The 71301-nt window shown below is 42.3% G+C and overlaps 4 protein-coding genes and 1 long non-coding RNA gene across 5 annotated transcripts in view; 1 reads left to right on the top strand and 4 right to left on the bottom strand.

The window, feature by feature from the left end:
* Positions 1-7882: 7882 nt before the first annotated feature.
* Positions 7883-9857, bottom strand: LOC146623571 (uncharacterized). The gene is made up of 4 exons (XM_085366000.1): positions 9796-9857; positions 8622-8813; positions 8503-8528; positions 7883-8204 (listed from the first exon to the last, which is right to left on the bottom strand). Exons 1-4 carry the CDS (start codon positions 9851-9853, stop codon positions 8136-8138), a joined length of 345 nt encoding a protein of 114 aa, XP_085222126.1. The 5' UTR covers positions 9854-9857; the 3' UTR covers positions 7883-8135.
* Positions 9858-12386: 2529 nt separating this feature from the next.
* LOC146623570 (uncharacterized) lies at positions 12387-17517 on the bottom strand. The gene is made up of 4 exons (XR_014906580.1): positions 17452-17517; positions 13578-13673; positions 13449-13474; positions 12387-12877 (listed from the first exon to the last, which is right to left on the bottom strand). It is a non-coding gene; the product is annotated as an uncharacterized LOC146623570 (long non-coding RNA).
* Positions 17518-24066: 6549 nt separating this feature from the next.
* LOC146623569 (beta-1,4-galactosyltransferase 3) lies at positions 24067-47332 on the bottom strand. The gene is made up of 7 exons (XM_085366714.1): positions 47210-47332; positions 35825-37059; positions 32217-32452; positions 31060-31247; positions 29438-29560; positions 28987-29091; positions 24067-26944 (listed from the first exon to the last, which is right to left on the bottom strand). Exons 2-7 carry the CDS (start codon positions 36096-36098, stop codon positions 26731-26733), a joined length of 1140 nt encoding a protein of 379 aa, XP_085222840.1. The 5' UTR covers positions 36099-37059; positions 47210-47332; the 3' UTR covers positions 24067-26730.
* Positions 47333-50328: 2996 nt separating this feature from the next.
* Positions 50329-58833, bottom strand: psmc4 (proteasome 26S subunit, ATPase 4). The gene is made up of 11 exons (XM_085365999.1): positions 58787-58833; positions 58199-58297; positions 55481-55667; positions 55025-55171; positions 54746-54855; positions 54029-54122; positions 53753-53920; positions 53571-53647; positions 51719-51887; positions 51225-51280; positions 50329-50755 (listed from the first exon to the last, which is right to left on the bottom strand). Exons 1-11 carry the CDS (start codon positions 58817-58819, stop codon positions 50642-50644), a joined length of 1254 nt encoding a protein of 417 aa, XP_085222125.1. The 5' UTR covers positions 58820-58833; the 3' UTR covers positions 50329-50641.
* Positions 58834-67726: 8893 nt separating this feature from the next.
* LOC146623567 (uncharacterized) overlaps positions 67727-71301 on the top strand; it is an 8244-nt gene continuing 4669 nt past the window's right edge. The window contains exon 1 of the mRNA XM_085365998.1: positions 67727-67820. Within this exon, the coding sequence (XP_085222124.1) occupies positions 67727-67820 (94 nt within the window). The remainder of the gene's footprint in view (positions 67821-71301) is intronic.

Raw genomic sequence — 71301 nt, 5'->3', positions numbered from 1 at the left:
TGATTTGTAATTTTAATATTTAAAGTTTCAAAGCAGCTGCAGCAGTTTATAAGAAATAATGCAGAAAACATCCTGACTGCCAAAAAAAGAACAGGCGTGATCATTCTCTCAATCAGCATCACATCTTTCATGTAAAACAGCTTAAACCTGCAGCAGATTAGGATTAAAGGATGTTCTGGTTCCAGTTCACTCACCACAGCAGACTAACATCATCAGAGACAGCCAGAGACAGATGGACAGCAAGACATTCATCCTGAACGACAGACACAAACTCACTGAGAGAGCTTCACGACTTCAACAAGATGACAAAGGTTTATTTTAAGCACTTTTCACTTCCTCATCAGCTCAGTCTGTCTGCTTTTTACATGCAGACAGACTGAATATACTTCCAAGGAGTATTAGGGAAACATATTATTAATCATTTCGAGAATAAAGGCAAAATTTCAAGATTACAGTTGTTGTTTCAAGACCCTTCTATACCCTCTGAGTGAGTGAAATGGTTTCTTTTAGCTGATAAACACAGTGTGTTGATGAGTATAAGGACGCTGAAAAGAAAAAGCTGAGTCTGCTCAGACAGAAAAACACAAATTCAGAAGAGGGGATGCACACAAAGAAAAAAAAAGAGGATGTGGTATATCATAATACAGTTAATACATTTGTTTCACTGACCCATCCTAACAAGGCATTTCATAGAGATTACAGCAAACATGTTACGTTTCAACTTTAATTTTAAAATTTCAATTTTGTTCTCAAAATGATCGAAAATATTTTTTATTTTCTTAATGTAGCAATAATACTCCGGTGTAATCTCCAAAAGTGGGTTCTGTTCATCTGGACATTTTCAGTGGGAGAAACGTTTCGTCACTCATCCAGGTGACTCTGCTGACTACAGGTTTCCCCGCCTTATGTATGAATTTTGGTTTGTGCTTACTGACCTCGAACTGATGTTATGTGCTACACGATGCTCAAAAATCTTTCAAAAAAACTTTTAGTGCCACTTTTCGGAGCATTACGGTTACTGTTGCCAGGAGCCTCGCGGAGTAATACGCACTGTACTTCAACAAAACATTACCGTGTTGTGTATGTATAACGACTTCAAAATGGCACCTGCGAAGAGACACGCTTACGAAGCGGATTTTAAACTCCGAGCAATCAGTTATGCAGCAGAAAATGGAAATAGAGCAGCTGCGAGACAATTCGGCATTAATGAGTCGATGGTGCGCAAGTGGAGGAAGCAAGAAGATGACCTAAAACAAGTAAAGATGACCAAAAGGAGTTTCCGAGGGAACAAGGCGCGATGGCCGCAGTTAGTGGACAAAATTGAACAGTGGGTTATTGAACAGAGAACAGCAGGCAGAAGTGTCTCTACAGTCTCTATTCGACTCAAGGCAACAGCGGCAGCACCTGACATGCAGATCAACGACTTTCGAGGGGGACCTTCTTGGTGCTTCCGTTTTATGAAAAGGCATAATCTCTCAATCCGCACAAGAACTACCATCTCACAGCAACTGCCAAACGATTACAAAGAAAAGTTGGCCATTTTCTGCACGCACTGCCAGAATAAGATCACTGAAAAGAAGATCCAGCTAGAACGCATCACTAACATGGACGAGGTCCCCCTCAACTTTGACATCCCCGTGAACTGTACTGTCGAGAAAACAGGGACCAGTACGGTATCTATACGCAACACAGGGAACGAGAAGTCATCCTTCACTGTAGTTCAGGGCTGCCAAGCTAATGGCCAGAAACTACCACCAATGGTCATTTTCAAGAGGAAGACTTTGCCAAAAGAAAAGTTTCCGGCCGGCGTCATCGTCAAGGCTAACTCAAAGGGCTGGATGGACGAGGAGAAGATGAGCGAGTGGCTGAGTTTATGTCAAGAGACCGGGTGGCTTTTTCCACAAATCTCCGTCTCTTTTGATCTACGACTCCATGCGCGCCCATCTCACCGAGGCTGTCAAAACCCAAATGAAGCAAACTAATTCGGAGCTTGCTGTCATTCCGGGTGGATTAACCAAAGAACTCCAACCACTAGATATTGGTGTCAACAGGTCGTTCAAAGTTAAAGTACAAGCTGCGTGGGAGCATTGGATGACAGAAGGCGAACACACGTTCACCAAGACAGGGAGGCAACGCCAAGCGAGTTACGCTGCTATCTGTCAATGGATCGTGGATGCTTGGGTTAAGGTATCAGTCTCAAGTGTCGTCCGAGCTTTCACGAAGGCTGGAATAATCACTGAACAGCTAAGTAACCGCAACAACTGATTCAGATAATGATGAATGATGTTTAACTTATCTGATTGTTTTATTTTGCTGAATGCACTTTAAATGCCTTTTAATCCGGCGTGAGAGGGATCCGGGCATCGTTGATACCGAAATTGCGCAGCTGTTTACCGTAACTCAGACACGGAAGGTAAAGAATTTGATGGAATTGTGGAAGTTGAATGTACTGGCAAAAGTAAGTGTATTTTTCAATATTGAATGTGTTACAGCTTAACAGTGTTAAGAGTTAATGTGAATGAGCTTACTAAAGGTCAAGTTATCTGACTGTTTTGTTTGTCTTAATGCACCTTATAATACGGTACACCTTATGTATGAAAACAGACCCAGTCTTCAACGGTGCGCCTTATAGTGCGGAAAATATGGTATATCTATTTTATTGCTAAAGCACTTTCTGGATGAATGCAAACTTCATTTCGTTGCCTTGTAATTGTGACATGTGCAATAACAATAAAGTTGAATTCTATTCTATTCTATTTGCATAATGACTGAAACCAGCCCACTGAAGGAACAATGGGCTGGGAGGTCAGTTCCTTCATCATAATTATGCAAATTCTCATGACCATTGATCAACAACCTCTGATCAATAACCATGAGTCCCATTCACAGAGTTGGGGAATGGCTGCAATCACAGCATTGTAAGATGGTGACAGATGTACCCTTAGGCCCCCTCCTCGATTCAGAGATGGTCTTTCCCTTTCACGTAAATGGCCTCCTTGACTCCGCCCTCAAACCAGCGTTCCTCACTGTCCAGGATGTTACATCCTCATCATTGAAAGAGTGTCCGCTGGCCTGTAGGTGTAAATAGACTGCAGAGTCCTGGCCTGACGAGGTGGCTCTTCTGTGTTGTGCCATCTGCTTCGCCAGAGGTTGTTTGGTTTCCCCGGTATATAAATCCTGGCAATCCTCCTGCACTTAACAGCGTACACTATGTTACTCTGTTTGTGTCGGGGGAGCAGATCCTTGGGGTGGACCAGTTTTTGGCGCAGCGTGTTTGGGGTTTGAAAGCCACAGAGACACGATGTTTAGAAAAAATGCGTCTCAACTGCTCCGATACTTCTGACACATATGGGATCACTACAGGTTTTCGTTTAGGCAGCGGTTGTCCTTCTCTCTTGGATCAGTTGGAGCTTTCTGTAGGAGCCTTTCCAGCTTTGACAAAAGTCCAGCTGGGATAACCACATTTACTCAGGGCCTTCTTGATGTGCTGTTCTTCTGCCTCCCTGGCTGCTGTGTCAGTGGGGATGGTGTTCGCTCTGTGTTGTAGCGTCCTGATGACTCCCAGTTTATGCTCCAGTGGATGATGAGAGTCAAACCTTAAATAGTAATCCGTATGTGTTGTTGATCAATGGTCATGAGAATTTGCATAATTATGATTAAGGAACTGACCTCCCAGCCCGTTGTTCCTTCACTGGGCTGGTTTCAGTCATTATGCAAATGTCCTGTTTATAAGATTGAAACCTGCAGTCAGCTGAGACTGAAGAAGTCACCTGGATGAGTGACGAAACGTTTCTCCCACAAAACGCTACGACCAGATGAACAGAATCAACTTTTGGAGATTTACTTACCTGGATGATTGAGATGCATCAAGACTCTGGTGTAATATACAGACTCATACAGTGGGATTTTATATGGTTTGATTTCCTTGTAATAAATTTGACCTTTTTGGCTGATTTCCAGCTTCAGGTATTTACTGAAAAAAAAGAAATAAAAGTCCATATTCAGCTTATAGCCATTTATGCAGCCTCTAAATTCATCACGCAGTTATGTGAAGACAAAATAGACAATTATGCTCAAAAAACAAGCCAATAAAATAAAACCACCAAAAACTGTTGCACATTTGACAACTTTCACTTCTGCTTTCGTTGTGTCTGCAGGAAAATGAAAGTCGCCCGCTTAAAAGCCTCAAGATGGTAAAAGTCTTGCTGTGGCTTTAAAATCCCGCTTTCATTTTGCTGATGAGTCTAATGCCTGAAGAACGCGTTGTACTAAAACATAGTAGAGCCGACTTCTACTTGTTCCTTATGGTCAATTATAGGCCAATCTCCAACCTTCCTTTCATATCAAACATCCTTGAAAGAGTAGTTGTCAAACAGCTAACAGATCATCTGCAGAGGCTTATTTGAAGAGTTTCAGTCAGGTTTCAGAGCTCATCACAGCACAGAAACAGCTTTAGTGAAGGTTACAAATGATCTTCTTATGGCCTCTGACAGTGGACTCATCTCTGTGCTTGTCCTGCTAGACCTCAGTGCAGCGTTCGATACTGTCGACCATAATATCCTATTAGAGTGATTAGAACATGCTGTAGGTATTACAGGTACTGCACTGCAGTGGTTTGTATCATATCTATCTAATAGACTCCAGTTTGTGCATGTAAATGGAGAGTCCTCTTCACACACTGAGGTTAATTATGGAGTTCCACAGGGTTCAGTGCTAGGACCAATTCTGTTTACATTATACATGCTTCCCTTAGGCAGTATCATTAGAAGACATAGCATACATTTACACTGCTATGCAGATGACACCCAGCTCTATCTGTCCATGAAGCCAGATAACACACACCAATGAGTTACACTGCAGGAATGTCTTAAAGACATAAAGACCTGGATGGCCGCTAACTTTCTGCTTCTTAATTCAGATCAAACTGAGGTTATTGTACTCGGCCCTGAAAAGCTTAGAAATATGATATCTAACCAGATTCTTACTCTGGATGGCATTACCTTGGCCTCCAGCAACGCTGTGAGGAACCTTGGAGTCATTTTTGACCAGGACATGTCCTTCAACGCACATATTAAACAAATATGTAAGACTGCTTTCTTCCATTTGTGCAACATCTCTAAAGTTAGAAATATCCTGTCTCAGAGTGACGCTGAAAAACTAGTTCCCCTCCCTGAGCCTAGTTCTAGGATACTCCAGTGAGGTTTCTGATAAATCTAGTACTCTGTGACTGTATCTGATGACTGGCAGGTCATAAGTGTTGATAGATCTTGTTCTTACCGTTCAGCTGACTCCTCAGGACTTGCCTGACCCTCTGCAGGTACTTGGTGGTTGCAGCTTTCCTAGCAGCCTGTTCATGGTTCCTATTTTCCTGTGGGATTCCCAGGTACTCATAGGCGTCCTCAGTGTCTGCAATGTTTCCTTCTGGTAGTGCAATCCCCTCAGTTCGGAGTACTCTTTTTTGGGAAGATTGACTGTTTGGATTTTGATTATTTTTTTCCCCCTGAATAATAAACTGCCTCTTTTATAAACTGCATTTTCTGTTTTCTTTGTTAATATTTAAATTTCTTTGATGATCTGAAATATTTATTAAATATTATTAAGTTTGACAAACACACACAAAAAAAAAATAGGGGGTGGGGATGTAAAAGCTGCAGAGTTTACAGTGTCAGTACTTTATCTGTGTTTTATACCCACAAAGCTAGACGTTTAGACACCATCTGTGCTCGAAATTCAAACTGATGTGAACATTGTTACGGCCCTGGCAGAGCGGCCTCCTGAAGTTGTCTGTGTGGGCGTGTCCGACCATCTCTCCTGCCTTAGCTGCCACCTTTCTTTTGTGCAGCTGACTCTCGTCAGTAATTAAAAGTATTTAATCCCAGGGAAAGGTGAGCTCTGAACCAGCGTGCCATTAGTGTGGTTGCAGCTAGTGAGCTGTGTGGTTGTGTGGTTGCAGCTAGTGAGCTGTGTGGTTGTGTGGTTGCAGCTAGTGAGCTGTGTGGTTGCAGCTAGTGAGTTGTGTGTTTGTGTGGTTGCAGCTAGTGAGTTGTGTGTTTGTGTGGTTGCAGCTAGTGAGCTGTGTGGTTGTGTGGTTGCAGCTAGTGAGCTGCTCTCTTTTTGACTTACTTTTTACTTTATTGACCACCGCTTGAGTTGTGTTTGTTTTCCTTAAATGGTGATAGCAGCTTGTCCGTCTCTTTTAGTTGAGCTACTTTAATAAAACTATTTAATTTAACCTTTTTGCCTCCTTGACTCCTTTTTCTGACCCGGACACTTTTTGTTACTTCCCCCCCTCATCGCCTGGACCCTTTTACGGGAATGTAACAACATCACAAACCCACAGATACAAAGTGGCACAGACATGATTACAATCAAAGAAGGAGCACTTAGCCTCATGAATGCACTCATTTGACCTTTTACGTACAGTATGCTAAGATTTTGATTATCATCCTGCCTCTGTAACCTGTTGAGTTACATCATCCCTAAAAACTCCTGCTGTACAGAAGCGCCGAATAACTTGACAAAAACGTGAAGCAGGATAACAATAATGTGAACGCTTAAACATCATTCAGATTAATAACTATGTACACCTTTGTTTGTCACTATTCAAGTCTTTCACATTGCTGCGCTTTAAATGACTTACACAAATGCATTGAGGCATTTCAGAGGCAATGATTCAATGATTCAATGATTAAAATTTAAATTATGATAGTTTTGTATTGAAAGATGTATATTTTCCTTGTAAAGAAGTAAATATGGGTAATAAATAGCACTACCTAAATAGAAGATTGCACAGATTGTAATGAATAAATCAAATATTTTATTAAAGAGTTTCTGTGAAGGACCAAAGCTAATTAAAATTAGCTGCATGAAGTAATCATTAAAAAGTCACAGCAAATATTTTTATCAGTGTGCGTTTTTATTCAAACATTCTTTTATAACTAAATTTCTCATTTAGTTAAAAATCTAAAACACAAATATACGAGACTGAACCTGAGAAGAACTCAGCTTTCATAATAAGATGAAAGAAGACGTGACCATAGAAAGATGCACTAGTGACCTATCCGGTCGTTAAGTGATGACGTGACGAATCCTACTTCCGGGCCTAAAGTAGTCTGCGTTTATGGCTTTTGTGTTGTTAACATGTTTAATGTTTTGTATTTTCTTCTATTTGATCTCAAAAAGCTCCTGAAACAGTCAGTGATCACTGTTGACCTCCCTCGGCTTTTATTACCGCTAATCATTTATTTAAGCTCAGTTTTTAAAACCTTAGGAAGTAACTACAGCACAGCCCATGCAGCAGTATATGAATGACTAACCTCGTATTGTGGATGGATTATCTCAGTTGTTCTCTGGCTGAAGTTTGGTCCTTTTACAGCATCCTGCCATGCGATTACATTTGTTCCTGACCACCGAGAACACTCACGTTAACTTTTATCGAGTGGAAAAAAAGTTAGCTTGTTTATATTATGCTAACATAGCTGTGTCGCTAGCGGTCACGTAGCACATCATTATATACCAGCTAGCCCAACTTCAGTAACCCTACAAACGTCACTGCTGTTTAGTTTCCTGTCTTCATTTATGTTGGAAGTGATAACAGAGCTGTACGTTTTAATTTGTTTCCAAAACCCCGCAGTCAGGACATGCTATATTGTATTTAGATAGAAGCTAGCGAGCTAACTCCCTGCTAACTTCTAACTCTGTTAAATGGCCGTTTTCATGGATGCCTGGATGTTAAACTCAATTGTTACACCTGGTAGAGCAGAATGCTGATCATTTTATTAAAGATGAAAGACTTTAGACAGTTTTTAACTCTCAGTAATGCCACAGTGATCGTTTGATATATGGACCTGCAGCGGAGTTTAGGCCCAGACACGGCTAGTGACGTCAGACTTAACGACCGGATAGAGGAACTGCAAACAATGACTCCATGAATCAAATGTTGTCAAAAAAGTTTTGTTAGTTTGTTTTTTTTGTCCGCAGATATTTTATTACAGTTTTAGCCAATAAGTGGACGATGTTGGTTTTTGTTCCATTTTCGGTCCTATGTCATTACAGCATAACGTGACATTATGTTGTAATGTAATTTTAACTAAAACGAATCATTGATGACCGTGTTATCGTCACCATGATCTTTGTCAATTCCACATCTGAAGGACAGCCAATCCCAGCAGGAACACGAGCTTCAGCTGACCAATCCCTGAGGCCTGAGAGAGTGAACGACACAGACACACATACATGCATGTTTATCTGGCACAAAAAAGGTGAAATGTTGTATGCTAGCAGCTTCTTTTGTGACTCATGATGCCATCATGTGAGATCTGGATTTGTTTTGCAAACACTGTCTTTGAAACTGTGGCTGTGTTAGAGTGACAGACAGTATGTGACGGAAAATACAGAAAAGCAGAATCAATAAATAAATATTTTCTTGTTTTAAGTTAAAACTATAAATCTGTCCTTTACTGACACGTCTAAAAAAAACCCCAAAAAAACAGGATTTCTCACCTTGTTCCTGAAATTGGACTCATCCTCTAAAAGACAGGAGAAAGCACAGATACTGGCATCAGTACCAAAGTACCAATAATAGACAAAGTGTCTGTGCTGTGTTGGTGCGCTGCTGTTACCTTTAAAAGAAGTGTGGACAAGGTCAGTGCTGAATTCGATATAGTCATAGTTGTAGTCAAGGTCCGTCAAGTTGAAGTCGACAGGGTCGGTCAAGTTGAAGTCATTGTAATCCATCAAGTTGAAGTCAGTATAGTCGGTCCAGTTAAACTCTGTGAGGTCATAATGGTCCCAGTCTTCTTTTTCACTGTTTTCTGTGATAAAAATTCAGCAGAAACAAAATAAAAAGCACGTAAGCTGACAGAAGTTGGCTGACATACACATACACACCCTTTATAAAACAACCCAATTATAATTCATTCTGTATATGTAATAAATATTATTAAATATAGTATTACCCTGGATTAATATTTTATTTAATTAATATGAAGCTTTTTAACAGCTTTGGAAAATAAAGGTCATCTGAACAGTCTGAAGTCTGTGGATGTTTGGAGCTAATTGGTCAGAAAAAAAAAAGGCTGTCAGTTTTGCTTTCGGTTTGAAGGCGAGGCCGTGACCTGTGCGCCACATCAGGACATCCCATTAATAACCAGCGAAATCCGCGAAGCAGCCAACTTAATTTTTTTCCAATTGTTATAGACGTTTTAAGACTGTAACCCCCCCCAAACCACACACTTTATACACTTTTCTCAGACAGGCATGAACATTTACACACTTTTCTCTCTTGTTTAAACTCTCAAAGTTCAAACCTTCGTAGAAACAAATAAGTCCAGTGTTATAGAATCAAAGTCACCCGCAGGAGCCTCTGACGCTGCAAAACGTTTCATCGACATTGTTGTGTTTGGTGGAGAAAACTTACAAACATACAGTGCAGCACTTCAGAGTCACGCTGCCAGCGAGGGAAGATTTATGTAAATTTGACAAGCTGAACGCATTCTGTACTGCACAGGAGACACGGCACGATTATTTATAACGGTCCGCAGCCAATCAGGACGCAGAACACAATGCGGGGTTTAAAAAAAAAGAACAAAAAAACAAAAACAAAAAAATAGCCTAAACATGGAAAGTTGCACGCGCACACACACAAAAAAAATCCGCGAGACCGCGTTACAGCGACGGATGACTGTGCAAACAAAGAACAAACACTTTTTTAAAAAATCTCCTATTCACAAAGACACATTTATAACATTAATTTATAATTTATAACATCTAAGCTTCTGGTTGCAGTTCACTCACCACAGCAGACTAACACGCTCAGAGTCAGCCAGAGACAGGCGGACAGTAACGGGTTCATCCTGGACGAGAGACACAAACTGGCAGAGAGAGAGCGTGGGAATGAGATCTGAGTCCTCTGACACTTTAAACAAAAACTTTATTTTCCCACGAAACGAGTTTACCTGTTATCAGCAAGCCCGGACTCGTTAGGTGAGCCAAACACTTTCTAGATGTGACAGTTACATCAAACATAAGGCTCGGGGGCCAGAATTGGACCCCAATCTGCCCCGCTGCTTATGTGAAAAAGGCATAAATTTAAGTGTTTTCATGAGTCGTACAGCTTTTACTAAAGATGAAAATCTACCCAACAGGCATTCATACTAGACTATTGTGAACAGACATACAAACAAGACATGCTGTGGAAGAGAGCCAATAAAAATGCTCCCAGAAGCAGCGTTGCACAAAGCTGCAGACGACAGAAGCAAAAACATCAGCAGCTGCAGGACATGATTCCAGTTGTTTGTCCAGTGAAAGCTCACTGATACTCTGAGGAGGTCATATTGTTTCACACATTTGTTGTCCCGACTATCTCCCTCATGGTCACTCAACTCACACCAACGTCTGTGTTTCTGCAGTCCACACCAGCAACTAACAGCAGATGAGGATAAAATGTATAAGAAAGGAATATAAGCAATGAATTAAATATTAATTAGAAAAAACTCTGCTTTAAAATCATTTTCTTTCTTTGCTTTTCTTTTTTCTTTCAGCCAAAGAGTGTTCATACCTGCATATACGCTTGCTGACTACCAGAGAAAGTAGCGTAAGTAGATGCACTGTCACTGTGCATAGAGGGTTTGGTGGTTTTCACACGTATCTTGACTTTAAGTGGAGAGAGGACATGTGGTTGCTAAACTGTTGCTATGTGCAAGACCAGCACGACCTGTGTACAAGAAACACAGAGAAGTCTGCATGTTTGTTCAGTTACCATAAGCAGTTAACAGCTCGTATTTCTGTGAATGCACAGATTTATTTCTCCTTCAGATTTTTGGTTCTCAGCCGGAAAAGGGCGGAGTGCCCACTCCGGGTGAGTTCCTGCCCCAAGTGGAGGAGTTCAAGTATCTCGGGGTCTTGTTCGCGACTGATGGGAGAAGGGAGCCGGAGATAAAGCGGATGAAGATGGATGGATGGATATTTAGTTTTCCATTTAACTTAGTAAAACTTCACTCGGTTCTTGTGCTCACTGGAACTAAGCTGCTGTTACTCACCGTAAACTCGTCTGTGAGGGCTGAGCCGACTAGATTTGAATGTATTTATCTGATAGCAAAACTAAAAAACTGCAACATTTAATGAAGTGTAGTGGAGATCTGTCACATGGGCAAAGAAAGATTCATTTTATTATTAGTGTTATAATTTTCTTTTAAATTTAAAGCTCGGGACTTTCTGTTTCTGATGTTACTGTCAAAACTAAAACGTTGTCTGACTTTCTGTGTTGGTTTATCTGCTCGTGAGTCAAAGTGACTCTTTAAAGTGTGTGAAAGATGACCTCATGAACAGGAAGGCGCGAGGGAACCGCCGGACTGCGCCTTTTGTGGTAACACTCTTACATCAAAGGTAAGATGTGCAGCTTCTTCGAACTTGTTGAAGTGTCTGCCACATGCTGCACAAACACTTGCTGTGAAGAAGAGATGTGCACGGTTTGTTGGCTCTGCCCCTGACTCCTGTGAAAAACCCTAACCTGCTCGCTATTTACAGCATCAGTCACAAGCCGGGACCGGGGGTCAGTGATGCTGTAGGACACGTTACACAGATTTGTCACTTTCACATATTTATATACTCTCAAAGTCTGCTGCGGATCTCAGTGAGGAGATCCACAGAGATTCAAAGAGTTTCCGATTAGAGCAAAAGACGGCCGATGACCCTCCCATCACCAAAGCAGACTGTTGTCTTAGTTTGATGTGTAAGGATCAACTACTCACTGCATTTTGTACTGTTGAAATTTGAGCTTATTACATATTAACCTTTTATGGGCACAAGCCGGAGTTCACTTAGAGCCAGCAAACCTGGATAAATGTGGAGGGCTGAGTCAGGAAGTGCATGAAATCAAGGATGCAGATAATCAAGGACCAGGTTGATCAGGCCCACGGTGCCGATGACGGCGTCCGGCGTTGTTGGCCAACAGGATATAAGTGGAAACGCTGCTACTGTTTGAAGAAAACACAGGATGAGCAGAGGGGAAAAACATTATGTACAGAGAGGATTCCCACTCTGCTCATCTGGATATGACTATTATTATCATTATTATATTATGTGCACATACTTACAGCTAATGAGGCTGTAGACAGCCTGTTTGTACTTCTTCATGTGCGTCTTAATAAACTTTAATAAGTGATAAATTCCACCTGCTCCCTTTCAGACTTAAAACATTTATTTACGCCATCACAAACGTGTGACACCAACCTCGTGTTTTGTATTTTATTTCAATAAAGAGAGAACATTTCAGAAGAATTGAACATCATTTATTGAGAAAGAAATTTATTTTAATGAATCTATTTGGTGACTGGACTCCGATGGCTGCTGGTGGCCCATCAGAGTCAGACGCTGGTGGTGGTGAAGGTGAACCCTGAGGCTTGGACGGAGCTCGAGTGACTCAGCGGGGTGGGGAGGAGGGAGGCGGGTTTTTAGAAAGGAGAGTCGGAGAGGGAGAATGAAGGAAGAGCACTGAAATTTAAACCGTGCAGAGCGGAGGCTGATTGGCTCAAAGGAGGCGAGCATAAAGATGATTGGACTACACTAACGATGCCAGTGTTGAGAGTGATACAGGATCTATTGCTTTAAAAAAAACTGCTTTTATTAAAATGAAACTTAAATTTAAAAAATGGGGAAGCTTGACTTCCTCTGGCCTCTGGGAGGAAACCCCGCTGCGGTTAATCGAGGTGCAGAGATGTGAAAGAAGAAGCTGAAAGTTGCAGATGCATAACAGGAAGTGAGTTCAGAAATCATCAAATGATAGCTCGTCCTTGGCTCCGCCCACCAATCAATTCCAGGCGTGAAGAATCACCAATCCCAGCAGGAGTACCAGGTTCAGCTGGCCAATCCCTGAGCCCTGAGAGAAGCCACATGGTTCACAGAAGCAAAAACAGCTACTTTGATATGTGATGTTTGACACGGATCCACATTTATGAACTTTATTATTTTTATCCAGACTAAAATTTAAACGTATCAGCTCCGAACCTTTAAAGCTGTGGAATTAACATAATCAACAATAAGTAATCAGTACTCACTATCAACATGTATTTTAATTAATATTTAAAACGTTAAAAGGAGCAACTTCTCTTAAAGTTTAATAATGTTGACTAACATTTACTTTAAGGATGATTTATGGATAATAAAGATTTTATTGCTTTTTGTGTCTCACTGAAAACAGAACACAGCCACATTAGACTTATTCTATGATGTCATCGAGAAAAGAGTAGAAAAAAATATCTGAAGCCCAAATTTTTGGCTCACTAGAATTTATTATTTGAACCCTCGACCAGGATAAACACAAAATGTCAGAAAACACTAATAAACAGAATACAGCATATATATAAATGTGAGTTAAATATTGTGAATTTGTCCTTTAACAATGCGTCTGAACATACATGGACATAAAACCTTTTTTTTAAAGCGCTCACCTTGTTTGGGATCATAAGCTGTACCTCTGAAAACACAAAGACACAGAAAAGCACAGATGCTGATGGTAGTGCCATCAAGTCTCAGTTACTAAACAGAGTTTGTGTGTTTGCGTGGGTCTCTGCTGTTACCGGGGAAGCTGGAGTAATCAAAGGTGTGGTCGTTGTAGTCATAGTCTGTCGGCTGTGTGACTGTGTGATCGGTGGTCAGCTCTTCCGTCTCGTGTCCTGTGGAGGAAAATGAAGCGCAAACATCAACAACATGTGAGCAGCTGGGATTTAAAGGAGGCCGTTTTCCTCTTGCTAACAGCGGCTGTGCTAAACTTTAAAATACTTTAAAACAATCCATTCAGCTTTCATGGAGATGTTTGAGCTGTTTAGGAATCACGAGCGTTTTCATGGTTTTTACCAAATGCTGTGCTTTTACTGCAGCTGACCACAGCGCGCTCCCATGTTGAAGAAAATCAACTCCTTTGCTTTGAGAAACTCTTCAGTGTCTTTGGATCGTTACGCGTTTGCACCATGAAGGTCTGTCCGATCCCTCGCTCCGCACACGTCACAGTTCATCTGCACGCGCCGGCTCTGGGCCGTATCTGCTTTGAGGGGAGTACTGTATTTCACAAATTGTTATCTTTGTTTGTATTCAGTATCATGTCCTAAATCTTGGCCACGCAAGCAAAGGTAGCAGAATTTTAATCGTACTTTTAAAGACATTTTAAAAAACTTTGACCTCATTTTGACCTTGAAGAAGAGGTCAGAGGTCCAAAGGGACACGATATACAGAATGTGTATCTATAAATTTCCAACATGTCTGTATGTTGTCAATACAAACAGAAAAAGAAGCAAGTTTAAATAGCTCTATGTAATATATAATTATAAATATGAGAATATACATGATGTAATATTGAACCCCTGAGGAAATGTATATTTCCCTCAGTATTATTATTATTGTTTTGGCCTTGAAGAAGAGGTCAGAGGTCAAAGGTGACTAAATCTTTATATGGTACTTCCTACATGTTGATGATGCACCCACACTATTGGGCATTTTGTCAATTTTCCATACATAAAATCATAAAGTTGACCTTGAAGACTTTGTGAGCAGAGTTTGAATGGATCATCAACATAACAGCTATGGAACGCCAAGACTGACATAATGAATCAATGAAATACACCATTAAATAATTAATTAAAATGTGAAATAAAGAAATAAAATGTGAAATAAAGAAATAATTAATTAAAATGTCAAATAAAGAAATAAAATGTGAAATAAATAAATAATTAATTAAAATGTGAAATAAATAAATAATTAATTAAAATGTCAAATAAAGAAATAAAATGTGAAATAAATAAATAATTAATTAAAATGTGAAATAAATAAATAATTAATTAAAATGTGAAATAAATAAATAAAATGTGAAATAAAGAAATAATTAATTAAAATTGGAAATAAATAAATAATTAATTAAAATTGGAAATAAAGAAATAAAATGTGAAATAAAGAAATAATTAATTAAAATGTGAAATAAAGAAATAAAATGTGAAATAAAGAAATAATTAATTAAAATGTGAAATAAAGAAATAATTAATTAAAATGTGAAATAAATAAATAAAATGTGAAATAAATAAATAATTAATTAAAATGTGAAATAAAGAAATAAAATGTGAAATAAAGAAATAATTAATTAAAATGTGAAATAAATAAATAAATAATTAAAATGTGAAATAAAGAAATAAAATGTGAAATAAAGAAATAAAATGTGAAATAAAGAAATAATTAATTAAAATGTGAAATAAATAAATAATTAATTAAAATGTGAAATAAATAAATAAAATGTGAAATAAAGAAATAATTAATTAAAATGTGAAATAAATAAATAATTAATTAAAATGTGAAATAAAGAAATAAAATGTGAAATAAATAAATAATTAATTAAAATTGGAAATAAATAAATAATTAATTAAAATTGGAAATAATTAAATAAATATGCATGACACATTTAATTAATTATTTAATTATGTATTTAATGAATTCATCATGTCAGTCTTGGCGTTTCACAGACAACACACTAGAAGAATGACAAATGCATGCAAATGCTACCAAAACCAGAACCTCCCTGGTTGAAGTAATAAACACCAGTGACCCCGAGCCACTGGCAGCCCTGCAGTAATATTGTCTCCATCATATTAGAGAGCCCATGTGCTTCAGAGCTGTTTCTCCTTCTGATAGACGTCAACCTCGGTTTCATTTATTCTGTTATTTTGTTCTTTGTGCAGCTTTAGATGTTTTCTGGTGAAGTCTACTCTGGCCTTCTTGCTCAGGAGTACCATGAGGGTTTGACAGTGACATCCCACTGAGTCTTCTTCACTTGGTTAGATGCTGTAAAGTGTTTTTTCTTAAGCAGGGAAATAATTCTGAGGTCTGTTGTGAGACACAGGGCACACCATGGATGTGTATATGTTATATTTATCTTCAATAGAGGACTTTTACTATTCAAAATCTTATTCTTGCACAATTTTAACCCATCTGGTCAAGACCTTGGCTTATTTGTTGCTAACTTTACTGGAAGCCCAGCAGTTGCTTCATGCTCCAGGTTCATCTCCCCACTTCCTAAAACGTTTCTGTGCCAGCTCACGACCAAAACACCCAACACAGCCTGCTGCGTGAATACAAGGATGCACAAGTTTCTGGGAATAATGTTTGTAGCTTTTGAGCTCGTGCCAACAAATAAAGAAGTGAAATTCAAAACATTTCCTCTCAGTGCTCTCCCTCATGGGGGAGTTAAGCTGCAGAGAAGCCAGAAAATGCTTGACAGTGAGTAACACCAGATGAAATCCACGATCTCGCTTGAGTGGATTGGATGGGTTGTTACCAACCAGTAGCGCCTTTAGAAATATATTTACTGAGCAAATAGAAGACGAGTTCAACACCGTCTTTACCTGCTGCATTACATATTCATGTGTATTGTTACAGTCTTATTCCATAATAGATCAAATTCATTTTCACCTTAAACTCCGACACAGAGCAGTTTGGGCAGACGTTCTGCCAGGCTCCATCACGTTGGATGGTGAGCATCTGTGCACATGTTCTGAGCAACATTCACAGGCCGGTCTGTGATGTGCTGTTCTTTCCAGATGCACTGTATAACTAGGCCAGATTATTTCACAGTGTCTGCATGTTATACCCACAGAGCTACAGTTTAGCCTCATTTCCTGTCTTCTTCACATCTAAAGGTAAACCCACGTCCACATCACACACCCACAATGCAATGCAAAGTGTCTGAGGCGTGACTGCAGTCATATCTGCAGCAACATTTTTGTTTTCAGGCAGACACATTATGCTGTCTTTAGTTTGTTCCTAGTTTTAAACTGACGCCTGCATTGTGCTTGTTTGTATCTATAATTTTATATTCCAATATATTTTAAGCACAAGTTACAGTGAACCTCAGATTTTATTCTAACAGATTTTTGTAAAACATGGAAAAACTTCAGTTTGTGGATATTACAGAAGCATTGGATCCTTTTCCTAACGAGCCTGCTACAATGACGTTGTTTTGTCTCCCAGCTTTCTGATGAAACAATAAAATCACAAACATGTGAACAGGATTATATTTTATGCTACTCGAGTATTTCCAGGACGATGTCCTAAACTAGTCTAAAACCCACAAACACAACATGACAAGTAAAGTAGCTGAGTCCTTTGAAATGACCGGGTTTCTAGAGAAAGACGTCAACAACCGTGAGTCTCGTGGTCGCTTCTGCTTTCAGTTCAAAGGCCAGTTTATAAAGAAGCAGTTTATAAAGACATGTCATCGATTACAGTTTTGTTTAGTAATTTTTAGTCTATCAGACAAACAAAAAACTCAGTGACTCTTCAACCTGTAACTGAAAGAATGAAACACACAAAACTTTCATGGATCTCTCGATCAATATCAGACCTTTGAGTGCAAAAGTAGGTTTAGCCTGAATATTTATAACACAGATGTGTCAAAGGTCATAGGTCACTCACCACAACAGGACGACATGATCAGAGCAAGCCAGAGAGAGACGGAGAGCAACACATTCATCCTGGACGAGAGACACAAACTGACTGAGACAGACAGAGAGAGAGAGGGGGAGTGTCTAAATGGAAACTCTCCAAACGAGAGAAAACTTACAGCTTTTAATGAGCCTCAGCTTTGTGAGTCAGACACAACAGGCTTTTTAAGGTGAGGCCACTGAAAAAAACAAAGAAAAAAGTTTGAGCCTGGATGAGGAGAGTAAAATTTCACAAAAACAGTTTTTTTTTCCACAATTTTCTAATAAATCTATAAGAAGGAACTGAAGGTCAGTGAAGAGAAAAGGCCAAATTTATTTAAAAAAAAACCCCTCAGAAATATATGAAAAAGTTGAAAATGTATGCGTCTTATTTTACCCCAGTGTGTTCCGACCAAGGTTATTATCGTTAACGAAAACTAACGAAATAACGAAAACTAGAAGTGAAAAAACATTTTCGTTAACGGAAATAAAAACGAGACTTTGCGAAAAAAGGAAAACTAAGTAAAACTGTTATGAGTGTTGATAGGTTTGTAGCTTGAACCTATTCGCTGGAACGTTGAAGACAATATAATTACACAGCAAGCAAGACACGAAGTAGGCAAAGTTCTTCATGTTTCTCGTGCACGGGAGAGAACCGGACAAACGCCGTTCCTTCGCTTGACCCCAGTTGCTCTCGTCCGCTCCCCCGTAACACTGCTCTTTTATTGAGGTTACATGAATATGCATAGGTGCATTAACATATGATGTCTACATACAAACAAAGAGTACCATGCCTGTGTGTGTGTGTGTGTGTGTGTGTGTGTGTGTGTGTGTGTGTGTGTGTGTGTGTGTGTGTCCCCATAAATGACTTCCCTAAACCTGCTGGTCTGGAAGTCCAGCAGTTCATCTAAACAAAAGGCACTTGGACTAAAACGGATATATGTCGTGTCCAAATTCATGGGCTGCTTCCTCCCGAGGTCACATTTGTAGACCGATTACGTCACAGTGACGCGACGAAGGCTGTCCAAATTCGTAGACTCCTCCGAATGTAGCCGACAAATGCGTCCTCCTTTTCCCCGAATTTGAAGGATGGGTCGGGTGTGTCCTTCGTGGCCCACCATATCCCAGAATTCATAGCGCGGCCCTGCCAATTCCAGTTTTCAACAATGGCGGCCGCTACTAAAATTACTCTTACTAATCTTTGTGGGTCACAACATAAAATTTTAACATATTTTCAGGCGAGAAAGTAGCTGTGTAAACATCAAATATCTGCTCGGTTTATCAAGACATCACATATTTGCAAAAGTGCTTCGACGTTTTCGGAGACGTCTGTTACCCACCAGCTCGATAGCTAGCCGGGAGCTCGAGGGTTACTGATGCGGGTTAAACGTAATATATAAGTCACTTAGACAACCTAAAAATGTTATTGTTTGGCTTTTTTCAGTGTTTTGTTTGTTCGTGAGTAAATCGGTTTGGCTGAGATTAAAGTTATTAGATTATTAGATTAAATAAAACGTTATTAATCCCCCGGGTGGGTTCTTCCTTGGTTTTTACACAGCTGACTAAACGTCAAACAGAAAACTGACTAAACAGAAGTATGAGACAGTCGAGAATTTACGCCAGTGTCCTGTTATATTTTAGATAGCAAGGAGCAGACGGCTGAGTTTATTAAACTCCACTGAGACAGCGGTGACGCTAATCTGAAGGCTAGACCGTCCAATTTCACGGCCGTTTACTTCCGGCCTACCTGACCTTCTGAGGACCCGGCCCACGTAGACCGCGAAGGCCGGGTCCTCAGGAGGATGCAGCCCATGAATTTGGACACAACCTTTGATACATTTATCCTACCATAAAACAATGAGACAAGGTACGACCTCTCCCATGCTCCCAGAGTGCTCTGGAATACACACAAAGTTTGCAGACTATCAAGGATCAAACCTCTACCAATCTAAAACTAATTATAAAACTCTATATAAGTAGATATTTCTAAGCATAAATGACAATCAACAATACAAAACCTAACAAGTGTTCACAAAACTAACTAAAATTAACTGTGTGTTCCGACCATGTTGTTCAATACAGGCGACATAAAAACAACCAGCAGTGAAGAATTTCATTCTAAGGGTTGAAATTGTCTCTGCACTGAATCATATCTGTTATTAACCTCTGTCTCTCTTCCACAGCATGTCTTTATCCTGTCTTCCTTCTCTCACCCCAACCAATCACAGCAGATGGCCCCGCCCCTCCCTGAGCCTGGTTCTGCTGGAGGTTTCTTCCTGTTAAAAGGGAGTTTTTCCTTCCCACTGTCGCCAAAGTGCTGCTCATAGGGGGTCATATGATTGTTGGGTTTTTCTCTGTATGTATAATTGTAGGATGTACTGTACAATATAAAGCACCTTGAGGAGACTGTTGTTGTGATTTGGCGCTGTGTAAATAAAATTGAATTGAATTCCTCATCAGAGGAGGAGTGTCTCCCTCGTCACCGCGGGCGAGCGGTGCTGTAGCAGCTGCTCAGGTGGATGTGTGCGTATGTGTTCCTCTGAGTGCTTATAGATGCGGGTGCTGATGCTGATGAGCGTGCCTCTCACGCACTTTTGAAGAAAGTGTCACCAACTACGAGGAGGAGCTGAGCAGTCAGCGCAGACCAGAGAGCACCGCAGGTACGTGAAACCTGAGGCCAGGTTTCAAACATGCTGTGATGCAACCCTTGTTCAACACACCTGACCTTTGACCCTTCCACTTTGTCTAACTACAGGCCGATCTCCAACTTGGAACAAACTGTTTACACCCAGCTGAAGGGCATCCTGATAAGTCTAACATTTTGGACATGTCCCAGTCTGGGTTTAAAACACACCACAGCACTGAATCTGCTCTTTTAAGGCTTTTTAAGGACTTATTTTTAGCCGTGGATTCAGGGAACAGTGTTTTTAGATCTAACAGCTGCTTTTAACACGGTGGACCATAACGTTCTCATCTCCACAGTCTTGAGACTGATCCACGCATTTATCACCTCTCGCCTGGATTATTGTATTTGTGCTTTGAGTGGAATGAGCCCGGCCTCCCTCTCACGTCTACAGCTGCTACAAAACACTGCTGCACAATGTGTAGCCAGTAAAAGCAAATGAGAGCTCCTAACCCCGGTGTCAGTGTCCCTTCACTGGCTTCCCGTTCAAGTTTGAATCCATTTATAATTCCTTTATTTGTTTTAAGTCTCGTAATGGTCTTGCCTCTTCTAATGTCTGAGCTTGGCTTTTAACCCAGTGACTTGTCATCCGTCTTAAACGTTTACCTTTTGTATGTACCTGCACTGTTTGTTTCTTTAGCTCCTATGTATTAACTTATAGCCGGTTTATTGTTTAATTCTTTTCTATTGTTTTGTACAGCATGTTGGTCAGCTGTGCTTTAGCAATAAAGTGAAAGTGAAAGTACGGAAGTCAGCAATGATCAGGCGCAACAAGAGCTTCCCCAGACTAAGGAAGAACAAAGGAAGTCTGCACCGTTCAGGGGGGAGAGCAGCTCGTAGCGAAGCAGCAGACTGATACCTTCATGGTGACTCATACAAACAAAGTGAAAATGGCAACCAGCGTCTTTCTCACAAGTTGCGTGTAGCTGAAAACCGCAATAAGAAAGTAAGTGAGCACTCAGGATCAACTAAAAATGTAGAGTCAAAGTCAAAAGAGACGAAACAGAAGTGAGAATGTAGTAAGAAGCTGGTGTAGTGCTGCCACAAGCTGGAAAAACCTTCAAGGACCAGAGCGAAACACAGAGCAGACTACTGCCTGCTCTCCTGCCCCACTCCTGCTTTACAGGTGAAAATAGAGCAACAGGACCGCTGAGTCTTTGACTTTATTTATTTTCTGCTGTGTTTTACTTGCATCTATTTGAAAGACTGAGTGTAAACACAAAAAATATTTTATTTTATGTGCTGGAATGTGCAGAAAATAGGTTTAAATGTTAAACTAATTTCTTCCAGTCAGAGAATGTTGCAGATAATTAAATGTTTGCTTGATGCATAAAGTTAAAAGATTCAAACTAATAAAACAAGTTTTAAAATGTTACAGCATCAAGGTTAAAACTCTGAACTTGTTTCCAGAATACGTTCAACATAATTTCTCACAGTCTTCATATCATATCTACACATCGAGGCAGAGTCACTGCCTCGATGTGTAAGACGCTGATTCACATCGAGGCTACTGCAGCAGGTTATGGGAAGCTTTTTCTGCTTCTTCATTAATAAAAATGTAGTTTAAATGTCAGGAACACGTCTCTTGAGTTACTTCACAACAACCTCATCACAGGAATATCCGAGCTTTAGTAGGCGGACCTAATAATTGAGGATTTTGCTTGTGGATGCTCAGGAGGAGCAGCAGCTCCAACAAAGACGCAGAGTAGCTTTGAACCGGACAGAACCTTTGCTGTTTCGGACCCCATAGACCCAACCTCCAAGGGCCAAGAAGAGTTTGTCCATTTGTACAAAACCTGGCACTGAATGTGCAACGATTTATATTTGCCACTAAGGCTTTGGCCTCCCTGCCCTACCATGCCCATGCAGGATGCTGCAGCATAAACACTGTGCCCTGGCTGACATTGGTCAGCTGGATGTGTAGAAGAGTGACGTCCTTCATCCTGGTCTTTAGTGGCACCAAATGTTATATGTGGAACCTGTTTAAACAGGAACAATGAAGAGACACCTAGGCTCCGGTAACTGGACAGGTGCTTTGGTTTGTGCGTCGAGTGGACAGTTTTACTGAGATGCTGACGAAGACTCAGATATGAGAAGATGAGACCTGAACACCAGTGTGGATGACTCCAGTCCCATCTTTGCACAGTTCTGAGTCCAGGATAGATTATAAAGCTACTTTTTTTAACATATTAAAGATCGGACACCCCAATCATTACACTGCATATGTCAACTGCACTCCAACTTGAGGCTGGAAACCAAGGCCTGAGTTTCACCTGCTCAAAAACTAAAGTAATCCCACACACGTGGCTTTTTTAAATAATTCTCTTTCACCACCTTGAGTTTGGGGGTGTGACAGGACTCCTACGCGTGCTCCTGTATTAGTGGTGGTTTCAGCGGTAAGACATATCACATTATTACAGATATGCATTTAGGTGTGTACAGGTTAAAAGTGGAGCTGGTTCAGGACTCGATCAACCAAGAACTGCTGAGCCAATCAGGTGCGACGAGATTGGTCCTCAGTGGAAAAATGTGTTGTAGAAATTCCTCTTTAAGTGTTTCTCAGGGTCCTAGAAAAATGCATACACTATTGGGCTTAGAGCCACAAATCGACCACGCCCAAAAAAGTGCTATAAAAAATTTATATATTAATATTTTATTCCACTTTAAATTAGCCAATCTTTTAGACCTACTTCTCCTTGAAATATTCATGTCAAGTTTTAATTACATTTCGCGGATTTTAACCCTTTATATCCCGGTTTCGTCACATGAGCGCACTGCCTTTTTTGCCCCAAAAAACATAAAACTTGAATATTTTCCAAAAAAAACATTTGAGGTAATATTCAATTGTTATTATAATTAGGCCTTTAGATGGACTAAAGATTGGCACCAACATTCATTTCGATCGCCTTTTTTTTTTTTTTTTCAGGACCAGAAAATGGTCTCCAGGCGGCAAATGCTGCTCCTCTAGGCCGAAATAAGTGCATCTTGCCGGGGTAAGTCGCGACGATTACCGGGGCACGATCACCGGGGACCCGTTTTTCCAGCACACACGCCCGATACCACGTGACAACAAATACGTCATTTCCTGTTGACTAAAAAAAAAAAAAAAAAAAAAAAAAAAAAGCACCCTCTCACGGTCCTAGGGACCAAAAAATGGTCCCGCCCGATCAGCGGGCGAAGCCGCTGCTGCACGCCGGAAATGAGGCTTCATTTCCCGCAGGTCTATCTAAGCAGCCCGCTGTTTTCCAGCCCGGGGTCAAATGTGGAGCAAGGGCGCCACCCGGTGGACAAATAAAAAAAATTACAACTCTAAGGCCCGTCCTGCAAAATGAAAATGAAAGTTAAACATCTACGATCCCTTTGACCGTAATTAATTTGCAGTGAAAAATAGCGTTTATAATGGGTTTCAATGGGGCACAAATCGACCACTAAGCCCAATAGTGTAAGTTTGTCTGTAGCTTAGCCACTGAAGCTAATTGAAGGAAGTCAGACTTGAATTTTGAAATAAAATCATATCAAACTTTTTTTTGGAGAATTTGGCTATAGTCCATTCAACACTGTGCAAATGGCATGTAATCAAAATTTGAAAATAGCCACAAATCGACCCAAGACCCTCCAGGGGTTTTAAATGTGAACATTTCATACATACTGTGTTAGCGTTGCTTCTTCCTTCTACCAGCTTTATTATTAATTTTCCAAATTTTCTGCAGAATTTTGCTGGTTTTTTCCTAATAAATGTGTCATTTTTTCTATTAACTTTGCCAGTCTTTCTCATAAATGTAAGACGTGTAAATGTTTTTAAAAAAGCCCCTTAACTTTTGTTTTTACTGAAAGCTGCTGAATAAGTGATTTTTGATTGGCTGGCGGTTATCAGTTATGATACACACTCACCCCCAAAGAAGTAGAGTCAGCACGTCTTCTTGAGTAATCATTTATTAATGAATTTAAGGCCACTCTGGACTGTGCAGAATTCATAAGGGGCGCAGAAATAACTCAATTACATCATCCTGGGTAACTTCACTCTGCGGCTACGGATTTCTATTTTCACATCAGAACGGAGTCAAACCAAAGAAAACGTTTAAGCAGCTTAAAGAATCAAACATATTCACAGGTAGAGGCGGCTTGATACGCTGAAGTAAATGCTCAAAATACAAGTTTCCAGTTCACAACACAGCATGCTTCATATGTTTGAAGTGAGCACTGATATGTATTCAGCACTAAGTTGTTCTTGGCCATGCATGCCAACTCCCAGTACAGATATATAGACGATATGAGTGTGTAAGGCCAAAGGTTGAATATGATTTCAGAGTAAAGTCATAGTCTTCACACAGGACAGGACAAAACGAAGGTCTTTACAGAGCAAAAAAACAAAAAACGTCAAAAATGATCCCCGTCCACAAACTGTATATAAAAGATGGCTGTAGCATCGTGCCTTAAACCTGCAATCTTTTCTAACGACCAGCAGGTGGCCCCAAAAACAGGACTGCACTAACATGTAGAGCCAGTCGAGGGGACTGACTGCTTCCTGTTCATCGCATCGTACATAATGGACTGTATATAAATGATGGACGGAGCCACTGTGACATCACATCAATCCTTCCCATCAAAATTTTTTTTACTTTAACAAATGTACATGCTGGTTCTGCGACTCCTCAGAGGCCCGCTCATTCTGGACCGCCACATGAAACAGGAAGTCCACACATCTGCCATCTTTTACATACAGTCTCTGTCTGATACCTGAAAACTACTGTGTGGTCTGTAGTGTTTCTGCACCGACAGTGTTACACAAATATTTGGACTATACTTTATTATTTCACAGCTTTTCACACCGTCAGCATCCTCTTTGGTTTTGCAGCCAGCCTCACTGGTGACGATGCCCCCCCCCACACACACAGATCTGTCAGTGGAAGAAACTGAGGCATATGTAGGATACAATGAGGACTAACAAAATAAAAGCATAATTTAACAAGAAAATAAATACTTTCTTGTTAAACACTACATTTGAGCCATTTCTGTGTTGGTGCACAGTTTGTTAAAAAAAATAATATTCAACACCTGCATGCATTATTCATACTTACATTAGTGTTTTTTCAATTCTGTCTGTTTGGCAAGTTAACCAGTTATAATCAAGACTGAGCTAATGTCTGTCCGCCTCATGTCGTCTACATAATCTGTATTACATAAAAATTGAATGTTTACATTTTCAAACCACATTATTTATTTATTTAGTTTAAATTACAAAAGTAAATGCATGTCCCCCCCCCCCCCCCCCACACACACAAACTTTGCCCTCCATACTCGCCTCATAAACACTATTTGGGTGGGTGGCTGCTGATCTCTGTGGTTAATAGGTAAAGCAGGTGCCAGTTTCCTCAAATAATTTGTACCAAAATGATTCGCTGTCATTTCCTGCAAGGCCATCATTCAGTGTTCTTGTTTCAGTAATTAAAATAGTTTAAAGGCACCTTAAAGTTACAAAATGTAACTACAACTTTGACCACTGGGGGCAGTGTTTCACCACCAACTTCTTGCATTTCTATTCAGCTCCATCAACAAGTTCTTATTTAAGGTGACTCGTAATGTAACTGGCATTACACTAAAGTGTGTCGTCATCTCTTGAAACCTCTTCCAAAGGATTTTAACAATTATTAAAAACACCAGGATTTACATAAAGTACCCCAAATATTGCCCAATGTCATTGGCCTTAAATATTGATTACAGTTTTCTTCTAATGTTTGATTAGCTTAATGAATGTGACCATTGAATTTCATCGTTCCATTTAATTTCCCAGATTTGTGCAGATTGAGGATAATTAGTGTCACATCCAAATTCACTGCATATAAAGCATCAGAGAAAAGAAAAAAAGACTCCATTTTGATGCAAAGCTTAACCCCACTGAACTCAGACAGAAGAGATGAATTCAATCAGAAGACGCCAGACATACTGAAGTTTAAGGAGATGGTGTAAAAGGCTGAAAAAAGAGGAGCCGTAACTTCATCTACACCATGAAATCACTCCCGCTGTACTTCCACAAGCTCATCTATAATCTTAAAAGATACGTTTGTCTTTGTAAAACAAAGGTGTTCACAGACAGGTGTGCAGAAGCGAGAACTTTGCCTTGACGGTAACAGAAGCACAGAAAACCCCTTCGGTGCTTTGAGACGAGAGGCTGACACAGTGCGACTGCTGCTCCTTCAAATCCACCATCCTCGGTAGAGTAAGGTACGAGTGAAAAGACGAGACAAAAAAATAGATTCTAAGGCCTCACACGGTTAAACCAGCGACCACAGCGCTGCAGATATATAAACTCATAGAGTCCAACTGTTAGCCCCGCCCCCCTCTCTCGGCTGCGGCTCCCTCAGAAGAATAAATTAGAGCAGGACCGGAGGAAGCGGCACATCACTTAGAAGAGTTGATCCATCTTTAACAGATTTAGGGGTTTCATCATCCAGCACGCCCGACGACGTGAAGGCGGAGCGACACTCGGGCGACAAAACTTACAGAAGAAAAATCTAGAGGAAAAAAACCCAACACCTTCATACAGCATGTACTGATAGGATTATCCGTCTGAAGTGAGAGTAGCGAGGACTACTTCTCTTTGAGCTTTTCAGCGGCGTCTTTAGCTTCAGCCTTGGGAGCGGGGCCGGGAGCCCGGGGCGGCGGGTGCAGGCCGGCCTCCGTGCCGATGTTCACGGTGATGTTGGTGTACAGGGGCAGATATTCCCGCGAGATGACCTCGTATTCCACCGTGTTCATCCCGTCCGCCCTCCAGGTCTGACGCGTCTTAGCGAGCATGTTGAACCTGACAGACACACGAAGCAGAGCATCTTCACTCTTCCAGGAGAAACAGCACAGCGGCTCGATTACAGCAAAATCATGACCTCGTTGTTTCATTGTTTACAAACAAACAAACAAACACTTTTCCACTTCGAGAGTACAGTAGACAGGTGTCCATAAGCAAACATGTGAACAGACTGTAATCTGGCTTAAATAAAAACAGCCTGTGGCCTCACTTGTAATTTACTCAGGACCAGGTTTCCTCTAAAAGATGTCTGAAGGTTCATCGTGGTCTAAGGAGCCACGAAACTAAAGCGTCTGGACTTCTTTAGGTTTCTTGAAGACATTACACCTCTCTGTCCTAAAGGTCAAAGGTCACTCCGTTGAGGATGTTTGAAACAGGAGTGAAAGAAGCCATCTATGTCCATGGCCATCTTTCAGTCACATGATAGGGTGGGGCTAGGTTTCACAATGAGCTCGCCCAAAACCGCTGCTGACAATGACCTTTTTTCACACAGTCGCTCATGTGATGAGGCACATGACCAATAGTTGGTCAACGACCTTCTTAAGGGTTAAACACCTGAGACGCTCCACCGTTTACTCTCAGAACTGAAGAAGCGTCTCAGATGAGAGTTTAAACATCTTCAAGAAACTTAAAGACGTCCAGATTCTTTTACTTCCGAGCTCCTTAGACGATCTAGAAGATACAGTTTCCAGTTTCCACTGCCCTAAAGCGCCAACGCTGAACAACACCGACTAATTTTAGTTTGCCGATCTGCATCGGTATCAGCATTTATACATGCCAACAAATGAAAATGCAAAGGGAGGCAGGAGAAACACATGTTAGAGGTGATGATGTGGCACCGCTCTGGAAATCCCTGTAGGATGCACGACTGTTTGGAATAACGAGAAAAATGACCAGCTGACCCGAGAAGAGTCGGGAAAGTGTCAAAGTATGGAAATCTTTGCAGGACGCGTGTGTCGGAATGAAGGAGGAAATGTTTTGGAGTGTGGGGTTTTAATATCTTCAAAATCTGCATCATTCAGGCTCCGGACAAAATTTACATAATGAAGCTCGCTAACATCAGATGCGTCGGCTCCGTGTTTACGTCTTTTTTTCGCGATAGATTCTGAAGCTGCAGGTTTCATCTTTCTTCAGTCAAAATTGACTGAACCAGCAGCCAAAGAAGAGCAAACTACGCTTCACATACACGTCGTCATGAACTCCCTCCGATTTGCTGTTTTGCCTCCACTTCATGCACAGCTCTCTCTCTCTCTCTCTCGCTGTTTACTTCAAGAACTGTTTCCCATTCGCTTGCTTGTTACCCACCAGTCTACAGCTGTTTACAGCGCTGTCGGCCGCTGCGGTTTAAATGACTTTTTCATTTCTGCTGTTCAATACTGAAGAAATTTAAACTGTTTAAATTTATGCAAACTTGCAAAACGCTCAGCTGTGTCTCTAATCAAACCTCTAACTTTGCTCTGCTTCACGTCAGCAGCATCAGGTCATGTTCATGTGTTGATTCGTGGTTTTCTTTTGTTTTTGATCTACTGCTGAATATTTTTAAGGTCATCTGCTATAAAAAAAAAAATCTCCTTCATGTTTTTCTGTTTTATACGGAGCCCTGCAGGGGACATGGGAGAAAAAAAAAATTAAGACGGACTTTTGTGAGATCTCGCAAAAGTCCGTCTTAATTTTTTTCTCCCATGTCCCCTGCGGGGCTCCGTAGTTTTATCCCCAGTTCTTTGACACAAAGGCATCTGCTGTGATGCTCACACCTTTGATCAAGTCTCACAAGTGTCAGCTTTCTTTTTATAGATATAAAAATATGTATATGTACTGATAAATAATAAGAATTATAATATTTCCGACTGAAGCAAAATGTCCTCGATTCAAATCGAATCAATTCTAGAAATCTGTGACGATACGCAGCCCAACTTCCAGCTAGCTGTGACGTAGCGTGTGTCTAACTCTGGTATCCAACTATGGCCAGCGAGTCACGTCTGGTCGTTTCTGTGCTCAGACTTGAGATCTCGTTATGCCAGCGAGCACTCGGGCCGCAGTACCTCTTTGGGTTCACGTCGTTGCCTTTGTCCAGCTTGTGTTTGATCATCTTGTACCGGCCCACCTTCAGTGAAGGACGAGTGATGTACATGCCAGCCAGAGAGACTCTGTGGAGACCAGAAACAAGCGTTAGACCGATCACCCCTCCTGATCACTGAGGACACGCACAGCATTTCCCACATGATTACGGGTTAAATTCAGGGGTGGGGTCACTTTGACTGACATCTAGCCTCGGTCTCCAGTAATGTTTGACTCAGCTGTGTCAGGATCTCTGGACCATGTTTGTGCTCTTGGTGACTGTTGGAGAATTCACCTGATCAATAACAGGTTTCTACTGTTGCCCCGGACAGTTTATGGATGCGAGAGCGCATAAAATGCAATATGACAGAGGCTGCCTCGCTCTTTCATGTGGAGCCTATGAGGAACCCTGAAACCGAACCGCACGATGCTCACCTGACTCCGATGTCGTCGTCCTCGCCGCCCCAGCCCCAGTAATTGTTGGGGAAACCGTTCATTTTAAGGTAGTGCAGGGGCGTCAGAGCGGACACGCCTCCAAAATACATCTTGTATGGAAGCCTGGAGAGGGTTAGGATTAGAAAACAAGACAAATTAAAAGCGGAATAAAGAGCATCAGGGTTTTATTATTAGTTTCTGTACTGTTCAGACAGGTTAGAATATATGGCAGGTGTGTGGAAACTGAACTCTGGCATTTAAATAACAAAACACACACATGCAGCTTCTGCAGAGTCGCCGGGTCCATGCAGCAAACACAGAAGCTAAAGTTTCACTGAGCCAAGTTTATTTCTGTAACTCATTTAAAACTACAGCAGTGCACAAACACTTTCAAGTCAAGGGAAATGTTTTCAAATTAAAGTATAGATAAAATTCAAGTAAAGATAAAAGCAAATCAACAGTAACCACGTGGGGTGGACGAGCTCGAGTAAAACCTGCCCTTCTTTACCTCAGGCCCCCTCCAGTAAGAACTTTAAACAAGCCAACACATCTGTCCAGCAGAGAAACATCTGGGTATTTCTACCCTGCACTGATAGAATATTATTATTTTATTCTTCACTCATTAAGTTATTTTTGCTTTATTCTGCTGATTGGACCGTTTTACCACAGAGATTATATTCAATACATTTCACTTGGACACATTATAGATGCTTTTTTAGTTACAGAGCTCTTTAGCACATTAATTATTACATATAGAAAAACTACATTAACAGTAAGGTTTATTGTACCTTTACTATTCTGCTGCTTTATTTATGTATTATTTGTTTTTTAAATGCAACCTTTTCTACAACTGACATCATGACACATTTTTGTCACATTATATTTTAATTCATTTTATCGAGTTACTCTAATCAACTCATCCTGTTTTTTCAGGACATTTTATCTGAATTTATTTCATTTTAATATCTAAATGTGTTGACTGAGCCAGTGTTACACCCTGGAGCAAAGCAGCACCTTTTCCATCAGCACCTACGTTTGGGTCGCCACAGTTTTCAGGGGTTCCCATTAGGTCACAGCACCGGGTAGAGGTACCTTCTTTTAGTATCTGCTCTCTCGGGGTCCCCAAGCGATCTGAGCAGGTACTAAATGTGATGTCATCAGAATGCTTGTCAGTGATTGGCTGGTCAGCAGTATCACTCGATGAGTCATCATGAAACCGCCATTTTTGAAACCTGGCAACGACGGGAACGGCTACAAAAACAAGGCCGTGAAAAGCCACAGACAGAGCAGCAGGCATATCGTCACCTCGACATCCACTTTTTTGTAGCGTTCGTGCCGCATATTAGTCACGTCGCAGGACGCTCGGACGTGTCGCTACGAGGACAACCATGCATGTTAGGTAGAACCGGATTGTAGTGGCGATCCGAGCAGGTGCTAATGGAAAAGGGGCTACACTGAAGGACAAATGAGGGCTGTCTGAGAAGGCTTGTGGACTTTTTCTATTGGTTGGTTTATTTGAACTAAAGTGAAATATTGCCCACTCACAGGACTGCTTTCATACAGCACTTCATTCTACAGCTTGCACTGAAACCACGACATGTATCGGTCGTTCTCAGACATACTTGTAGCCGAACTTGTCCATGGCGATGGCCGCGTGCTTGGGGTTCGAGTCACAGACGTACGTATTCCGGTCGTCTTCTGGAATGAGGTCCACATCATGGAAGAAGAGACAGTCCCAGTCCTCCTCCTTCATGGCCTCCCGGAAACCGGCGTTCATCAGCTTGGCTCTGTTAAAGGTGTAGTTTCCAGCCTGCAGAAGAAAAACAAAAATGTTTCTTCACGTGACCGTGAAACAAGTTTAAACGGAATATTTGTGTAAATGAAAAATGCACAAAGCCAGACGTTCTCACTCAAAGGAGGACGCACAACAGACTTCAGCAGGTCAAATATTCAGCCACAGAAACGTTGTGATGTTTGTGCTAAACAGGGATTAGTGAGGTAAACTTTAAAAGCATTTCAGGGAGTTTGTGTGAAACGAGCAACCAATCAGAAGACTGTTGCATAAAAGGAGGAGGAGCTTGTTTCAGACAAGATGAACCGACGCGCTGCTGGAGAATCCAAGAACAAAGGAGACATAAGCCCCGCCCACTGGGGGTTACGATCTAGCGGGACCAAACGTACATTTTTTGTATTTTATTCATTTACTTTTCCACAGGTAGTCCCACTGAGACCCAGTGTCTCATTCCCAGGAGAGACCTGATGGAGCGACGAATGCAACGATGTCCTGTGACCGCGGGCCACGACTCAGCTGTGTAACATAAACTCTGATAAATAAGACGCCAATGAACCAGAACTGGAAAGTTTAGCTAGCAGCACATTAAACACACATTTAACAGCACTATCAGAATGTGACTGAATCCAGCTGAGCAAAACTAATAAAAATATCATTTATAAAAGCATTTAATTGAAAATCATCACAGAGTGTGATGGTACGATCCAGCTCAAGAGGCGCAGGAGATAACGAGCTGAGAGTGAAACATCAGTGAGCTCTAAACAGATTAAACCTCTGAGCTGCTTCAGATTTCTTATCATCCAACATGCACATCCAGTGACCACACACCAGAGGGCGCTCTTTATCAAGCATCAACTAGTGCATCACCTTAGACAATAAAAACCCTCAATACTCCAAATATTATAAATCTAAACATTAACACAAAGACAGTAAAATTAATTTCCAACCGCCTTCTGAATTTTAGTGTAAAATAGAAATAATAGAAACCTGGTGGATGACGTAAATGCCATATTTGAGCTGCTGCCGCTGCAGGAACGGATGCAGGTAGTAGAGCAGGAACTTGAGGTGGTGCTCTCGGTGTCTGTGGGGAATGATGATGGCCGTGCGATGCCTCGCCACACAGTCCGGCGGCCTGTATTGTCCTCCGCGCACCACCAGCGGATTCTTCCTCTCAACCTCGGCCAGACTAAGGCGTGACGGGAAGCTGACGTGGATCGGCCCTCCTGTGGAAAGAAGTTATAAATTACGTCCAAGAATGAATATAGTTACCGGACAGAAAGCAAATGATGTGGTCAGGGTACGAGAGCCGTCCTTTGTGACATCAAGCTTTGAAATGACATTAAGTCAGACGTCAGCTTTAAAAGCACAAAGTCAGCCGTGTTTGTAATGTAGAGATCAGTCTGACAATCCTGCACGCGCTGCTCGTCCAGCCGCCCGCCTGAGGTCAGGGGGACAGAAAAACATATCTATAAAAGGAGAGAAAATTTGTCACTATATTAAAAGTATATATACACACTGCATTAATCAAGGTTAAGCTGACGTTTGTTTTTTTAAAGCCACGTCGCTCCAACGCCTGCTGACTCATCAGATCACGTGAACAGGTGGTGGGTTACAGATGCAGGTGTGCCGCCTACCCAGGTCAGCTCATCGTGGAAGCTTCAGATTTCTGTTTTCAAACAGACTAAATACAAATATCCCCGCCCGAGCCTTTCAGCTGTTCCAGTGGAGGAACCCGAGCCGCTCAAACCTCCAGCAGGTTTCGTTTGTCTTTGTGTTACAGCGACGAACATCTTTGTTTTTTCTTCAAGAGTCTTTTTCTTCCCTCATATCAATTCATGGTCTTCAAGTGGTTTCAAATTACTGAATAAACATGCGGCAGGATTCTGGGTTTAGACGGCGTAGCTGGAACAGAGCTGACAGAAGAGTTCAAGTAGAGCGCAGTGAGCTCAGGGCTCATAGTCAAAGCTTCCTGGTACAAAGAGCAGTTTCCTTTTAACGTCAAATCCTGGCAAACACGGAGCATAAAAGACCTCTTCAGGTGGAAAACTGTCACAAGCTTTATGGTGCCTTCACACGGTGTGACAGAGCTCAGTGGTTTGATGGCAGCCGTATGGTTGGCATCTCTTACGTTTATTGTGCACACGTCATTTCCACAGAGCCAAAGACGTGGCCTACACGACTGTCAGCGCACTGAAATGCCCCCACAAAAACATCTGTTTTACAGAAAGGACAAAATCACTGAAATATGACAACCAGAGGAAATGTAAGGCGCGCTCACTTGATGACATCGACTCACATGAAGAGTTGACTGAAACTTTCCCCACAGCAGGTGAAAAAGGGTGGAGAAGGTCATGACCCCTCTGCAGCGTCATGTTTTTATAGATGATTGATGGACATAAACTTAGCACCATAAAAGCAGCGACTGTGTCACACCCTTTAGACACTAAGATCACACAGGCGCTCCTTCCCCAGCCTGTTAGTGATCAAACACAGATCCTTTCCTGTATATCAGACAGACATACGGGAAACATGCAGGAACATTTAAATATTTTTAAAGAGGTCAGAGTGACACGTGAGAACCGTATTTGGCTTTTATCCATAAGGACAATAACAAAAACTGAAACTAAAGTGAACTGGAGGCAATAAAACTGACTTTTGTTACCATCCACACACATTCAGGAAACCTGAGTGCAGATCAGCTGTGGGGTCAGAGTTTGTGTACAGGCTTCATCTGAGAGGCAACTTGAACCAGGTCAATCTCATCTCATCTCCACAGGTATTTTGATTCTAACTGAACTGATCCTGAGAAAGGAACCACACAGAGAGCACGCTGAGAAAAACAAACTATTTTTATATAAAACCTGAAACCAGGTGCGTGATTTCAGGTTCAAAGCTAAAAGGCACTCAGAAGCCAGATGTTACATCACGGATAATAAATCTGATTTCAAAGGGACAGCATTTAAACGTAACATTTGGTTAGGCTCTGAGCCCGTGTCTGGGTCAGGACAAACATGTTTTTTAAGTTTAATGTGAACTGAAATATTTCTCTTACTTAAACCCTCTATCACTCACTGGATTTATCTTCACTTTCCTTCTGCAGTTTCTTTTCTTGAAGATACAGCAGAAGGAACCAGTAGAAACTTCTTGACAATGGGTATTTAGCGTGATGGCGCCGCGCTGACACGTGTTCAGAGGCTGCTCTGAAGAGGCTCGATGTTGGCCTGAGGCAACACTGGTTTGGAATGTAGGAGAGACGGTTTGTGCCACTTATTGTTGGGTTACGCCAAAAATGTGGTTGGTTGGCTCGTGTTAATGACACACAGCTGAGAGTAAACAAGCTGTTATTCTTTATTTCCACTTCTTAAATGTATTTATTCATTATTTAACATCTTCATTAACATCGTCTTTTAACGAGTCAGTTCTGTCTGAAACAAGCTGTTTTGACTCCGCTCCATTTAATCCAGCTTTCTTCTGATTGGCTGCCTCCTCAAAACAGAAGGTTTGTGCAGCAGGTAGGTTTGGCTTCTGTGCTCGATGACAACCATATCAGGAGCCGAGAGCAGCCAGAGCTGTAGAACAGTGATTAGAGCTTTCAGCTCACAGGTATTACTTGCAAACTCGCATTGACTCAAATGATGTTTAACATGACTGTCAGCCACAGGAACAAACATACTGCTTTTATATAACGGGGGAACGAAAAGCACAAAAGTGCTGCATACATTTCCATTTTCTCTTCAGTTAATATTAAGTCAATACCACCTGTTTTGTTTATCCTCTCTGAGACTGAACGCAGAGCTAAACAAGGAAAAAAAAAAAAAAAAAAAAGGTCACGTGACTCAAATATGCAAAAAAAGGAAAAACCCTGCAGTGAGGCTCGTGTGACTGGTCTAGTTTGCCTGTTTATTACAAGAATATTTACACTATATTTGAATAAAGGTGAGACAAAATCAGAAGTTACTAACTTGTGCATATGAGAACACTACAGTAGTGAGGGTGAAACATTTAAGCATAAAAGTGCACTTCAGTCCTCGCTCACACTCAGCTGACTGCCGGCGAGGGCACCTGCACCAAAACATGGCATCTAATCTACAGCTGAACAAGTTCAATTACAGCCACATTTCCATCCATCCTTCTTCCACTTGTCGGGGCCGGGTCGTGGGCGCAGCAGCATAAGCAGAGAAGCCCAGACCTCCCTCTCCCAGCCTGTCTGGAGGAACACCGAGGCAGGGAAAGCCTGGAACAGCTTGCCCAGCGGGCATCCTTGTCAGATGCCTGAACCACCCCAACTGGCTCAACTTCACAAGCCAAAAAACTTTCATGACCTATAACGTTTCATCAATCAGAGCTGAATTTTAGGGACTTCGCCTGCATTACCTTCAGAGGCTACACTGAGCCCTACAAGGACGCAAAGTCCCAAATACTTTATTTAAACAAGAGATTCAAGCTTCAACTTTTAAGGGTTACCTGAAGTATGAATCGCTGTCTTAAACCTTTACGATGGATCCACTTAACTAGTGAACATCTATTTAAGGCTAAACGGAGAAAAGCCTAATCCACCTTTGGATCGACACTGAAGACGTGGCATGAGCACTCACCTATTAGAGGGGACGTTTTGGGACAGTAGGGCGTGTCGTCTCGATGGCCGTGAGCTTTGGGCAGGTGGGAGAGGTTGGCGTATACGTCCCCTCCACTGATCGTGGGTGTGGTGTGGTTGCGGCCTGATACAGCGCCCCCGTCTGGCTTGCGGAAGATGCGTATGAAGTAAGTGACCCTCTTCTGGTATCCCTCTCGGGACAGCAGCGCCATCACCACCAGCTGGATGCCCAGGAACATGATAAGGTAGCGCCATTTGGACTGAATACTGAACATGGTGACGGCTCGGATGGGTCCAGTGGAGACAGGTGGAACTTGCTGCTCGGGCGTAGCAGGTGATGATTGTCAGGGTTAGTGGAGGGTGGCGTCAAGCCTTTTCCTTCCTATATAATCCAGAATATGGCAGCGCACGGCGAATGTCAAGTGAGTGACAATCTGTGAAATATTTAACTTCAGTATGTCAGACGCGAAGATGTCACACAAAAAGGCACTTTTGGTAGGCTGTAAGCACAAAGACCCCCAAACAGAACAAAAGTAGAAAAATATTCCACACTGAGACACAAAAAAAGAAAAGAAAAAAATCTGGTCCACTTTGTCCTCACTGCATTCCCCGCTGCTGCTCAGCAGGTGGTAGGTATCTCCAGAGCTGACTGTTGGTCCACTTTGTGTTTGGTTTGGGGAGATAATGCCAGCCCCACATTATGGAGTCTCACACCGACTGAGCACCATCCGCTGCCCTGTGAAGTTCACTCGCCTCCAGCCGAACAATCTGCAGCGTCTCCTTCTCTCACCCTTCCTGCCTTTGTGAGCTTTATGCTGCCTTCTGCTGTCCCTCCTGCTCTCTCCTGAGGGAGGCCTCCACAACAGCAACAGCCGCCATGACAAAGGGGAGCATATGCAGCCGTATAGGCGCTATACTTTACAGAGGATTACACGGCTTCCAGCCGCTCACCGCCTGACTGGCTGGAGAGACGGTGGGAGTGGACCGTGACTTGCATGGGAGGAGTGGTCAGAAGGGTCCTGCATGAGTGAGTGGGTGGGTGGGTGAGTGTTTGTTAGGGGGAGGCTTCAGTACAGAGTGAGGCTGAGAGAAAAAGAAATAGGGGGAGGAGGACGAGGAGGAAGAGGTCGAGCTTTGACTCCCAATGCTATTATTCCATGATGATGCGATCCACCTTAAGCCGCTCACTGGTCACCCTGGATCGACAGGAACTGGACGGGTCACTCCAGCATGGCTCTGGAAGACAGGAGAGGAAACAGGGCGGGTGTTAAAACTGACTGACATCCTTTGGCTGAAACTGTTGAAGTCAGCGATTTCAGCACACAAACAATGAGCTGTTGTTACAGCACAGGCAAACAAATGGATTGTGTTTGTTTACAGAGACCAAACAGAAAGCCTGCACTAATCACTCAGTGGGAGATCCCTGCTGCCCACTGTGGGCGGCAGACGGGAAGCCACGCATCACAGCGTCGAGGAAGTTTCCAAAATCTGCAGCCGGAGCAGTGCATCCTTCTGCTCCTGATGAAAGGACCCGATGATGTCGTCCTTCCTGACCCGAGCTCTGCTGCAGCGATGCCGAGCACATCCTCAGTTACAAATCAATTAGCGCTCGTTAAAGCAGCCGCACTCGGAGCACTAATCCTAATCCCAATCCTACTGAACGCTACGTGGCTGGTGGAAACACGGACAGAGAACCTGCGCCCACATCAAACACCGCGACCCAAAATCAAACGATATTTTATCCTGAACAAGAACTTGGAGTTCACCCTATTTTAACTGAAAAGTAATCAGTTTCTGGACATTTTTTAATGTGTATTTTTGTTTATTGTCATTTAGTGGAAATGCCACCATGTCTATTCTTCTGCTTTTTACATTTTTTATAGAAAAACATTCAGAGGAGGACATATGGTCTGTATTTAAAGAGAAAGATTGACAAGACCTCAAAAATATCTGAAAACTATAGAAATGGTAAAGATTACAGACCCGTGGCAGCAGTGCTACATACAGAAATTATTCCAAGGCAGATCATCGGTACATGAAAATTCTGGTATAACATCACCAAGAAGACTGTATGATAGGATCTTCAGCACTTCAGCATCAAGTACCCACAGGAAAAGGTCACATTATGAACATTTGTTCCTGCTCAGACTCTACAACAGGGCTGGGGAACTCCAGGCCTCGAGGGCCGGGGTCCTGCAGGTTTTAGACATCACCCTTCATCTACACACCTGAATCAAATGATTAGTTCATTACCAGGCCTCTGCAGAACTTCAAGACATGTTGAGGAGGTCATTAAGCCATGTAAATCAGCTGTGATGGATCAAGGACACATCTACAACCTGCAGGACACCGGCCCTGGAGTTCCCCACCCCTGCTCTGCAACAGGAGATAAGAGCCGCTTGCTGAATCGTGTGTGTGTGTGTGTGTGTGAGGACGACCCAAAAAAAGAGCTGTAAAGGTAGGCAAACAAAAAAGAGACACTGATGTGATCAAAGATATGCTGAGAGAAAAATGAGCCCTTTTTGTTCCTTCATACCATCAAAGCCGTGTTAGTCTTGCTCATTTCGACAACAAAGCGAACGCATTCTGAGCATTTAACACCGAGTGCCTCGGGAACTCCACGCAAACTTTAAAACGACAGACAGGAAATGAAGAAATGCAAAAACAAAACACACTTTGATCAACTTGCAGAAATGTACTGATGCTATCTGACTCCTCGTTCTTTAACAGCTGACTGGGGGATTTTCATGTGAAGGATATTAAATGGGTTTCCCATTTCCCCTCTGAGAGAACATGCGGATCAAACAGAAGAGGAAATCCTCTGCGAAAGACTTTCATCAGAGCTGGGAGCAGATGGGAGGATTGACCCCTGACATGTCGCCCGGCACCTATAACCTCTTGATATGGTTTATGACATGATATGTCAGAGACTGTGGCTAATCCCACAGAACGGAAATTCATCTCAACCACTCTGAGCAGATAAATAAATAACGTAATCTGTTTTGAAGTAATCGCTGACGCTTTCTAAAAGGTTCACATTCACTGGATTATGAGTCTGAAGCTGCTCTTCAACCATGTGACTGGACAGAGGGAATAAAGGTCTGCACATCTCTAAATTTACTCAAGTGCACTGAGTGCATTCAACCCTGGAGCCTTAACGGGCCAAAGGAGCTCTGAATAAACTCCTACTGCTAGTACCTGCCGTCTAATCATGTTAATCTTCTTTTATTGTAGTCGACAGGAGGCTGCTAGGGCGGCGCCTTCAATGATCATGTGATTTCTGAACCAGTTCGACTTGTGATTCCAGCACAGCTATGATCAGTGTTGCCCACAGATTCCATTTGCGCGTGCCACATACCACTACAGCAGCTGAGTTTTCGGCCCATGAAGTTGTTTCCACTATCAATATTTTCATGTTCACCTGCTGAATAATTGTCGACCTGCTTTTATTATAGACGAAGCACATCGTGTACCTGGGAAAACAAACGCACACAGTTTTCTTTAAAGGGTGTTTGACAGACTTCCTGAAACTGCAGGGCGAGGACGTCGGGTGTTGGCCAGTCGTAGCACAGCAGGGTGGAACATTAGTCTGCTGTGTCTGCCAAGCATCACTCAAACTCAATGTATGGGAATCGAGCCTTGAAAAATAATCCAAAATACTCGATTTTCTATTATTTTCCACAAATGATATAATCTATAGGTGGACGGGAGAGACACCTCAACATATTATCCAACAATGCACACAAATCAATGCTTGAATTCCAGTTTTTAACCAAAGGAGATAAGATGGCTATTAATGTTAATATTATGTGCCAACTTGATCTACTAGACAACTGGAGAAGATCCCTGGAGAATGAATTCATGCGCTCCGTGACGCTCCCGTCTATTCTCACGTTCTTTATGAAGAGCAGAAATAACAAAGATACTTTAGCGCTCGCGGCTCGTGCTGTACCTGAGCTGGTTCACACAAAGGGAGAACCTGGCAGCGAGCGCCTTTTAAATAAAGCTCAGGCGCCAACTTACACGCATACAAAAGAGGCCCGGAGCTGCATGGATCTTTCTGTGCTGGCTGAGGATGAGGAGTGAACTAAATACAGAGAGGAAGAGCAGCAGTCTGGTGACGTTCTGTGCTTTTGACTTCATCGGCTCTCCGGCACGGATGGTCTTCCTCTCTGCATTTAGAGCCACATCAGAGAGACCCTTTTCTGCTCTGTTTCCCAGCATTACTGTGTTCTTATTTTCCACCCAAGTATACAATCTCTACATTTTCCTTCATTAGCACATGTCAAACACATGTGGTACCCACTCGCTGTTTAGTTCAACTCGAGCCGAGCCGGCTGAAGAGTCGCCGATCAACAAGAAACTAGAGATGGCACCAAACCACTTTATGTTCGATACCGATATCATAAATTTGGATATCTGCCGATACCGATGTGAATCTGATACAGTGTGTTTTTAATCAATAAAACAGTTTTTTAAACATCTTCCTGCATTTGGAAAAGTTCATACTCAAGTTTTAACAAAACAAACAAACAAACAAAAAACACTAAAGCTATTGTGTTAAACCTGTATGCAAAAAATACACCATTAAAATATTTCATAGTTCAGCAAAACTGATCAATCTCATAAACGTAAACCTACAGCATCCTCCCTATTCTGGCATTTTAAAGAGCACTTAGCAGAAATATTAAACAACATAACTAACAGGGTTGCAAACTCCCAGCAAAAAAAAAAAAAAAAAGTGAACCAGTCCCCAATTTTAATTTAATGCATGTGTTAAAAAAATGCACAGAAATTATTTTTCAACAATAATTAAATAGATTCAACATCTTCCTTCAACAGAACTGCAGACTGCACAGATGGTACCTTCCCAAAGGAAAAAGTACTCTAGCTTACTAGGGTATATTAGACTTAACAGTCACTATATACAGTGATGGACTTCTATACATTTTACATCAGATGAAGACTTTGGGTGTAAAACTCCGATAATTATTTATTAAAAGCTCGACATTTCAAATGAGAATAAGAAAGAAAGTATGTCTTTGTGCCCCCTTTTCCCTGTTAATGCCCTATCGGCCCCCCTGGCTAAACTTTGCTAGATGCGCCCCTGCACAGTTACGTCAGCTGCGTAGATATTTAATGGTTTCCCCTCCAATATCCAGTAATTTAGATCAGTATCGGCGCGATACCGATACGTAATATCGAATCGGTCCATCCCAACAGGAAAGGTTGAATGGAACGACTCTTATATAGCTTTTCTACTCTTCCAGAGAACTCAAAGCACTTTATACAAGATGCCTCATTCACACCCATGTTTTAAGTGTTTTCTATCTAGCAATCACATGCATTAGAGAGCGACCTGTGCCACCACAGGCATCTCACTGGATGTTCAAGCCACAGGCCAGGTCATGGTAGATTTATGCAGTTAAAGACAACAGGACTTCTTTCAGGTTCCTGAAGATATTTCGCCTCTGATCAACAAAACTTCTTCAGTTCTAAAAAAACTGATGGGAGCCCCAAACATGTGGGTTCTCCATACAGAGAACTCCTGAGAGTCGCTGACCCTCCCTGAAATCACAGGTCTTAAAGGATCACACGAGTCAATACTATCTCAGGGTCAAGGGTGAGGGTGTGACACACTGCTCCCACACCACCATCATGTGAACTATTAAAGTCAGCAGGGGTTGAATAGCCTGGGACGGGATCCTGGTTTTTGGAAGTGAAGACCCTTCTTTGATGAGAGACTGAACATCTACACACATCAAACAGCAACAGTTTGCTTCACTTCAAGCTCTTCAGACTTGGTTGTATCCTGACATGTAGCTTCCCAGAAACATAACTAAGAGTCACACTGAAATTCTGCAGTGACTAATTGGTTTCTGTAGCACTGTTTCCCGTTTCTGTTCCTGGTCACTCCTCCTTTTGTTGCCTTGCTGAATCAGCTGCTTGTTAGTGTTTTGGCAGCAAACCTACTGAGCGACTCGGGCCCACCAGCATAATGATGTGATGATGATGTATACTTTACTGATCCCTGTGGGGAAATTCCTCTCTGCATTCAACCCACTCACTCTGAAGCAGTGGGCAGCCGCTGGGCGCGCGGGGAACAGTGTGTACAGACGGTGCCTTGCTCAGGGGTACCTCAGGGTAGCCAAACCCCTGATCTTGGGGCCACCACTCGACCTGCTGAGCTGTCCCTGCCCTAAGTACAAATGTTGGTCACACGTGTTATGTCACCAGCTTCAACTGTATAAATACATTTTACCAGATAAAACCAAGTCCTTCACCCTTTTTCTCCTCACTAATTTATTTTCATCACTTGTATTATATCTAAAGTTCAACTAAGTCCTCTGTGAAAACGATCCTTCAGTATGAGGTTAAATTAACCTTGGATGAAGACTCATCAGTTTCATGAGCATTTCAGCTTCCGTGCTGAGGAAGAGTCTATTCTGTACAACATCCTCATTTGTTTTAAGAAGACCTGTGTAGATTTTAGTCCCTCTTGTTGTGCTGGTTCGCCATTGTTAATATATTCTGCTTTTCCCTGTAAGATGATAAGCTCGGGGCGGGGAATTTCCTGAGTGAATCAAGGCCGGCTAATAGCTGCATGATGATTTCCTAATAATCCATTAAAGCACCGTCGACATTTATAAGACTCATGTTACATTTGTTATGTCACTGTGAGTTCATGTAGGCATGTCTGTATGTCCACAATGCTCGTCCAGTCTCAGGCACCACCGAGTTAAAAACTGACCCAAACCCAAAGTCTTCATTAAACTTCAACCTCCAGCCATCTTTATTTATTTAAACTATTTACAAAAGCAAGCTGCCCAGCTGCTAGGGTCTAAAGATGAAAACTAAACCGCAGCAACTGTCAGGCTAATAGGAACACATTAGCACAGGGAAGATGGAGGATGAGGGTTAAGTTGTTCTCAGTGAAATTTCAGGTTGAAGCTCCCAGATGGGCCGAGACAAACAATCATGGCAGAAAGAAACAGACGTCTGAGATGATCCAACCACAACACGAGGTTAGTCATGAATGTTCCCGTGTGGTTTGGATTACTCACTATAAAAAGTTCTTTTTTAACACGACTCAAACTACAAGGGATCGTTACCAAGCCTCAAAGACAGCCCAGGCCCAGCAACAGGCACGTATTAGACACGTCCTAACTCTATTACTCGTTTCTGCTACAGACCAAATTCAAACGGTGTCGGAAAGAAGGGATGACGAGCTTTACTGGGATATTCGGTGTATCACGGTAGCACCAAGTATCCACGGGGTAGCGTAACATAACCACAGACCTGCCTCTATTTCACCATGTGCACTTCACGTTACTGCAACTCCTCAGCCAGAACTACAAAATCAGTCCAGGCAGCCGTATGATACAGGCTGATAAATGGCTGACGTGGTTAAAAGGAGCAGATAGATGTTATCGACTACTTTTACCGTCAGCTGAAATCTGACTGTTTATGTTTATTTAATTACAGTATGTCAAATTATTAACATTCCTCTCTCTACAACATCGCTCCAGGTGGAAACGCAGCTTTGCATCTATTAATTTCATATGCAAATACATCTTCTCTGACTTTAGTTCTATAATCAAGTAAAGAAAGTTCAGCAACAGCTCCATGTGGTGCAGGCGTGTTTGCACACATGAATGAATGAAGAGGAGCCAAGAGGGTTCTGAACAAAAGTGCTGAAACGAAGAGCAGATGAGAAAATAAAAAGGGACGAGGGGGGAAGAGCGGAGATATATTTAGATCACGTAGCTCACGGTCAGCAGTGTCGTTCAATTCCTAAAGGCACAGCACAGAAGTGAAGAACAGCAGGCACGGAGGGAGGTAAAGAGAACAGCCGTGGTGGTAACCACAGAGGCCGAACACCACAAACACAGCTTCCTGTCTTAACTGAGCGAAAACTGATCACAAATTTTCAATGGAAATTAGAAGTGGTTTAGTTTACATGTCGTGGTTATCTGAGCAGGAAATTCTGGCTGCGTCGAGCCCCGCCCCCCAAGTCGTTAAATCTGCTTCGCTGCTCAAAACTGATTGCAACTGCCTTCGAGGCAAAAGTTTTTCTTACTAATTCTTTACTTCAGTTATTCCCAAACGTCTCAGAGGCAGCGTGTGTGCACAATCGATTACATTTAACAAAGTGACCCAGATAAGCTGCAGAAAACGGATGGATGCATAAAGCTATGCACATTTACAGCTTTACACTCTGAATATTTTCAGAGTTACAGGCGTTGTAAATCCACACAGATGGGTCAAACCTTCTTAATATTTGTATGTTTGAGGTCTCGTTACTTCTTAAAAACCAGAGACGACTTCTTATCTGGAGCACAATCACGAGCTTCCAAAGTGCAGCCTGTGAGCAGAGCTGAGGTACAAAGTCTGAAATGAAAGTGGGGAAGTATTTCCCCCAGAGATACTTCTTTGGCCACGGTGCTTTTCCACTGTGAGCTACACCTGAAACCCCCCCACTGAAAGAAATGCACACAAAAATGGAAACACCACAGTGAACATACGTTTCCCTTCACTCGGGAATTAAGAACTAAAATTCATTTTCATTTTCTCGTTCAAAGTGAGGTTTTAGGAATTCGAGCCTCAAATGTAGACCACAGAATTTAATTCTTCATAGCCGGCCGTGTGAGACCACTGACTGGGCTCCTATACTGGAACAACATTTAGAGAAACAGCTGGAGCGATTTCACTCATCGTTCGATTCTGTTTAGGCAAGATAAACTGCTTCGTTCAGGTTAGAGTCTCACGTTAGTGCCAGCAAAGACCAGCACTGAGCCAGGCAAGCAAACGGACATCAAGTTTGTTTGAGAAAGCGCCTCGCGGTGTTGCTCAACACCCAAACAGCTCCGTCCTGACCAAAAACAGGCTGAGCGACAGGAGTATTTAACAGTGTTAGTGACCATGGAGAGGTGCAGTCAGATGTGGTTACACAACAGCTGTATTTTTCCCGATGCTGTCACCAAAACAACAGAAAAAGCGACGCATCATTCCTAAAAGCTCTGCACACTTAAACTCTGCATATTCAGGCAGGCCTTTCCTCTCAAGTACCAACCAAGCAGGCCCAGGCGATGAAATAATGTGTAAACATGCCCTGAGAAAAGAGGCGTCTGCATCGCAGCGCGTGCCAGGGACCCTGTCATGGCAACGCCTCCTGAGCCCCGACCATTCATCACAGTGCAGCTGGTACACGTCGCCATGGCTGTTCCTCAGTCCGACTCCACCGAGACATGAGAAGGAGAACAGAGTGGAAAAAAGCCCATCATTCTCCAGCTTTTTCCACCTCCTCTCCTCTCTTTCTGCCTCTGGTGGCTCAAGCTGTTTCCATAGTGAGGCCTTCCTCACCAAACCATTAGGGAAAGTTATTATCTAATGACAATCAAAGCAACCTGCACCAGTTTGTAGATGGGAGCCATGGGGATAAGAAAATCTCCTCAGGGATAGATAACCCACAACACAAAGGCCTCCCAGAAGCAACAACATAACAACACAGCAGCTTTTTCAACATTCAGGATTCAAGGTAGTAAAAATTTATGTTTTGATGTTAAAAGTTAACACCTAAAAAAAAATAAGAGTTCAAATCAAGCAATACTGAAATGATTCAATGATGCAATTCGTCTGCAGCTAAATCTTTATCGTGATAAATATGGAAACAAAAACGTGTCAAAGGCTTTTTTACACTAACAACAAAAGGCATGCTGTAACGAAAACTAGCTCCATGTAACACTGAAGGCAGATGATGCTGAAGCTGATCAGCTGTATTGAAACAACAACATCCTGAAAAGCTTGTCTGAGATGCTATCAACAACGCGGTCTGAGCCTAACGCTTCATGCAGGCCAAAAAAAGGAAGCACCACAGAGGGTGCTATTTAAAAGAAAAAGGAAGAAACGGCATGAAAAGAACAGAAACGTTCTTAAAGTGTGGTCAAGTGTCTCCTCTGCAGAAAGAGCTTATACTGAGTCTCAGCCTTCCTAAGCAAATCTGACCCAAGGTTATATTGAAACAGAAAGGATAAGGCCGCATGAAGCGTGTTTTAAAGTCACACATAACAGCTCCAGCACCAACCACACTAATCTGACTTTATAACAGCAGCAACAAAAAAAGAGATTAAATGAGACCTGGTGCAGAACCAGCAGCCGTTAGTGATTTTAGCCCACGTTTACGGTTCGGTAACAGAACCTAATAGTACAGATTACTTATTTTGTTTCTGCAATTTCATTTTATTTAAAGGTAAGTGTTCAAAAACAGAAAAAACCAACCGACAGATCTTTGCTCACAGCACCCGACCACAGCAGCCTGAAAAACTATAGAAGTGAGAATCAAGATAGAGAAGTGGCTTCGACCAAACAGTTTCCTGAAACACACAAACTCAAGTATTATATCTTCATGAAAACCTTTTTAAAAAATACCTGCCCTCATGATCTGTATCACTGTTTATCCTGCTTACCTCACACTTCAGTTTATAAAGATATAAATCTGGACTCTGAGCTCTTTAATACCTGTGACAGCATGTTTACTCTGACTGATAAGAGCAGGACGACTTCAGAGACAGACTGAAGCTCTGGTCCTCTCCCCGGTAGGACAAAGAAGAGCAGCCCCTCTGCTGCTCTCTCACCTCCAGTGTGGGCTGGGTTCAGAGGGGGAAGGGGGCCGCCATGCTGGGCCTTTTGTCCCGCTGTGGAGAGCACATATACGAGGACATATGGGCAGGAAGACAGGCTGAGAAACCTGCCTTATAGCAGGGAGGTAGCGGGAAATGGCGAAATTAACGAGTTCTGTCCGCACGTTAAAGTGCTCAGAGAGTAGTTAGCTAATAACGAACCCAGTTTCCTGGTAAATGCAGCTGCCATCGTTAAACTTTTATCGGGGTCGGCTTTTGCTTATAGGATCAACACATCAGCTAAAACGGAAGAAGAAGAAAAACAGACTTCGGGGGGCTTTATAGCAGACACAAAGTTAGTTAGAGCTGGTATTAATCAGCATTAGCTTACGCAATGCTGCTAAGAGCTAATATACTGATTTAAACCCCGTGTTTGCCCTTATTCTTGGTAACACTCGGGCTCGCATCGACAGTTTTCCAGCAGGGGTCTGATTACTTTTAAGTGGAGCTAACAACAGTCCCGACTGCCTTTAAACTGGGCTCACTTTTTCCTGGTTTTAAATCATGTAAAAACATCCGAGAAAAGGGCTCCCACCCCAACTCCAAGCCGATCCTCGCCAGCTGTGAACGCCGAGCCGCGCCGCGCTATCCGCGGAGGGGAGGTTGTTAGTTAGTTACTTAGCTGGCTAGCTAACGGGCTAGCATCCCCACACGGAGCTGTTTTGGCTCCATCATAAAAACAACCAAACGTCTTTTTTCAGTCTTACCTGAAGGTGTTTTTATCCCCCAGCAGGTGAAGCGACAGTTAGCGGTCGGTGTCCCTCCAGCTGCCCGTTTCCTGCTCAGTATTTCCGATGTGCGCTGAAGTTGGAGCTGCTGTTTGGTTGCTGGCTCGGAGGCTGAATGAGCAGAGCCGCTGCAGCTCGGCACTTTTCTCCTCCCCTCCGCGGTCACAGCTCAGAGCTCAGCAACACCGACAACCTGCCACGGCCACAGCTGCTGCTGCTTTACCACAGGAGCTCCAAAAACAGCCACCAAGACCCACGGGAGACTGTTTTATTTTATTTTTTGTTTCTGTGGCTTTGACATAAAAGCTAGCAATGAATATGGAAATCATCCTTGGTTATTTTTTTACATGTTTCTTTATCACTGCTGTCTGTGATGTATTTTAATTACATTCTCCAGCTGTAATCTTTAACCTGTACTTCTATCTGCTGCCCTTTTTAAGGGTCACCCCCCTCCTGTGTCACACTAACCATCTGGATGTCCTCCTTCATCACATCCATGAATCTTCTTTGAGCTTTTCCTTTTTCCTCCTGTGTGGCAGCTTCTTCATCATTCGTTGCCCCTCATTTACATCATCCCTCCTCTGCACATGTGCAAACGTCTCAGTCTTGGCTCTCCACAGACTCTGTCTCCAAACTGCTCAAGCTGAGCTGTCCCTCTGACACGTCCATTTATAATCCTGTTCATCCCGGTCTCTCCCAGTGAAATCCTAACATCTTCAGCTCAGCCTTCCACCTTTTTGTCTCAAAATCATGCGTCACAGCAGGTCTCACTACCATCTTGTAAGTTTGCCCTTTCACTTCTCCTGCTATCCTTCTGTCACAAATGACCTCTGACACTCGTCTCCACCCTGGATGCACTCTCTCTTGTGCACTGTCCATCACGTTGGATGGTTGAGCACAGTTATAGGTAATTAATATTATGAATGGTACCGAGAAAATGAAGTGTCAGCATAGACCTTCAGTTTTGGGAAACGTGGCACATTATATGTATGTTGACTGGGGGTTGGGTTCATTTAATAAAATCCAAGGGGAAGCACAAAAGCCCAGTGTAAGACAAATAAGCATTATTTTGAACTGTGACTCATGCAAAGCTGCTCCAGTAGAGTCCAACATTAAAAATGTGGAGCTGAGAATGAGCAGAACGAGTGCACTTCAACAATGTGTTGTTTTTAAGCCTGCTATGTTAGCCATCGTGCATGAAGTAAAGCTTAGTAAGTACAGTGGAGTAGAGACTAAACATTTCTCTCTGGACTGAGTGAAAGCATAAAGTAGTATAACGTGGAAATACTCCAGTACAAGTACCTCAGGGTTGTACCTGAGTGCTGTCTTTGTGTAAATGTGCTTTATTCCCCCACAGCCAAACCTGAGGGCAGTTTTTAGAAGTCAAGTCTGTTATATTCTTAATAACTCAGTGCCTCTGTTCACTGTTTATGGCTTTATTATTTTTACAGGTTCCTAAAGGAGATTAGTTGTTTTCCCGACCTTTGTACAGACATTTCATCTGAATTACAAATCTATAAATCTTACCCTGAAATCTTACCTGTAATACAATCAGTGGTTGGCTCGACTTTATTTTATACTTTTAGGTTTTGAGGGTGTCCCTGGCAATTACATAATCCAGAATAAGGCCATGAGTTTCGTGAGGTGCATAAATTTCCTGCTAGGCGAGTGGCTAAAGGGTAAATGGCACAGGAAGCATAGCAGGATGTGTGCTGGTAGAGAAAGCTCACTGCAGTAATTTCCATTTAATCTGAATTTGGTTCACAGAAATCAAAGCTGACATTCATTTCGTTGGGAGGCACTGCCGTCAGCTGTCAGCAGGTTTTGAACTTCTGCTCTGTATGATAATCATATTTTGGGTTCAGTAAGGGTGTGTCTATAGACGGGCACACGGAGCCCCCCCAAAAAATGTCAGCTAGGACCCATCCATCTTTAATATACAGTCTGTATACTCATTCCAAAGTCGTCATTTAAAACTGTGATGATCTGGAATTTAAAGATAAACAACTCACTCATCGCCTGCAGCAGGTTACAAACACATTTAAGGTAAGATAACATTTATGCTTTCAGAAGACAAGCGTTTAGATGAATGATCGCTGTGGCTGCCTCTGCACTGAATCACCTTTGTTTACCTGTTTCCGCGAAGATAACAGTTATCGAGATGACAGGCCAGCCACCTCGCTACAGCTTACTTCCTGTCAGCGCCTCAACGGCTCAAAGCAGCATGGATGTTGTGGTGTCAGGCCTGTGGTACAGACTCTTCCCTCGACAGTGCTTTGGGAGAAACCACAGGGTGGATCAAATATTCACCAGGATGTCCTCCTGCCCAGAAATAGCGATCCCGCAGCTCTGTCCCTTTTATTTCGACCAGGTCACCTACATCCTTCCTACCACACCCCTGTAGGTACCACCACTCTGATGGACAGGCGGTTCTTTAACTTGTGTATTTGATTTCCTAATCATCTTCCTCCCACTTCAAGGGGCAGCGGTAACCTCCAGCTGCAATGCTTCAACTCACGGGCAAACTTAAAAACAGAGACGCAAAGACCGGCAGGGGTGCGCCGAGAAGCTCGGCCCAGCACCGGCATCCATCTGAGTCGACTCTGTCAACTCCAGAAGCCAAAAAGCGGCAGCAGTTTATCCACACGGGACTACATCTATCTCATGTATGGCTCCCACTGCTGATTAATAAATGTATCTATTTTATCTGGTAAATGTTGCGATTGTACCTGATATTACTTCAGCCATTAAAGAACAGGTAACTTTTGTGTTGTTTGATCCCCATCGATGAAGCCAAGTCCCACCCAGAGAGTGAGTATCAGGTCTAAACGGGTGCTTCGGTGCCACAAAGATGAAATGAAAAGGCTGGTGCTGGTCCGGAGTGGTGACAACGCAGCGACTGCTGGATCTGAAAAATGAAGTCAGCATCGAAGCATCTAAAACTGCCGTGGCTCTAAGGTCCACCCTGAAATATGCGAGACTGCGTTTAAATCAATTAAAGTGACTCCCGCTTAATATTCTCCATCGAATAACAAACATTTGTTGCTGCTCTAATGGCTCAGCCAGAAGTAGAAAAACAATCACCATCATTTCCTGTTTTTATGGAAAACATCTTTAATGTATTTCTCGGGTTATTCAGACTACACACAGATACAAATGCTCTATCCGAGCTACAGTCAGGGCCAGATATTTTAGGAACCAGAGGAGCGCATGTACGAAAACACACTCCTTCACATGGTGGTGTGACACGGGGCTGACGTGAGGCCACGAGCGCCACAGTGAGTAAATTTAGTCCAAAAATCAACGCAGGTCGTGAATTCACAAAAGACTCGCCGTAGTTACAGACACAGACGGAAATCAATAACAGACGTGTGTCTGGACATCTTTATTCTTCCCGATGATCTTTTCCGTCTACTTGTAGAACTCGTGCTCCTGCTCGTCCTTTTTGATGACCGTTTTGTAGGCTTTTTCAAAATCTTTGGCGAGGACGATGTACCTGTTCTCTCGCACTGCCAACATGCCGGCCTGAGACAAGACAAGAAGAAAAGTAATCAGTTTTATCTTATTAATGAAAGTAAATAAGGTTAAAACCATTATAAGTCTAATTTAAAGTTCCCAGAGTAAACACAACATCTCACACAGGTGGTTTTTGGCCACGTTTGGCGCTCGTTTTATGATCTTGTAGCTTTAAATTGAAATTGAGCCGACGCTTTTAGGAAGAGGTCGTCAACAAAAGGTCGCCGATTCAGTTCCCTTTAGGTGGCGTCAGGAAAAGCATCGGACGGAAAACTCTCCCAAATTTAAACACGTGGAGCGAACGGCTCAAAAAAGCTTCTACATTTAAAACTGGCTGATCGAAGTAACATTCAGCTCACAGCCGATCAAATTTTAAGACTTCTCCAAACTGTATTTAACACATTATCACTAATAACTCATACTTAATGGATGCATTATTTTAAAAAGTGTAAACAAGTAGGTGTAGCGCATAGCTCACCTCCTGGCAGATGGAGTTGATGTCAGCTCCAGAGATCTTGTCTGGTCGGGCCACATCTGTGTGTCAGTGAAGGCCGAATCAACAAAAACAGCATTCAATGAATCAGCAGCAGTGATGAGGTGTCTATGGAGGAGGTGCGATGTAAACAGTACGCAGGGAGCACATTTTCATCTCTAACACTTTACAATGCAAAGCAAGCCGTTGGTGTGTTTTATGCCAAACGCGAGTGTGGAAACCAGTTCGGCCCTGAATCCAAGTGAATAATGTGGAGGACAGACATGCAAAAGTAAACGCAGATGGAAGGACTCGCAGACTAAACACAACAAAACCTCCAGCCAAAGAAGTCAACAGCCCAGAGTCGGAAACGAAACCCAACAATGTAGAAACTCACAGTGAATCGTTTAAATGAGAAAACCTGAAGTGAGACAGTTACTACGTGCTGAGGTGAATGCTGCAGAGCGGGAACAAAATAAGCTCAAGGGCCAAAAGGATACAGTCCTCCAGGTCGACCTCCTCCGACAGGTTCATTTTACTGGTGATGGTGGAGAAAATGAGACGCTTCTGCCTGCGGTCGGGCAACGGGAACTCGATCTTCCTGTCCAGACGACCCGGGCGGAGCAGAGCCGGGTCCAGAGTGTCGGCTCTGTTGGTGGCCATGATCACCTGAAGACGGGGAAGAGGGGTTGACATGTTCTTAAAGCACATGATTGTAAACGTGACATGTGATGTGTTCACTTAATAAAGGCACAGATGATTATTCTTTAACTTGGACTGTCTCTCCACAGAGGTTTCCTTGAACTCTTAAGCTCTTCAAATGAAAAACAGAAAAAATAAAGAGAAAACCAACAGGTGGAGGTGATGGAGGACAGCAGGGAGTGACATCACTCTGCTGTAAACACCGTCGAGCTGCAGTGAGCCTGCGTCGTGTTGTCGGAAATCTTTGCTTTTTCATGGCATTTTCAACTATTTATAAAAAGATAACGCACAATGAGCTTTATTTATTACTAATCTCCCATTTATTTACAATGGTTATTATATGAAGTACCAGTTTGGAATACTTGGATCTCGCTTCTATAAATCCTCCACGATCTGCCATTACGGCCCTTTAGATCTAATTTACCGCTCCGACAGCTGCTGAACTTGACACAGTAATTTTGAATTTTGGAAGAAAACACAGTCTTTGTATATTATTCTGTGCTGGGATGATGAAGAATGGGACTGGATACTGTGGTAGAATAAACTAATGTCAATGAACTAAAGGTTACTTAACTTTAGAGACGTGTGTTGTTTTTACTGGACGGGACAGGAGGAGGATTTACTCCAGGCTGTACGTCACGTAACGTTCAGAGACTTTGGACAAGAACATCTGTGATATGTTAGGAATTCAGTCTCAGAATATTTATTCTGGGAAAACATCCAGAGTTAGAAGAAGATAAACATACTAAGAAAGTGGTCCAAACCAGCGTCACGACAGGCAGATTGATCCTCATTAAAGGCCTTAAACTCACTTTGGAAATATGGCGAAGAAATGATTCGGAAGAGTGGATAATCATTTCTTTGGAGGACTACTCTCGACTTGAGCTGCGTCCAAACAGGAAGCACCGTGGCGACTGAAGACCACATGATCTCAGTGAGATTTCCCCACATCGAGCGACTATAAAAAACAGAAAATAACCCGAGAAACTTTTCTCAGCTTTCAGGCGATCGCCTCAAGTGACTGCCAGTGAGAGCACAGCAAAGGCCGATTGACATGTAACCTGACAGTAAATATATTAGTGAGTTACCTAGGCAACCAGAGCCTGGAATTGTCTGCCTGCAATTGAACAGCAATCACCTTCAAAGCAAGCTTCAGACCACAAAGAGTAGACAGGATTTACCTACACTACATGAATCTGTTACATATGATAAATATGCTCACATAAATAAGCACAAATAAAAGCTGTTAATGATACAAATGAGAATAAATACGATACAGTGTTCCTGATTATTTCTGAGCGTGTGCATTTGTAACATTTTAACCATCAAGTTCCTGCACTTTTCTCACTGTAAGAACTATTTTGGCAGAGAAAAACAAATCTGCCCCAAAAACCTTTCTGGGTTATAGCATTCATCAGAACAGGAAGGAGTTCTTTGTACAAGTCTTAGCTGCACTCCATGTGTAAACAGCTCAAGGGCAAAATGTCCATTTAAGGTGCTGATGAATGACGCCGTGAGCCTCGGGGATGCTCTCTAAGCTGGATTGCAGCAGACGCAGTGATAACGATGCAGTGAATGAAATGCAGCTCGAGTCAGCACGCAGAGATGTGGTGCAGCCACAGGGGGAAACAGTTAAGAGGCTCGGCTCACCTTGACGTTGACATTCTGGTCGAATCCGTCCATCTGATTGAGCAGCTCGAGTAAGATTCTCTGCACTTCCCTGTCAGCTGCAGAGGAAACAAAGAGGTTAGACGGCCGAGTTCGTCACGCAGACAGTCGCGTGCAGGACAGGGGCTAAAAACAACATGTATAAAAGTCGGGCTGTTTCGTACCTCCGGTCTGTGCATCGAAACGCTTCGTTGCAATGGCGTCGATCTCGTCGATGAAGATGATGGCGGGGGCGTTTTCTTTTGCCAGCCGGAACACGTCCCTCACCATACGAGGACCTTCCCCCAAATACTTCTGAACAAACTCGGAGCCGACCACGCGGATGAACGCCGCTGCAGGCAGAGAGAAAATCGGTGAAACACAACTTATTATAAAAATCATATTAAAGCCTTTTAAAGTTAAATGTATTGCAGGTGCACATCACGTCCTGCTGCACTTACCTGTAGTGTGGTGAGCCACGGCTTTGGCCAACATGGTCTTACCGCAGCCTGGAGGTCCGTACATAAGGACGCCCCTGGGAGGGTCGATGCCAATCTGAGGAAAGAGTCAGAAGGCTGAATATGACCGAGTGGTTCGTGATAAAAAAATAACTCATGTAACATCCTTTGTTTACATTTGTTGCACAGTCATTGTTGACAAACACCTTCATGCATTTCTGCCACCTTCTGGCCGTAGCTGTGTACTACAGTCTACATGTATCCCCCAATGAGTCTTTTTTAAACTTTCATGGAGCTAAAATGTACAAAGTTAACATGTTTTATTCAACAGCGACTGAGATCATAAACCTATCAGGAAGGTTTTTTACTGAGGTTCTCTCATACACATGTATACAATAATGGTCCTGCAGGTCATTATGAAGAATCAAGGTTAAGGTTTACACTGGCTTCACTTTCCAAACGCTGACACGACGTCCATATTTTATATACAGCCTGTGGCCAGAAGTCATGTGACTAGTTTGGAGCACGTCTAGGAAGCATAGACGACCACTGCGCTCAGTGTAAATCTCATTTTATATTTTTAAAACTTTCTTTTTGAACCTTTGTGTTGCACTGCTAAGACCAGGTGTAGTTAACACTTGGCTTTAGTTACCGTTTGTGCGTCTGGCGTTTAGCAGTGTGGACCATGACGAGTGTGAAAATGTCACTTGAATATCTGACCTGTTTATAGAGCTCAAAGTGTGTGAGAGGCAGCTCCACAGCTTCTCTCACTTCCTGCTTCTGAATGTCCATACCACCAATGTCGGCATACATCACGTCAGGCTTTTGGTCTGGAAGCAGAAACACACACAAGTTAAACCAGCTCTGATGGTTAAAGTGAACGCGCCAGCTTCAGATATTTTTAATGAGACGTGAGTGCAGAAACAAAGAAAGCTCCGGCCCACTGTGATGAGTTTCCACGACAGGGCTTGAACATGTCAGAGCCTGAAGGCTTCGTACCTGACGTCAGCATCATGATGCTGCTGTCGGCCTCCGGGGGGAGCACGTCCACCAGAGCGTTGCTGTGCTTATGTAAGGCCACCGAGGCGTTGGGCTTCAGCAGCTCTCTGTCGATGGTGCTCAGGATCCGCACATAGTAGTTCGACCCTGAAAGGTTGACAACGAGGAATGAGGAGGAGGAACAGGGCTCATTACACATTTAAGGCGTACACGGCACATGGCACATCTGAAAGCCGGAACATGATAAAGCCCGTATGCATCATCTGCAGCTTCATTCATTTATAATCTATGGGTTTAATTATTTATCACAGAGTCAGGTTAAAGGGCCTGCTGAAAGATAGCAAAAACAATTATTACTGATTTCCAAGTGATGTAATATTCCATTTATGCTAATAGAGAACCCTTTCTTTTGGTTTAGTAGATCTATTAAAGTTTGCCTTTTTGCCCCCACAGTACCTGTAGTGGAACCAACAATAGCTGTGTTCTGGTCAACAGCTTCCAGGAACTGGCCAATGACGAGAGGGATGCTCTGTATCCTCTTCACCTCCTCCTGAGCGTGCAGGAACTCCTTCTTCAGATTCTTCTGCTCATCTTTGATGTACTCCTCCTGCACCTCCAGGAACTCGAGCTCCTGCTGCAGCTTCTGCAAAGACACAGCAAAAGCAGCGTGAGAGCCTGCTGGAGATGAAGGTGGAGCTGCAGGTCACATCTGCAGCTTCTATGCCAAAGGCTGCTCGATGAAAACAGCCACAATAACTTCACCTGGATTATTTAACATGATGATTAGAAACAAAAATTTGAATTCAAACTAAGCAAAATGTGAGAGTGCTGAAGGACACAGTTAAGTCCTGAGCAGAGGGCGTTTTGACTGTAAACTTTGTCTTGCAGGGACCACCAGCCCACAGTAGCACAGGCTGTTTATCCTAACCCCACACACACTACGTGGAATTCTGAGTAAAAAATTATTTACTTGATTCTATAAACATTTTTTGAAATTTGTTTGACAGCTCCGAAACCAACCTTTTTTCCCAGCTGAGAAACACTGAATGTTCCAAAGACAAAAGCAACCGTTATTAAAATGTTCACCCTGAACATCCTCTCAACACTTCAACTATTGGTACTGTTACTGAGGCCACGTCCACACATTGTACATGCTCGGCACTTTTCCTCGACATTTCAAAGAGCAGGAAAGTGATGGTGAAGGTTTTTCTGTTTTCTTTCTTTCTTTCAGCATCTCATAGTAATACTACTTGCTCATGTATACATATGTCACTGTAATGAAAATAAACACAGATGTGCCACTCACACCAGAGTGTGCGTGTAACAAGCTGAAATGACACCAGAGCGCAACAAGTGGCAACAGCCGTGACACCATTTCTGGCATGTTTGTGAGGGCGACAACAGCAAGACAATGTGGACACAGAAAGCTGCAGACTAGGGCGATATGCCCTAAAGTCCATATCATGGTATAATTTGAAGCATGTGCGGGAACGATATGTATCGCGATATATTCTTTTCTTCTGTATAACGTATTTCACACACTATAAGGCACACTTAAAATCCTTTAATTTTCTCAAAAATCGTCAGTTTGCCTTTTGTATGAATTCTGATTGTGTTTACTCACCTCGAACCGATTTTATGTGCTACACGGCGCGCAGAAACTGTCCAAAAATTATACGACTTTGGTAAGCTATGAAGCCGCCCTGCTTGATGGATTGTCAGAGCATTACGGCTGCCGTAGTCAGGAGCTTCGCGGAGTAATCTGGGTCCTAAACTCCATCATCTTCAGGTCCCAAAGTCAAACGAACACAGCAGCATCACTGAGAGTTAAAAACTGTCTAAATGATTTCATCTGTAATAAAATCATCAGCGTTGCTGCTTTACCAGGTGTAACAATTAAGTTTAACATCCATGAAAACAGAATTTATTAAATTCAACGGAGTTAGAAGTTAGCAGGAAGTTAGCTCGCTAGTTTCCACCTAAACATGATATAGCATGTTCTGACTGAGAGATTTTTGAAACTAATTCAAACGTACAGCTCTGCTACCACTTCCAACATAAATGAAACTAAACAGCAGTGGCGTTTGCAGGGTTACTGAAGTTGGACTAGCTGGTATATAATGTTGTGCTACGTGATTGCTAGCGACACAGCTATGTTAGCATAACATTAGCACAGTGAAGCTGGAGGATGAAGCCAACTTTTTTTCCACTCGATAAAAGTTGACGTGAGGGATTCTGTGGTCAGGGACAAATGCAATCGCATAGCAGGATGCTGTACACGGGCCAAACTTCAGCCTGGAGAACAACTGAGCTCATTCATTCACAATACGAGGTTAGTTATTAATATACTGCAACTACATGGGAACAGAGCAGCTGGAGAGAATTCAACATTAATGAATCAATGGTACAGAAGTGGAGGAAGCGCAGTTTTTGGCTTTCCCCATATTCCAAAAGTGCTTTGTCTCTTTGTTATTTGCCATAATTTGCAGATGACGTCGTTTCCAGCTGCTGCAATGCTTTCGACCAAAACAGGCGCAGCTTGATGACACCATCAACAATTTGTTTGAAGCCTTAAGGGTACATGCATCCACATTTCTGTCAAGTGGACCCAACAAAGTATAATCCTGGATCTATAATGCACCGCCCACTGTTTTCCAGGCGGTGAACTTCAAATAAGTACGGGTCTCTCACTTGGTCTGTTTTGAAGTCGCCATTAATTTGCTGTTTGCTACTGAAGCAGATCAACTGAGTCAGCTGCACTTCTTCTCCTGTGTCTTCCACCACATCCCAGCAGAAACCTGCTGATGCCCATGTGAGAAGAGCTTTGAAATCAGAAAAAGCCACTAATTTGGACCTAACTGCCTTCTACATGAACCTGTGTCCCCCACCTCTCACCTTCCGTTCCTAGCTTAGGAAGTAGAGTAGGTCACCTAATTGGGAGGTTGGTGGTTCTAATTCCCTAGTTGGGCAAGATAATGAACCCCAAGTTGTGAATGTGTGCATTAAAAGCACTCAGGTGTGTGAATGACGCAAGTTGTACAAAGATATATAAGAACCACTAATATAAGTGTCCTTTCACGATAGGATTTTTCAGGACTCCTGTAGTCTTTTTACCAAAGTGGACCCATTTAAGTGTGTGTAAATCTGTGAAACTTAAACAGCAGATAATAAGACCTTATATCTGGTGTACAGGTCCTCCAGATCTTCTGGTTCTGGTGCCAGGAAGGAGAGTCCCGTCTGAGGTCTGGAGCTCAGTACCGCCGGCATGTCTTCCTGCGAAGGCGACAATAAAAACACAAACATGTGGCGTTATAAACAGCCCTCAGCATTCAGGGACAAAGCCAAAATCACAGAGACCCGCACAGCAGCTGCTTTACACAATCATCAGCTACTTTCACAGCTAGCTACCAATAACTGACTACTTTGCGGTGCTTAAAACACCGAGTTCCGCAATTAAACCATCATCTGACTAATTAATACACACATTTACTGAGTACGGGTTTACAAACTCCTCACATACTTAGAAAACAAATCATTTTCCTTGAGATCTGCGAACGTGATGCTAACATTAGCGGCTAACTGGATGACATAGCAGCGGCGCTGAGAATGAATCGGCAGGTTTGCGGTTCACCGTTTTAACGACCAGCAAAACAAACTGCGACACACACACGCTGACAGACACACTCTAACACGTGAGTTTACGAAAGCCCATCACACAGAATTCACTGTAAGAAAAGGAAAACCGGGGAAACCGATTCTTACCGGACTCTTCTCAACAGACACCAAATCCTCCATCTTCGAGTTTCTTCTTCCTCTACGGCTTCCGTAGTGCGGTTGGAAAATCACTGTAGAGGTGCGTTAGCGCCACCTGCTGAAGTGGAGTGTAAGCGTTCTTCTTTCTTTCTTTCTTTCTTTCTTTCTTTCTTTCTTTCTTTCTTTCTTTCTTACATTTGTACTGGCGGTTGGCAAACAATTGAAAGGTGCATTACCGCCACCAACTGGTATGGAGTAGGGTCTAGAACGACGCTCAAAAAAAAAAATAAAAAAATCCTCAAATCCTTCCAAACAGGTTCCCCTCTTTTAAAAACTGAAATAAGGCCTGATAACTTTTACTTCCCGATTCCTTTCGCAACAAATCAACAAGATCCAGTTCGATTTTTAGGTTACTGAGATTTTGAATCAATTGTCTCCTCTCAACCTGATACCTCTGACACTGCAACATGACATGTTCTACAGTTTCAAATTCAAATTCAAATTTTTATTTGTCACGTACACAGTCATACACAGTACGATATGCAGTGAAATGCTTAGACAACTGCTCGTGACCTAAAGAAAAAAAAAAAAAGAAAAAAAAAAAGGAAAGGGCTATGAATAAGATAGGAAATAAATATGAAAAATTAAAGTGTAAATTTAACTAGGAAGGAATAAAATATAAAAAATTAAGGTTAAAAATGAAATAACTGTACAACACAAATTAGAATGAAGGGTAAATTTAACTGGGAAAGAATAAGATAAAATATATAAATTAAAGTTGAAAATAAAATAACTGTACAACAAAATACACAATACACAGTATAGAACTATATAAGAATGTATGAAGAAATATAAATAAATAAATAAATAAATATATATATACACACACACACAATAACAGCAGCTGTACAAGTATTAACTGGAAATGAAGAATATAGTGACCAGTGTTGTGCAATCCACATTTCCTCTACCCCACAGTAATCACATTTTCCAGTACTATGTTTCCCTATCATGAATAATATTCAAGCCAGTACGTCCAAATCTCAGTCTGGATATGATCACTTCCTCCCTCCTAGTCCGTCCTGCATTTCTCATTCCTCCCACCCTCCTTTGAATCTTAAACAACCATCGTCCCTTCCTTTCCTCCTCCCACTGCTTTTGCCATCTTGCTCTCATATCTAACCTTACCATACTCCTTATCTCTGCTTGGCCAAAACTAACAGCCATGTCAACCACCCCATGTTTTACGGCCTCCTTTGCAACTCTATCTGCCTTTTCATTCGCCCATACGCCATAGTGTGCTGGCACCCACAAAAACACGACTGCAAGTCCCATCATGCGTATCTGGAAAAGTGACTGCTGAATTTCCGCCAAAACATCTGCTCTACTGTCTGAGTGACTATGCTGCAGACTGACCAATGATGAACTTGAATCTGAACAAATGACAGCATGTAATGGTCTCACGTCCTCCACCCACTGAACAGCTAATAATATTGTGATCATTTCCCCAGTGTACACAGAAAGCCCATCACTAATCCTTTTACCCATTTCCACCAAAAACTCTGGGACCACGGCTGCAACACCGGTTTGACCGGTTGTGTTTTTTGAGGGATCCGTATATATTTGAACATAACTATAATATTGGTCAATGTAAACCTGTACCGCATGAGAGTTCAAAGCAAATGCCTTATCCTCATTCTTCTTGTTCAACAATGTTAAGTCTACTGTAGCATCAGGAAGTAGCCATGGAGGTACTGCTGGTAACGGCACTCTGTGACTAATGTTTAACTGATCCAGATTAAATTCTGTTGCTTGTCTCCCCACAATCCATCCAAAGCTCTTCCTTTCCCTCCTTTCTTTCTCCCAGCAAGGTTTAAGTACTTCATGCGTTTGGTGATCCTGCCCGTGGCCCTGTAAATTAGCCCAATAATTAAGTATGAGCTGCTCCCTTCTCAGTCCCAATGGCATCTCTCCTATCTCCACCTGTAAAGCTGCTGTTGGAGATGTTTTAAATGCACCTGTGCAAATTCGTAGTGCCTGATACTGAATATGGTCTAACTTTACCAGAGTTGTGTCTGCTGCTGAGTGCTATGCTACACACCTATAATCCAAGAGTGTAAGCGTTACAAACACCAACCGAGAAAAAGGAAAAAAGAAAAGAAAAAAATGCTGCCTGTAAATCAAAACTCGAAGTTTCGAGACACATATTTCAATATTTCCACGTACTGACTCAAAACTTTGAGTAATTCGAAATTTGCCACTGATACTAACTCAAAGTGCCAACTTAAAAACTCAAAGTTTCAAAGTTTGACTTAATAATTTGAAATTTGGAGTTAGTAAATATGAGATACCTATCCCAAAAACCTTGTGATAACTTTTCTAAAAAAACAAATTTTCTGTGACAGAAACAAATACAAAACAAACAACAACGCTCTCTTACTACGCAAGTAACCCCGGTGGAAGGGACTGTGGTGCTGACACTCATCAGTCCCCGGCCCCCTTCCTTCCGCTTAGCGTACAGCCTCAGGGTGCTGGACTTGGGGTGAAACCCTCCATGCATGGTAAGGAGCTTTCTTGTCTTTATGTCAGTGGCTTCTATCTCCTCCTTTGGCCAGCCTATTACCCCAGCAGGGTACCTGATCACGGGCAGGGCGTACGTGTTGATGGCCCGGATCTTGTTCTTACCATTCAGCTGACTCCTCAGGACTTGCCTGACCCTCTGCAGGTACTTGGTGGTTGCAGCTTTTCTAGCGGCCTCTTCATGGTTCCCATTTGCCTGTGGGATGCCCGGGTACTTGTAACTGTCCTCTATGTCTGCAATGTTGCCTTCTGGTAGTTCAATCCCCTCAGTTCTGACTACCTTCCCTCTCTTTGTTACCATCCGACTACACTTCTCCAGTCCGAACGACATTCCAATGTCATTGCTGTATAGCCTGGTAGTGTGGATCAGTGAATCTCGTTCACTCTTGGCATACAGCTTGATGTCATCCATGTACAGGAGGTGGCTGACAACTGCTCCGTTCCGTAGTCGTTATCCGTAGCCAGTCTTGTTAATGATCTCACTGAGGGGGTTCAGGCCTATGCAGAACAGCAGTGGGGACAGAGCATCTCCTTGGCTTGGAGTTGGCCTCTAGTGTTGTACGCCACATCCCCATTGAGTTATGAGTGATGAGTTTGAGTGATGAGTTTGAGTGAGTATTGAGTGATGGCCCCAACTGACCGAGTGCTCAGTGAATACCTCAGGCAGCAGAAACCCAAGAAAGAGGAGGGAGACGAGGAACCATCATGGAAGGACAGGCCCCTGCACGGTATGTACCACCGGCAGATAGAGGAGGTGGCTGATATCCAGAAATCCTACCAGTGGCTGGACAAAGCTGGACTGAAAGACAGCACAGAGGCACTAATCATGGCAGCACAAGAAAAAGCTCTGAGTACAAGATCCATAGAGGCTGGGGTCTATCACACCAGGCAAGACCCCAGGTGCAGGCTGTGTAAAGATGCCCCAGAGACAATCCAGCACAAAACAGCAGGGTGCAAGATGTTAGCAGGCAAGGCATACATGGAACGCCATAACCAAGTGGCCGGCATAGTGTACAGGAACATCTGTGCCGAGTATAACCTGGAAGTCCCGAGGTCAAAATGGGAGATGCCCCCAAGGGTGGTGGAGAATGACCGAGCTAAGATCCTGTGGGACTTCCAGATACAGACGGACAAAATGGTGGTGGCTAACCAACCGGACATAGTGGTGGTAGACAAACAGAAGAAGACGGCCGTAGTGATCGATGTAGCGGTTCCGAATGACAGCAATATCAGGAAGAAGGAACACGAGAAGCTGGAGAAATACCAAGGGCTCAGAGAAGAGCTCGAGAGGATGTGGAGGGTGAAGGTAACGGTGGTCCCCGTGGTAATCGGAGCACTAGGTGCGGTGACTCCCAAGCTAGGCGAGTGGCTCCAGCAGATCCCGGGAATAACATCGGAGATCTCTGTCCAGAAGAGCGCAGTCCTGGGAACAGCTAAGATACTGCGCAGGACCCTCAAGCTCCCAGGCCTCTGGTAGAGGACCCGAGCTTGAAGGATTGACCGCCCGCAGGGGCGTGCTGGGTGTTTTTTTTTTATATATATATATATGTATGTATGTATATACATCGCCAGGTATTGTAAATTCTTGATTGAGGCTCTTTTACTTATTAGGTTATCATTACTTTTTCACACAGGGCCAGGTAGGTTTGGATAACCTCTATTCCCATAATAAGTGGTTTATCATTTTAAAACTGCAGTTTTTAAAGTCAGGTGATCTTTGTCTAATAATAAAATATAAAAGCAACTTGCTAACTAAGCTAGCTAGTGTTAGCCAATAACACTGCAGTCCACCCTCCTGTCCAGGTCATAATGTTAGCAGTCACAATTATAAAGCTGTAGCTTTAAAACTGGGCTTCACAAACCAACAGTTGATCTAAAGTTGGCTCTGTCCATCTTTTATATACAGTCTATGAGGAGGTTTGCTCTGAGATCTGTAAGAACCAGTGAGAAACAGGCCAGTTTGAACTGGAGAAGCAGTATGGAAACACAGCTAACACATTTTTTAACATTTTCTAAAGCCTGAGTACAAAGTTGGTGTTTTTTTTACATGTCTTAACCACAGGTAGGTGTGCAGAGGCAGCCCGACACTGTCAGTGGCTAAAAAAGTTGTTCAAGAGCGAGTGGTCTTCACACCTCTGCAAACGCACAGAGCTAGTTATGCATGTATAGTTTCCATCGAGGGTTCAACTTGTTGGCTAAATGTATGTATGTGGGAGAGACATGGAAAAGTACAGCTGTGACTCAGCGGTGCCTGTGTGAGGACTGAGATAGGTGAACCCCACGTGCCACACCGAGGCGAAACTCATTAGTGTTCGTGTGCCAGAATGAACGGGCAGAGTTATTAGTTTTTGTAATCACCATTCTGACTTTTTGATTTAATTCAGCTTCAGATAGTTTCCAGAGTGTGTTTGTTCATTTTGTTCTTTTTAAATGTTTAGTTTGTATGTTTCAGTGTTTTATTGTTAGTTTTAGTCTCGGGTATTGAGGCAGATTGAGGTATCCTCATCAGAAACTTTTGAACACCCGTTGTTACCATTTTGTAAATTTGCTAATTTACAAATTTGCAAATTTTGTAAATTAGTCAGACGTCCCACGTTTGAGTCTGAAACGCATACAGCTCAAGAGCTGTAGGCATAGACAATAATATGACTGAATTTTTAGTCTTTTAGTAAAAATGCCTTGCTATGACTCTTGGGGTGTTTTTTTATACCTGCCTTGTTCATTCTGTTTAAATCAAGCTCTGACGTGAATACTGTCATTGTAATCGGGTGAGATGTTTTAGTGATGATGGTCTCGATCAAACTCCAAACAAACTCCAGAGCCGTTCATCTGTAGTAAGAGCATGATTTGACCAAACTACCAGCTGTTTGAGTTTGAGCTCAGTGCCTTCCTGTTGCCAGGTCTGCTTTGGAGGAAGCTGTTTGGGTTCGGTGCTTTTAAAGTTCAACAATTCACTTCAGTTCTATTTATATAGCACCAAATCCCAACAACAGTTGCCTCAAGGTACTTTATATTGTAAAGATCCCACAATACTAAAAACAAAGAAATCCCCAGCAATCATGTGACCCTTTATGAGCAAGCGTTTGTTGACAGTGGGAAGGAAAAACTCCCTTTTAATAGGAAGAAACCTCCAGCAGAACCAGTTTCAGGAAGGGGGATTATCTGCTGCAACCAGTTGGAGTGAGGGGAGGAAGACAGAGCCAGAGATGAATAATACGTAATGGTCAACACCATTGAGTGTTTGATTGTACTTAGACATGCTGTAAATTAAAGTGTGTGTGTATGTCTGTGCAGGTGTGTAACTGGGAGAACAAGACTTGCAGCAGAAAGCATTCTGAGTGCTCAGCTGAAGGGTGCTTTACAAACACCAGTCCTTTTACTATTTGATGTTAACAATAAGTTGAAGTGCAAAAAATTGCAAAAAACAAACAAAACAAAGACAGAACACAATGATACAGACACAACACTGCAATAGAAATGTGCAAAATCAACTTGGTGTATGAATGTGTGTCAGTCCAGTCACTGAGTGTCTGACAGTGAAGGCCTGAATGCTCTGGTACCTTTTGCTAGAAGGCAGCAGGATGGAGAGTGTGTGTGAGGGGTGTGTGGGGTCCTCCACAACGCTGGTGGCTTTGCGGATGCAGCGGGTGCGACACGTATCATCCAAGATCAGCATGTTTCTCCAAGTCCAACAACTTTCTGGGCTGCCTGAAATGTGTAGCTGGATGTTCAGCGTTGAGAGTGAAGAGCCGATCACACATCACTCCAGCTGTTCCAGGGAGTGTTTTCTCCTCCATCGTACCTCTGATACAGAAGGACTGCTTCATGACAGAAACAATGAAACGTCTGTAAATCGTTGAACAGTGTGGGAACATTTCTGAGAATCTGAAACAACAATGCAATGAAAGAAAATTAATAGAGAAGTAGAAAAAACAGTCTCTCTTTGTGTGTGCACTGCTAAGTACAAACATGCCGGGGACTTTTTTGTGCAAATCGTTGAGTAGAAATGTGCCAGAAACAGGAAACACAGAGAAACCATCAGCTTACAGTAAAAAAAAAACTCGCCTGGCTGTGACAACTGATACAAGATGCATCCTTGTGTACATCCTCTAATGGGAACGTCCTCCTCCTCCCTCTGTTTCATCACAGTACCAGTAAACACGAGAACCAAAAACACGAGTCCTGCAGGTGGGAGGAGTCACCAGAGGTGTGGACTCGAGTCACATGACTTGGACTCGAGTCAGACTTGAGTCATTAATTTTATGACTTTAGACTTGACTTGAAAAAATGTTGTAAGACTTGTGACTTGACTTGGACTTTTACACCAATGACTTGGGACTTGAATTGGACTTGAACCGGTTTACTTGAAAAGACTTGATATTTTACCCCAAATATAAAATTTAACATGCATATTATATAGAGATTGAAAATGTGACGTCATTCACGGGTAGAACCGCAAAGGATTCTGGGAACTCGTGGCAAGCGGTACTAGCGCACGCAGGCTTTCAACTAAAATCAGTCACACAGCGATAAAAAGAAACACAAAAATGTCAAGAAGCTGTTGTATTATTAACTGCAATAGCCGGTCGCATGACAGCCACGGGAAGCCGACGGGTAAAGAGATCGGTTGTTATCGGATTACGTCGTTGAAGAGAAATTGTTCGAGCCATGTTTCCGAAGTAACAAAGACGCGACGGATGGCCTGGATTGCAGCCATTCAAAGATCAAATATAACGTCCTAGAACACTCCAGCTCACAGGTTAGTCTGCTCCAAGCATTTCCACAAAGGTCAGTCTGCTGTTGTAGTTAATGCGTCATTTTTCTTAACATAATTGGTGATATAGGTTACAAGCAAGTCTGGCGCTGAACAGAAATTGTCGCGCTATGCTCCTTTATTTATTGTGCATAAATAGTGAATTGTCCTGACACAATATTGCGTTTCGCTTCTGTTATTATGGTACATTGACAAAAACACATACTTTTATTCACAGGATAAAACAGGTTTTTTGTATCACTAATTGTCCAGTACGATTACAGCATACAATATTATTGTCACTGCTACATTTCTGTGATGGGTACCAGAAATTATTTCTACTACTAATTAATTACCGTTGAGCTCAAAGGTCCTATTTATAAACGGTTAAGGAATGTGTATTTATGAAGACGATTTGTGAGACTGGTAAACTTATGATACGTACGATGGTCTTTCGTTCTACACGGTGCATTTCAAGGTCCTGCACCCATCCGTCGGTAAACTGTACCTGGGCTTGTTGCAGTGACCGGAAGTTACTAAACTTCATGAGTGTATGCACTCACTCCAAGAACCGTATAATTATAAATATGCATATAAATATGCTACGATGAGATAGCTGACTTCATCTAACTAGCAAATGTTGTCCAGGCTACGTTGGTGATGCAGTTTTTTTTAATGTGTATGATATTTTTGTCATGCGATTTTAAAGCTGGTCCTACAACCGCATCCAAGAATAACATGCAGCTTATCTCAGAACTGTCGGTGAAAATTATTCTTGGAGCTAGGTTTAATTGAGCTGCATTTTAAAGAGGTGCAATTTCACAATTTGTGTATATTTTCTAAGTTCACTATTTTGTCATGTGTTGAGAAAAACACAGATTTTAAAATTACATGGTCTAATATTTACATTTAGCATAACTGCAACATGCTTTTTTTCGGGGGTTTTTTAAAGACTCGAAAGGACTTGAAATTCAAAGTTTCAGACTTGTGACTTGACTCGGACTTTTACACCAGTGACTTGAGACTCGACTCTGACTTGCCTGACATTACTTGAGACTTGACTTGAGACTTGAGGATAAAGACTTGAGACTTACTTGAGACTTGCAAAACAATGACTTGGTCCCACCTCTGGGAGTCACAGCTCTGAGACACCAGGTACACTTTCCAACATTTTACTCTTTAAAACTGAACCTACAAACATATACAGTGGAGTCAGTCCCAAAGTGTGCAGCCAACAGGTGCAGACTGTCAGTGGATCTGCTCCTGTGCATCAGACTGACCCTTTACACCAACATGGTTGAGACATTCTAACAACACTCAGAGGAAAAGTGAAGTTTGACGTTGTAAAATTTTCATGACACCAAATAAACGTGTAAAAGGCTGAAAAAGGCTGATCCTGAAACTCACTAGACCCTGATGAGAGATGATTTCATCAACATGTTGGGCAGCAACCTCCTGCTGCAAAACTCGTTTTGCTTTGTTTTGTACCCCACACAGATTCGTTATGCTGGGAGGAAGTGACCCCCCCCCACACACACACACACCCCACCCTGGAGTATTTAATCTGCGCGCTCTCGCAGTAGGAAATCTTTATCCTGTGGTTTCAGTCAGGAAACATGTCAAGCGCTGTTTCGTGTGAGCGCCATCGTAGCTTGAATTTGTCAAAGTGGGGGAGGACATCATGGATTATTCTCTGCTTTGTGGTCTCAGGTACATGTTTGTTTTATTTTGTTAAATTTTGTGTTATTTTTGTGATGAGGATCTTGAACCGTCTCTTGAAATATTCATAAACGTATTTCTGATTTGGTTTCTGGCAATGTGACATTTCAGTTGCTTCTGTGTTGTTATTAATTTAAGAAGCTGCGAGCATTTCAGTGTTAAACCTCAAAGATACTGGCAGAAATGTGACCCTTCACAATAAAAGTCTGTCCTGAATGGAGACATCTTAGCTCGTCATGAATAAAGAGAATATTTTGGATCATGGTCTGGCATATGTTTTTTATGATCTTTCCCTCTGCAGTGAGGGGCAGAACTAATTTTCAGCCAAACTGAAAGTTAACCCATTTTTTCTAACTTTATTTATTATTCACATAAAAAGCTTGTAGTGAATGAATCTATGTGACTTCTTAGCTTGCTCTTTTTTTGATTTAGAGCTCATTCTCTGAATCTTTCTCTGCATTCGTTTCAGAATGGAACTCTTTAAAAAAATATATTTTTAAGGAGCTGCAAAGATTTTACCTTAGTTGACCCATTTCCTCTCTGAAGATGTCGATGACTAGCTACAAGGTAACACAAAGTACTGAGGTTACCTCTTCCTGTGGTTTAAACAGACAGATGTAAAATCTCTGCAGGTGCCAACCAGCTGAAACATGTAATAGTTTCTCGGGAACTGATAAAGTAAACCTTAACAACAACAATTCACAAATTAAAATGCAATCATGCTGGAATCGTTTAGTTTTGTTGGTACAGACATGGTGCTTATCATCAATGAGTGGCTGAAGCCTGTATGACCACAGTCTCAAAACCTTAACAAATGTGTGGACAGTTCTAAACTGTTACATGTTCAATGTTAAAGGTAACTGTAACATAAATGCTGTGTCAGATACTGAATTGCCTCCTAAAACAATCAGAATCCCAGCTGTTAGCAAACATGCAGGGATACACTCATTCATTCTGTCTAAGCTAACAGCTAATGTTAAAAGACAAACTCAAAAGTTGTCATTTTAAGCCACATAAACACGTCAGCTTTTATCTATTATATTTACCTGTATGTAAGAAGGAAGTGCCGCTGGGATCAAATCTCTTTGACCAGCAAAGGTAGCAGCAAGCTTAAAGACAAGATACTAGAGACGGTTAAATTCAACGATAGATATAAGCTCCAGATCAGATCCTTCTGCAAAGTACATTACATTAAAAAATATGAAATTCAATTCAAATTTATTTACACAGCGCCAAATCACAACAACAGTCGCCTCAATGTGCTTTATATTGTACAGTAGAGCCTACAATAATACATACAGAGAAAAACCCAAAAAGCAAGCACTTTGGCGACAGTGGGAAGGAAAAACTCCCTTTTAACAGGAAGAAACCTCCGGCAGAGCCAGGCTCAGGGAGGGGCGGGGCCATCTGCTGCCAGTGTGCTGACCTAGCAGCAGTCCCGAACATAACGATTTCCAAACAGCCAGAAATGTTAAAAAGCAACTGTTTGGGGGAGTGTAGCTGAGACTGTTTCACAGGTACACATGTGCCGCACTGTTTCTTGTGAACAGTCTGTGATGATAATCCACCCGATTCATGAAAAATGAAGAGACTTTTAATTAAAGACAGAAAGGCATGAACACTGAATGACGAGATAAACCACCATAACATATCACAGGGTTAAAAGAAACAAGTTCAAGAAAAGCTTGTCATCCATCCATATTCTCAAGTTCTTGTATACTTGTACACCCTTTGGTATCAGATGTAAAACTGCTAAGTCAGCACAGTGCTGTAGATGAGATTTCGAGTACACCATAAATGTTTTCGCTTTGTGAGCGTTTACGTTTGTGAGTGATATTCAGTCTGAAGCTCTGCCCGCAGCACAGAGGGAGCGCGTGCATAAATATCAGTATCATCAGCATAGAGGTGTGTTTCTGCTTCGGTGTGTTTTTCGGAAAAACACAGCTTGCTCAGATCAGATGAGATTAGAAAGTTTCACTTGTGCAGCTGTGATGGGAATTACACACATTCAGCATTTCAGTGAACTTCCTGACTGACTGCCAGCAGTTTAAATTCTAATGAGCTACAAATCTGTTAAAAGACTCATTGAAAGACCAAGCACTGGTCTCTCATAGAGAGCAAAGACACAAATGCAATGTAAGGAAAAAACGGAGCTTGGTGTTTATATCAAAGCACAACCAGTAGGACGCTGAGAACCACGAGAAATATGCATCATTATCTTTGTTTAGATTGTGAGGCAAACGCAGCCCAGCCCTAACACAAGAGTGTTGGTGCATATTAAGAGGTTAACCACTCCTATAACTGTAAGAGGATGAAAGCTAATGTTTCTCACTGAAACATTTAGCAAGAAGAGTTGTTGTTCCAAACTGCTTTTGATGCCGGTCCCAGACTTAAACTTCAGTTGTGCACAAAGACATAAAGGAGAGTGCTGTACCAGCATCACGGTCTCTTCAGTTAGAATATGAAAAGTAACTTGTTGTTTATGTTTATGCTGATTGGTTGTTTTTGTCACTTTCAACAGTTTTTGCGCTTGAATTTGGCTGTTGGGAAATGTTGGTGTACACTGTACATATTTTTGGGGGAAGTGAAAATAGAAGCAAGTAACGATGCAGATCCACTAAAAATAACGTCTTCCCAAAGTTCTTCTTTCAGGGATTTTTAAAGAAAATTCCTCTGTGTCACTTCTTGTTTAAGTTCTTGAAGTGTGACCAGCAGGCGACCCTCACGACTGTTCTGGTTTCTACTTTACCTTCATTCATCTGCAGGAAAACTTTTATGCAATGTCACCTCTTCTTCTCACCATCAATACAGACTAAATGTTTATATCAGTAAAGAATTTTAAAGATAAAACAGCCTCCTCTGTTCTCATTACATACATGATGTCATTTGGAATGAGTCTGCCTGTCATGTGTTTGTACTGTATTTAATAATTTGCAGGTATCAGCGTTGTCTTTTGTCCTGTATCTCTACTCTCACTCAACCAGTTGCAGCCAGAAGTTTCTTCCTGTTAAAAGGAAGTTTTTCCTTCCTGCGGTCACCAAGTGCTTGTTTATAGGGGGTTGTTGCTGATATTTAGTTCTAATTACATACAATATAAAACACGTCGAGGTAACTGTTGTTGTGATTTGGAGTTAATGGATGAAACTGAAAGTTCCACTAAGAAGGTTGCTGTTGTTAAAGGATGTGTTTTAAACCAAACCATAATGTTTCCTGCGACCTGGATTTGCTTCTAGGATTTTCCGTGTTTCTGTTTTGGATTCCTTCATGTCTTGCTTCAGTCATCTCCTCTTGTCTTTGATGCGTTAGTATTCTTGTCGATCTAACTTCTCCTTATTTTCTGTTTTACTTTGAAATTTGTTCATATTTTCATGCCTTGCATTAGTTTTCCTTGTGTTTCTGATTTTCTTGATTAGTTTCACCTGCCTTTCTCTCCTGTGTAACACCTCCTCCAATCTTTCCTGCATGGTCAACA

This window comes from Diplotaxodon limnothrissa, linkage group LG11 (genome assembly GCF_057381915.1).
Source record: "Diplotaxodon limnothrissa isolate DT_005_m linkage group LG11, D_limnothrissa_male_GT1.1, whole genome shotgun sequence".
Classification (NCBI taxonomy): Eukaryota; Metazoa; Chordata; class Actinopteri; order Cichliformes; family Cichlidae; genus Diplotaxodon; species Diplotaxodon limnothrissa.
The sequence above is the reverse complement of the archived record's forward strand: the minus strand, read 5'-3'. Positions and strand labels throughout refer to the sequence as shown.

Excerpts from the sequence above, each read along its gene's own strand:
- psmc4 (XM_085365999.1), bottom strand. The coding sequence starts at position 58,819 with ATGGAGGATTTGGTGTCTGTTGAGAAGAGTCCG. Across the intron at positions 58,298-58,786 it reads TGTCTGTTGAGAAGAGTCCG|GAAGACATGCCGGCGGTACT; the intron begins GTAAGAATCGGT and ends TCGCCTTCGCAG. Across the intron at positions 53,648-53,752 it reads TTTCGATGCACAGACCGGAG|CTGACAGGGAAGTGCAGAGA; the intron begins GTACGAAACAGC and ends TTTCCTCTGCAG.
- LOC146623569 (XM_085366714.1), bottom strand. The coding sequence starts at position 36,098 with ATGTTCAGTATTCAGTCCAAATGGCGCTACCTTATCATGTTCCTGGGC. Across the intron at positions 32,453-35,824 it reads CAAAACGTCCCCTCTAATAG|GAGGGCCGATCCACGTCAGC; the intron begins GTGAGTGCTCAT and ends TTCTTTCCACAG. Across the intron at positions 26,945-28,986 it reads AACGACGTGAACCCAAAGAG|GTTCAACATGCTCGCTAAGA; the intron begins GTACTGCGGCCC and ends TGTGTCTGTCAG.
- LOC146623571 (XM_085366000.1), bottom strand. The coding sequence starts at position 9,853 with ATGAACCCGTTACTGTCCGCCTGTCTCTGGCTGACTCTGAGCGTGTTA. Across the intron at positions 8,814-9,795 it reads GAGCGTGTTAGTCTGCTGTG|AAAACAGTGAAAAAGAAGAC; the intron begins GTGAGTGAACTG and ends TTTTTATCACAG. Across the intron at positions 8,205-8,502 it reads AGTCCAATTTCAGGAACAAG|GCCTCAGGGATTGGTCAGCT; the intron begins GTGAGAAATCCT and ends TCACTCTCTCAG.